The sequence below is a fragment of the Calypte anna genome, chromosome 2 (genome assembly GCF_003957555.1).
Source record: "Calypte anna isolate BGI_N300 chromosome 2, bCalAnn1_v1.p, whole genome shotgun sequence".
Taxonomy (NCBI): domain Eukaryota; kingdom Metazoa; phylum Chordata; class Aves; order Apodiformes; family Trochilidae; genus Calypte; species Calypte anna.
Window position 1 is genome coordinate 25,697,711 of NC_044245.1, and position 72,089 is coordinate 25,769,799.

The window sequence follows — 72,089 nt, forward strand, 5'->3', positions numbered from 1 at the left end:
AACACGAATTACTAATTCATTCTCCATCTATTTGAAAAGCAGTATTTGCAGCTCTATTTATTAACATTTTAAACACCGTGCAGATGAACACAGTGCAGGTGAATTTTAACAGAATCACAGAACCATCAAATGGTTTGGATTGGAAGGGACCTTGAAGATCCTCTGGTTTCATCCCTCCTGCCATGGGCAGAGACACCTTCTACCAGCCCAGGTTTGCTCAAAGCCCCATTCAACCTGGCCTTACCTACGAAACAAAACCAAAAACAAACAAACAAAACCAAAACGAAACAAAACAACCAAAATCAAAAAACAAACTAAAAACGATCAAAAAAACCAAACAAAAACCCCAAACAAACCCAAAAACAAACAGAACCCCCCAAAACCTCACCCAACCCCAATAAAACCCAAGCATCAAACGCTTTCGGAGTATATTCGGCATCGCTTTCTGACAGACTGAGCAGAGATTCAGCTTCAAGCATTTATGCCCCGGAGCTCCCGCAGACTCCCACCGTCCCGCTCCGCTCCGCCACCGCGGCCCAGCCCGCCCCGCTCCCTGCCCGCCCCGCAGCGCGGCCCCCTCGCTCCGCCCCCGGTGCGGCCGCCTCCGGGCTCCGCCTGTCACCGCTCGGCCGCCGCCATGGCGGGCAGCCCGCGGAGCCTGTACCGGCGGATCCTGCTGCTGCACCGGGCGCTGCCGCCCGCCCTGCGGGAGCTGGGGGATCGCTACGTCAAGGAGGAGTTCAGGAAGCACAAGGCCGCCGGGCCCGCCGAGGCCCAGCGCTTCCTGCGGGAATGGGAGGCAAGTGCCCGCCGCTCCGCGTGGGTCCGGCGGGGGGGCCGAGCCGCGGGCCCCTCGGGAGGCTCCGAACCAAGGTCCTGGCTGCCTCCCCGGGCCGGGAGCGGCGGGGCACAGCGGAACGCAGGGAGGCTCAGACGCGGCAGGGCCCGTCTGGGAAGGGGCACCGGGCTCTCGCAAGCCGCCCTTTAGCCCTCGGCCGGGCCCTTGGTACTCGCCGCAGCAGCTGGACCTGTGTCAGAGGTTCGAGGATATGTGTCAGAAAGGGTGACAGAAAGTGCCTGTTGGCTCCTCTGCTGCCAGGCACCTCCGGGGCTGGTGTGTTGGGTGCCTGGCAGAGTCTGCTGGAGGGCACGCTCGTTGCACAGTTACAGAATTCCTTGTAATTCTCAGTCTCTGGGCAGGTTATCTCTCAGGGTATCTCATGCCTCGTTTATGGGTGATTATAACAAGGCACACACAAGTATATGTAACAGAATGATATCAATTATATACTTGTATATAGGTGTATATAAAAATACAGGCACAAAGTTATCTGTATAATTTATAATAATGCATCATATAAATGTGTATATATATTTATAGCTGCATACATAGGTAATTGTATAATTAGCCAAATACATAGGTGTCAGTATGACACCTGTGTCACCCATGAACTTGCATTTCTTTTTTGAGTGACCTTTTTTTTCAGAGTGTATCCTAAGGAAATGAGTCTGATGTGAACATTGCTTCTCAGGTTACCACAGGCCTCTTCCGCTGAACTCAGTCGCTGGTTTTGCCTCAGAAAGAAAAGCAGATGGTGTACGAGTGATGAGGGTGTAACAAGTTTTCAGGAGCAGCAGATGAGGAAGACTCTTGAGGTGGTTTCTCTAGATTCCTGGACTCCAGCAGGTGCTAGCATGTTAATGGACCACAAAACCACATGGCAGGGGAAGAGGAAAGAGGAAAACTTCTCAATTAGTCTGGGAAAACTCGTGCGAGAGACAGATCTATAGACAAGCTTTCTAATAGTTTTCATGCTCATTGAACTACTGGTTTGGTAGTATGTTTGAATCTCAAACCTATTTTCCTTTCTGTGGAAGGATATTGTGTTCTGCTCTGCCAGGAAGCCAGTTAGCAGGGGTAGTGTCCATTGCCTCCCAGTTTACTGACAGGACATAATGGGGGCAGGTCTGAGCCATCCCTTCTATCCGTGTTAGCTGAAATGCCCGGGGGAAAGCAGCTCCACTGGTCTCGTAAGGGGTACCAGTGGAGAACACTTTCCTGGTATTCCCTTCAGAGGAAAGGACTAAGTGTAATTAATTGCCACCTGCCAACTGATAGATCCTGAAATCAGGAAAATTTGTGTCTACCTCTCAAATGCCTAATGCTATTGTAATTTTCAATTGCCATTTACTTGATATTGCCAAAATGTTTCTGCATCGCTGCTTCCAATTTTAAAGTGAGCTAAAAAGACAAGTTACAGGTTGCTATTTTCAGTGCTAGAATCTTTCTGAAAAGTAGTCTTAGAAAAGGAAGAAAATGTTTACATTGAAATAGCTGTAGCCATCTCTGTGAAGTAAACAAATAATGAAAATGCTTCTCAGTTTTCAGAATGATTTAAAAATAGATTATAGGGAAAACTGGGGAAAAAAATTAGAGGAATAGAAGTTGAATTTTGAAACCTGACATTTAGTGCTATTAGTTATGATATGTTCAAGGAAAGGAAGCTAATTTAATAACTGTTTTGAGTGTGTGCATATAAAGAACTTTGCAAATATGCCTGTCTTCTAACAAGGTGCGAGGAGATATTAGCACAGTCAGTGTGGCTCTTCTGATTTTTCTGTTACTTAATTTGTTCTGTATTTTTTTTCTCCCTCAAGTAATAATCTGTTTCAGCAGTAGAATTTAAATCAGACTTTCACATTTATGGCCTGTGGAACTCTGCCTTTTACAATATACTATGTTTCCCAGCCCCTTGAAAACCTGAACCAGGTAACTGAGGAGGGTGAGCTGTAGATGACTTAGATTAGTTAACAGAGAAAGATGCTCTAATTCATGTTGGAGTCCTCTTTGCATCCTCTGTGGGCAGCAGGATGCTCTTTAAATCACAAGTAGGCTGGAGGTCCTACAATGGTCTTGCAGAACATACCAGTGTACATTCAAAGCACCCAGTTCTTGAAGAGCATATAAATTACTCAGCAATGCACAAAACTGTCATAATCTAATTCACATATATGAACCATAACTGCTCTTTTTGCTTCATATCTACTTCTATTAAAAACAAACCAACAAAAAAAACCCCAAAAAACCAAACCAAAAAAACCTCCAAACGAATCACTACATCACCTATCCAGAATTCTGTTTGTATTCCCTGTTAAGTTTTAGCCACTTTTTTTTTGGGAAAAAATGCAAACTTACACCTTTGTTAGCAATATTTTGGCATGTTGCACATGTCAAGCACTTAGTTCTGATTTCCTTGTTCATTAGGGTAAACCTGTACCTTATATGCACTTCAGTATTGTCAATATTTACCTTCCACCTAGAAAAGTTCTTCATGTTTTCTGTTGCATTCAGGGTATCTGGTAGAGTGGCATGATGTCTTGTATTACAAAAACAAAAAATAGTATTTATAATTTCATATTGAAATAGTCTGTCTTAATGTAGATTCACCAAAGGATAAAGATAATGGATATGATGACTGCATCAATGTCTCTTGACTTTGAATAAGGACTTCAGTATGAAGTGTGATCTTAACAAGCCATCCCATACGGTTTTTGAATGATAATTTCCAAGCATGACTTACATGAACATGAAAATACTTGACTTGCTAAAACTCTTTTAGTTTGGTTTTTTGGGTTTTTTTTGCGTAGTCAGACCTGTTCAGTGTACTTCAATATGCTAGTTCATAATCTGTGCTTGTGGTATGTTTTCTTGTCCTCCAATTTGATAAGTTTTTGCTAATTGTTTAGTTAATGGGCCTGGTATATTAATTGCCTGATGATTGTCCTAAATTAATTTTTTCCCTATGGTATTTAGATAATTCTGATGCAAGGGAGTATCTTGATTGTTTATCAAAGAAAACAAGCTGAGCAAACTCCATTTCTTATGAAACATGCTGAAAAGCTTTAATACTAAGTTCTGTTCTGTGGCTTTTGGGACAAACCTAAATCTGAGTGTAGGGCTTGAATACTCAGTCTAATTCTGTGACAGGGGTACAGGCATTTTGGATGTCCTTACAGTCCACAAAAGAACAGGTGGAACATTAAAGGGAGATTTCTAAGATTAACTTCAAAATAAATGGGAGAAAAAGAGATAAAAAGACTGTCAAAATATATTAACTTAATATGTGGATGATTTGTATAATTTTCCCATAAAGGAGGTGAGAAGGAATACCCTTGTTTGCTGTGCACAGAAATTAAGGGGTTTAGTGTTAGAACACAGCTGGGTAGATGGCTCATGTCCTAAAGCCTAAACTGACCTGTTTGCATTTACAAAATAGGTAAACTATACTTAGAATATTCTAGGAAGTGTTCTTAAGTAAGGCTGATAGAAATACATTTATAAAAGTAAAAACACTGTAAATTTAATGCTTTTCCTATCATTGGTGTTGGATCAATGGTTTGTATCTTGAAAGCCACTGGAAGGTATAATATACAGGGGGATGCAAATAAAGCAAGCTTTCTTTTTCAGGAGCTATGGTTGTTGAGGTAGATTCAAATCAAGTATATAAAGTATTAATATCTGTTCCTTTCTAATTTCTTAATACTTAATATTTTAATTAAAATAATTGGTACTCATTTACAAGCGGTGGCTGATATAATTAGATTGATAGTGATTATTACCTTGGAATGCTATTGAATTAATGTTGACAGATATAAGTGAATTAGTTCAACAGTCTTCTAAATCAAATGGTAGCTGATGAGAATGCTTATTTAAGAATAGATAACATTAATGTAATATTGATTACTTTATTCCAGGTTAGAAGTGATATAATGGAGAGTATTCAGCTAAGTAATTTCAGTAATCATTTGTTTTACATCATTTGAGTTAATTTAGTACTTGGCGTGTTTAAAAAGCCTGACCCTGTAGATGGGAAGGTCTGGACTATCTTGAGATGAGCAGAATCATTCTGTAGAATTAAATGACATTTTCTCACATCTAACAGACTAAAATAAATTGCCTTTGAAGTGCTTTGGCCACTCTTGACTCTGAAGGCATTTATATAAGCTTTCAAATAAACTGAGACTGATTTGGGAGCTGGCATCAGCTGCTGTATACTTAGAAGAAATGTGACATTTTTTTCATTCCTGGTAACAAATCTAGGAGTTACATTGGTAAAAGTAAGGCAGAACTGTGTCACGTAGGCTCTGAAGAATGGCTTATTTTTTGAGTCAGTGTGGTATCTGATATGATACAAATAATTATCATTCATCAAAATTTGTTTTCAAGTGCCCATGTTGCATGCAGTAAGTATTTAGTTTGCTGGGATGATTGTGGGATTGTCTCATGACATTTCAAGGACATAGTTGTCCAGATACCTCTTTTTCTGTTTGTGGGTGGATACACTCACAGAATTTTTTGCTTCTGAATTCTTTGGGCTAGTATGATCTTCCTTCCCCTTCTTAACTTATTTTTAAGCTTGAAGCACCACTCAGAAATACTTTGAGATGTTGAAATGAGATTTTGAAAAGCAAATAGCCAAAGGAAGTTGGAGGGGTGGAAGAGGAAGCTGTGGCCAGTACTAGAGTCAGACTGGGATGGGAGTAGCATGTGTGGTTTGTCCTTTGTCAGCAAATATATAGGTTGCATAAATCTAAACCTGCTGCTGACTTTCTGTGTTCTGCTCTCAGTTTCAGTGAAGTACATCACATAAGTGATCTTTCTTTGCCTGACAAAGAAATAGCTTTTTTTTAAGTGAAATATGACTTGAAGATTTTGGCCATTTTATGACTTTAATAAAAATTGTGAAATAGGATTTAAGAGTAGTATTTCATTGTAACATTACCGGATACACTGGAATTTGCTTTTAGTAATTTTTCTGGTTATCTGGATGAAAACCTTCTTATTAAGAATAAATTCCTACTGAGACTTTTGTATTTAGCCCCCACTTGGGATGTTCACTGTAAGAACTAAATTGGAGACAATTTCCTCTCTTTTCTTTGATATTTCTCAAAAGGCAGGAAAGAATTTCTTACTTTTCTGAGAGCCATTGAGTTGTGGCTTACAAATTTAAGTCTGGGAGCTGGGTATAACCAGCCACAGGAAATCAGCCAGCTGCTCAGACCTGGCATTCCTGGTGGCCTGCTCTAAGACTTGAAGTCTGCCTCTATAAGATGGTTGGTTTTGCCTAGCTTGGTGCACCCATGCTTTGGTGAGTTGCCTGAACGAGCATTCATGTGCAATTGTCCTTTTGAAAAAAAAAAAAAAAAAAAAGCAAATGTTGACCACATGGATTCCTATAGCAAAGTTTCCAGTGCTCCCTCAAATTTGCTTTTATAAGCAGGAGCTGGCACCTGGACCTCTTCCACAGAGAGTCCAGGAGGTCTGGAGCTTTCTCATGTGGAGAGACTTGGGATAACCTAGTGGCTACCTGCTGACCTGCTGCCTTGTGCCTGGTGGTCACTGGTCATGAGAAGGAGCATTTGGTACTTTTTGCCTGGAGACCAGTGTCATTTGCTTTCAGATTTTTCTGTCCACTGCTAGGGGCAGAGATTTTTAAATGCTATTTTATTATTTTTTTATGTTTTTTTGTTTGTTTGGGATTATTTGTGTGTATATATTGTTGTGGGATAGTATTTGATTAACTTCTTTCTTTTAACTGTGCTTGTAAATAAATTGCATTATTTTGACCTGTTTCAAAACTGATGTGGTCTAGCACCGAAGGAAAATAAGACTTACAGGAAAATGTGAGATTTTGTTTTAGACCTTCACTGCATTTTCCAAATTCAAAATTTCATAAGGTGTGGCAGCAGTACTCTCAATGGTTCTGTTGTGTCACTATGCCAATTTTCTCTGTATTACCGTATCTGTGATTACCTGTAGTTAGTCAGATGACTGTCCTGATAACTGCCTGCCTGCTGGTTGACATTTTTATTTACAACTGTTTTGACACAGCATGAAATAATACCTGAATCACTGGGGTCACATCACACAGTAATACCAGTTGCTTGAATATAACACTCACCTCAGGTTTTAACACATTGCTTGGTAAATTCCACTAAAGTGATGGAGCTTTTGTGTAAATATGTGGTGTGCAAAGAGGTTTAAAATTTTTACATGACTTGATTGTTGTGTATATTTGTAAAGTATATAGCATGGTTTATATTTAAAGTGTGGCATTAATTAAATCTCAACTGAAATTTATTGGCAGAGTATAGTGATTTTTATTAGTTTTAACTTAGACTGAGAGCTCAAGTGCTGTAGAAGTGGGGTGAGTATTGAGTAGCACTGGCTTGGGAAATGGCATATTTATGTTAAAACTCAGATCTGAAGACACTGTAGGTTTCTTGTGTGTATGCCTGCTCATGGATACTTGCCCAGTGAGTACAGGTTTGCGACAGGCTTTCTGTCGTTAGACCCTTAAATAAGAAAATAGAAATGGTCAGACACAGAAGCAGAAGTAGCAGTGGAGCATTTTCAGAGTTGTCAGTTTAAAAGGTAATTCAGGTTTCCATCTAGTGGTGGTACGAAATTCTGTTCAAGCTATACAAGGCACAGCACATGCATAACCATGGTAGCTAACATGCCATAGTACTTGTGTTGAAACTTTAAAAGCCTTTATTATGTGTAAGTTATATATATAACAGCACATAATTCTCAGGGCCTCTGGATTTTTTTAAGCTAGAGCTTTAATGATCAGGAATCCAGTATTTTGCCTGCATGCATCCAGTTCCCTTAGTACTCTTTAAATCTAAGTTATCTTGTTTGCTGCAAATTATCCTGATTCAGCTTTTTCAGTGTTCCTTGACAGCAATTTCAAAAGGCTTAAGTCAGTACAGGTTATTAGAATGAAAACTGATGTCTTATATAAAAGTTGCCTTGAAGTTGTATGCATGTGAGTGTGAGTCTTGTTAGATTTCTTGTTTCCTCTTAGACTTAAAAAAAAAAAAAAAAAGGAAAGAGGAGATGAGTATTCTGATTGCATTGATATTTCAGCACTGTCTATTTTTTAATTTTAAATACTTGGTAGTGGAATTTAGAGTATCTTACCTGGCTAGGTTTTCAAAAGAAGATAGCATACAGGTAACTGATACACAAATCTTTTGAACTTTCTGGTATTTTAAGGTAATATAGTGGGTCAAACAGACAAACTGTGTCTGAATTGCAATTTAAAATTTATAAGGATTTCTGCTTGTTTGTATTTTATTGACATCTGCTAACATTTGTTTGGTACTTGTGTGAATATTGTCAGCTTGTAGTGTTTTGCAAGCATGGTAGGTTTTACTATGTTTTCAGTGCATTTCCACTGTCAACACCATAAACACTGCCAACTTTCCACAAGTGCTGTCAAGTGCCATATTTTGTAATTACTGCAATAATATTATAAGTGCTGTAATTGCACATACTGTACAGATGTGTTTTTCTGTCCTGTGTAGACACAAAATTGGTATTTTCTGCTAGTTAAAATGGAATCTGGAGCACATCTGAATAGTTGTTTTAGAATGTGGGTTTTTTATTTCCTTCTTTTACCATAATGTGAGGTGTCTGCACAAGTGGCATTATATAAATTAGAGGATTTTTAAAGCCCCAGATGTGTGTATCCCATCTGAGCTATACTTAGGAGACAGCAATGTGTTTGTGCCCATTGAGGGATGAAGGCTTTTTTATGTAGTTCATTAAAGTAATTTAATCAAATATGTTTTTGCAAGAAGCTAAACCTCAGATTTTTACTTCATTGTATTGTATTTAGCAGAATCTTTATCAATCTTCATGCTTCTTTTAGCTGTCTTTTGTAATGCCAAGACTTTTGGATGGTTTAACACTGAAACTGTTTTTCTGTACCAGCCATACATCTTCTAATTGTTGTCCTGCTGTTTATGCAACTCACTCCTGGGAATACACTGAGCAGAAATTTTGTGCTAAAATATTTTTATATCTGTGCCTCAAAGATGCAAACTTCAAACTATATTTTTTGAAGATTATGATTTTGAAGACTTATTTAATCATATTGGCAGATCAAATGTTTGAATTTAGAGGTTTTTAAAGGTCCTTTCTAGAACTAAAGTTATTGAGATTTTTGTAATGAAATGTTCACTATACTAAAACTAAGTTAGAAGTGATACCAGATGTGGAGTTACAGAGTGTTGGTTTTTAGGCTTAGTGGTATGTGGGAATCTTGAGTCTTCTTAATGTGCTTATTTTTTATTGTTTCAGGAATGTTAGAGACAGAGCAGACTGAGGGGGAAGAGAGCATGATGCATGTTTTTTCCCTTGCTAACTGAATCTGTGGAATACCTCCTAAATGGATCTTTCAAGACTGTCCAGCAACTAATCCTTAAAATGTAGATGCAGTATTTCCTTGCTCTATGGGAATTACTGAATGATGTAAAATGGATGCAGAAGTTTATTTTATTCTTCTCCCTGATCTGCTCTATTCTATTCTATTCTATTCTATTCTATTCTATTCTATTCTATTCTATTCTATTCTATTCTATTCTATTCTATTCTATTCTATTCCATTCCATTCCATTCCATTCCATTCCATTCCATTCCATTCCATTCCATTCCATTCCATTCCATTCCATTCCATTCCATTCCATAAATTAGTGGAAATTAACAGATCATTAGGTCACTGCAACGTTCTTTTTTTTTCTTTCTTTTCCCAGTCTGAACCAGAAAAAGTCTGGTGGGAGGGTTTGAACTTGAACCCCCATCACCATTACATGATGTTTGATGTATATGCAGTCTGTATCGAGGCAGGAATTCATATTACATCAACAGTCTTCAGAACTTCATCACTTTCAGATGTAGGTCTCTAGTGTTGTCTGATTACTGATATTTGACCCGATAGGAGGTACCCTTCATAAGATCGCAGTTTTTGAAGTGTCCACATGATGGCAGCAAATACTTAAATTGAGAAGGCTTGTTCCTGTGTTAGGAACAAGTAGGATTTTGGATTTTCTAATATAAACCAGGATTTTCAGAGAGTGAACTCTTTTTGAATTATTTATTAAAATACATACTGAGAATTGTTAACATACTGCTGGACATTTTCAGGAGACTTCTTAATTAAAAAAAATTTACTATGGTTACCACTTGGTTTAGCCATAATGTTTTCATAATGTGCTTTCTGGTTTTGATTTGCATTGGGGTAGTTTGCTAAAGCCAGAGCAAAATGCAGCAGCTACCTGAGTACTTTGCAGTGTTTAGTATGGATACCCTTTGATATTCTACCAGGAAAAGGCCTCTTATCCATCCAAGTGTTGCCTTGGTACTTCTGGTTTAACATAGGTGCTGAAGTTTGCTTTTCTGAAGCCTATTTTTGTTTTTCTTTATAGGAGGAATATATCTTTGCGAAGAGATCTCATATATTTCTGTTCACATTTCCTTCTCTAGAGTGCTGGTTTCTCGTTTTGTGATGATTTTTACTCCAATTGCTTTTCACAACTGGATTTGTCGGTGAGTCAAACCCGTGATGGAGCACCAGCCTGAGATGAACACCCTGCACTAGCCTCCACGACATTAAATTTAAAAAAAAAATATCCTGATCACATTATAGGAACTTTATAGATTGCCAGCTGGTGACTACATTTTTCAATAGACACTGGCATGGTAGAAGTCCCTTTTTTCCTGCAGTTGGAAAGTTCTTTGAATTCTTCTGTCTTTTTCTCATAGTCCTGTGATTGAACAGCCCAACATGATGAGTTTGCTTTGTTCATTCCTATTAAGCTTTCTTCTTGCAGATTTATCAGCTCAAATGCTTTTTCTTCCTGTACTCCATAGCAGATGTATAATTTGACACACTGTGTAGAGTTTTGTTCTGTATTTTTCCCCACTGCAATCTTTCTTTCCAAGTTCTTATCTTACAGTCTAGCTCTGTAGATTTCCAGCAAGTGTTTTTGGCCAGGTGTAATAATACCCTTAGTCCCTCCATCAGTGATCATGCCTGGGCTAGGTCTTGGTCTCTGCACTGAGATGTGCAGAGCAGCTCCCAGGTTTCCACCTGTAGGGTCTAATGTTGTGGGGCTAGAAGGGGGTTGGGCAGTGCTGTGACCAGGACCCCAGGGGAGTGATGAGGACACCAAGGTGAGCTTTTTAACATCTATTACAGAGAGTCATTGTAAGAATTTATTTATGAGACCCATGATATGAAGTTCTGATTAAATGACAAACATGTATTATGTCCTTCACAGTTTATAAAGATGAGATCTTGTGTAGCCATGGGGTTTTTTTTTCATTAGTTCTGCCACTTACTGAGTAGTGAAAAGAAATTTTTTTAGGCAGCACTAGCAATGTAATTCTGGTTCATGGCCAATTCAGTACCATCACTAGAGCTGAAAGGAGTTACGTTGATATGAAAAACATCATTATCCTGTCAGTCAGGAAGCAAGTGAAAGTTGCTTTGTGAATAATTTGAAGTCTGATTTTCCATCTTTTTATTGGTAAATTTGATCTTTGTGGAGTAACTGTCTGCCAGCAGATGCCACTTCTCAGTAGCAGACCAGTTTCCCAAACTTGACCAGATAGAGGAAAGTAGTTGGGGTAGACCTTTTTTTCTAGAAACATTGGTGGCAGTTGGCCTGGGATTGTCTTTTGTTTTCCTTGATAAGAACTTGTGCTGTAAAAAATTAAATACTTATTCTTTATAATTCATCTATTGCAAGTTTTGTTTCCTGCTGATGGGTTAAACCCTGGGGCTGGAAAAAATGGCAGTCCAGAGAATAAGATGCTTTTGTTCTTCAAATATTTGCACAGAGCAGTATTTTTGTTGAATGGAGGGTGACCCAGATATCTTTATTACCGAGGAAGCTTCATTATGAAAGGATTTTGGATGCTGAACAGGTGTAATGAGCAGGATGAATCAGATGCCCAAATCTTAATGACTTGGAATAACACAAATCCTTATAAAACCTTTAGGCATATTGAAAAACAGTTGGCCAAGTTCTAAGTTCATCTGCCAAGAAAGAAGCTGTGCAGTGAAAATAGACAAGGGGATCCTGGAAAAGAATTTTTTGTTGCTTGCCATTCTAAATTTTGGAAAGACATTATCCTGTCCTGGCACATGAATAATGTCATGTTGCTGTCTCCAATCTTTAAATAACCATCTTTTTGACAGCTGCTGTTTTGGATGTGCCTTAGTAGACATCTGCAGTAGAAGAGTGTTTTGATTATTGCTAAATACAGCTGGACCAGCAGACCCTGGGCTGAGGTGATGGATGCCATCTTTTCAGCCCCAACACATTCCATCTGTATGGATCCAGTCTGCCAGTACTGGAAGGTTTCCTGGCATGGATAATGAGTTGAGGATTTTTAACACACATCCACCTTTGTGTGTTGTTCTAAATAGTTTAGTGTTATGTTCCTGGTGGGAGCAGATCTGTTAACTTCCCCCCCTTACTTGAAAAATAACAGGGACCACTTCCTCCTTGCTGGTGGGAAACCTCTGATGATCATAGAATACTCATGGTTGGAAAAGACCTCAAGATCATAGAGTCCAAATGATCTAGGCATTGTTACCCTTCATCAAAACCTGTGCCAGGGACCATGGCACCAAGCTCTCAGGGTAGGTGGTTGACGTCTGGTACCTTCTTGAAGGGCTCCCTGGCACTGCTTAAAGCAATTACTGCAAACAGAGCTCTGACTCCTCTGCTATCAAGTGCAAGTGCTCTTTTTTTTTTTTTGTTCTTTGCTGGTTTCTTTCTCTTTAATCAACTGTTACATTTCACCTACTTTCTCCAAATCAAGAGTAGTCATCTCTGGAACCTGTGTGAGTATCTGATCCATCTAAGAAACAAACTATGAACTCTAGTGCTATTATGTTGCTATATAAATTGCATGGCAAAGATGGGCAGTATGTCTGTGCAGCAGTAATTGAATGTTCTGCTCTGAAGAGGTGGAAAATACATTCCTGGAAGTGAAAAAAAACCCAACAAACCCTTACTGTCTTTCAAGCCAAGAGGGACTGCCAGACATGTGTGATGTAACTCTGCATCCAAGATCTGAAAACTGTAATTTGAATACAGCTATTTCTTTAAAATTTCATTTGTGCTTTAATTTGATGAGAGCATTCACTGGTGTTAACCCTTTCAGTGACCTCTTGTGAGCATACTTAAGCTGTTTTTACTTGCTCTTTGCATTGGTAAACCAAACACACACTTCCTCATCATTCCCTCTTCTGAATCTTCCCATTCTTCTCAACAACCTATTTCTGAAATGTCATGGGCCATGTTTAAACTCTCATGGATCACAGCAGATAAAACCATGAACCTGTAAAGCTCATTGTCTGCAGTGCTGGAAGGAGGTTGCGTGTGTGTGTGAGTGAACAGCAGCTCAAAGAAGCCTGGTTAAACCTGCTTGGATAATGATGGGTGTAGAGAAACTCCTCAGTTCCCTGAAAAAACTAGAGCCTGATTTGGTGAACTGGTATCTTTAAGATAGAGTGTATGTAAATTTTGTTTGGATACTTTTTTGGTTGGTGTTGCATTATGTGAATTTGGATTCAAGTGGACAGGAGGTTTTCTTCTTTTCACTTGAATATTGTAGAAAAAAAGCTTCAATGACTGTTCAGTTTAGTAAGGAAAATAATAAATGCAGTGTGATTTTTTTTCCAAGAAACAGCTGCCGATGAAACCTTCTGTTTGCTACGAAAGAGTAAGGTGGAAACCAGTTTATGCATGCATTCAGTAAAAGCTTGTGTTCTGATACAGTTTGAATGAATCAGCTGAGTATTGACTGATGACAATGTTGTGTTACTGATCTCTTAGTCATGGGAACTTGTCTGTCTTAGTGAAATTTATATGTGGTTTAGTTGTTTTAATACATTTACCTTGTGGAGAGCAAAGAACTGGTTGTTATAATACGGTATATTCAGTCCTGGAACATTAAAAAAAAAATCTTTAAATCTGGTAATCCTCAAAATATAATTCCAGAAGTTCTCAGTAACCTGAGATGAGTATTTTAAATGTTTTTTTATTTAGGGATGGTCATTAAAATGTAACTTGGACTAATCTGGGATTTTTAATGAATAGGGTAAAGTTTTTAATGCGTAGAGCAGAGGTAGCCTGGAAGACCTTGACTGGAAGGGATGTCTGGACCCTTGTACTCAGCGGGGCCATCTTAGATCAGGTTACCTGGGGCCTCGTCCAGCCACAAATCCTTGTGATTTTTGCTGTTTGGTGTAGAGAATGTGGAGAAAAAAATTTAACCTACTGTATAATTTTCAAATTTTAGCTGAGGAAGTTCCCAAAGTTTCTGGTGTTCAAGCAAAACTAATTACAATGATAAAAGTCAGAAAGTTGTAATTTAAACCAGCATTCACAACTAAATGGTACTGAAATACTAGTAAAAATGGTACTGAATAGTAGTGTTAACAGAGTACCTTGAAAAGATGTGATCACTGACAGATGTTGGTATCCCTTGTGGGGTGTAAGACCACTTGTTTTTTTAGTTCAAGAGTGATACATCCTGAAGAACTGCAAATCATACTGTGTTGGATTTTGCTTAAGAATTTGTTTACTTTTCATATAAATGTAACTTAAGTAGGTGTGATGTTGACTGTGTTTACATTGCAACGCTATGTTTAGTATGTTTTAGTTTAGGTTCTCTGGTTTTATATTGAGACACAAGTCAGCCATATGAATTATAAATGGGCTAATGTGTTAGACAGCATGAAGCATAACTGCTACAGAAAGATGGCAATAAGGGCTTGGAAACCAGTATTATACTGGTGTGAATACTATCAATGTCATTAATACTTTTTATTGTATTGTTTGTTATGAATTGTGCACATATTTGCACAAATACACAAATGCTCTTTAACAACTGTAGTTAGGAATAAATCAAGTGTATGAGTTTGTCCAGATTTTTTATTTGAAAATCAATTTTATGATATCCAAAAGACTTAGTTCCAGTCTTTCATGGCATTACAGTTTTAGGATGCATTAGCTACAATTGCTATCTAACAATGCTTCAAATGGAATTTATTTAGTATTCTACCAGAAAGCATCCAACAGTGTGTAATGGATTTAATTGCAGCACTTTGAATGAGCACTTTGAAATTTTTTTATTTGGCTTTGTCTTTTTTTTTTTCCACCTTCAGATGTTCAATTCTGTTGTTTGAGATGAAGCTCTCATGACCTCTTGTACTATTTAGCATATCCCATTTGTTTATTAAAGCTTTTGGTACAATGATGCACCTATTGCTGGCAAGTTACCAAGTTACTTACCAAAGGTTTCGTTTCTTGTGAGTAATGGGACTTTTTTGATTGTTTTCTTTTGTGATAAGCTTGCTTGTAGGCAGCATTTTTGAGGGAAGATCAGGTCCTAAAGATATTTCAAATAGGTATGATAATTTTGACAGCAGTATTGGCAGAACTTTTGCAAGGAAATTCTGCTCCCATCTGATGAAATAAAGCATTACTAATCTGGTTTCTGCAAGGGCAAATGTTTTGCAGAGCTGTTATTTGTAAAATCACTGATCTAGTGGATATAGCAAGCAGTTGACTGAAGGTGAGGGTATGTTTGGTTTTTTTTTCTCATAAATAAATACTTTAGAGTACAAATGTTCCCATTGCTTCTCCCCATTGGTGTATGGTCTTGTTTTCGGTGTTTTCCTCTCTTAAGAAATTAAAAATTCATGTTAAAATGTTATGTTTTGACATAGAGAAGATAAGTTATATTTTATTCTGGTTTTCTAGGGCAGCACTCAAAGGCTAGTCCTACACTCTCACTTTCTGCTGGGCTTTCTGCTTGAATTCACTGTAGTGCTCATGCCTGTGGGTCAGAGATCCACAGGGATTCCCTGAGGGGAAGAAGAGCAAGGATGGTCAGGACACCAAAGAGATGCCTGGCCATGGCCTTGGGACCAACCCATGGGTCAGGACACCAAAGTGATGCCTGGCCATGGCCTTGGGACCAACCCATGCAGATGCTTCAATGTCTAAGTCCTTAGGGGCAGCTCAGCAAGCAGCCCACAAGTGGGGTTGGTGTAAACTGCTGTTCCACTCTGCCCATCTTTTCTGGGGAAGGAATGGGACCCGTGCTGGGATGGTAGAAGAACCCTTGCAATCTCATGCCTCCCTGTGTATGGCCAGTGCTCAAAGCTGTCATCTGCTGCATTTGCATGCTGTGCTCACCTGCTGCATCTCCACGATGCTGGTGAGTGGGAGGAGGTCTCTCCCCATCATTAAACAGATTTATTTTGATTAGTCTAAGCTCTTCCCTGCAGTGGTGGCTTCAAAAACACAATGGGATTGATGATTCTTGGAGGATTTTTATCCTCCTCATTTTGCAAACATATTTGTTTTTCAGAGGTACACGAAACATTCTGCAGGACAGTAAAATGTGCAAATATTCATCTCTCCCCTAGGACTGAAATAAAATCCTGCTCATGAAGACCCCACAATTAGCATCAATGTGTTTCAAGGATAAGCATTGCTGTGTGGTGGGTGATGTAAATGTTAAGATTATTCTGCTGGTGTCATCAGGCAACTTATTTGAGAGTTACTTCCTGCTTGCTATCTTGGCCTAACTCTGTAGTGAAAGCTGTGACTAAACTAAAGAGAGTAGCTTAATTGAGAGCTGAGCTCTAAAAGTCATCTTGCAGAATGGAGAGTGAGGCAAGAAGTCATCCTGATTCTCATGTAACTGCCTGCTTGGGGGCAGATGCACATAAGACTTTCATTTTCATGTTTTTCTTGGCTAGCAAGAAAAAAATCATTAAGATGTATAAAGGACTCAAAAATAATTCCAGGTTTGTTGGTCACACAGCATTGCATTGCTTTAAACAAGGTCAGAGTCATTTTAAAGCCACGTATAAGTTGAGATAATTCCTTGGTGTTAAAGTCTTGAAACACAAATGAAACCTCTTGAGTAGTTTGAGTATTTTCTGGTAAAATCTTTGAGGCAACCTATTTATTCACATCATCAGTAGACAGCAAGCAAATTTTTCTAGAACCTGTTAATCAGGTTGGCAACTCTTCCTGATCATATACGCTTATGCTGCTTTTTTCTTAATGCAGCATAAACAAACAATGCAGCAGTTTGACATTGACACTGATGATAAAAGTATCATTGTATTCCTGTGGTGAGAGCATCTGAGCAGATTTGCCACACTAAAATGATTAAATGGTACCACTTTACTCAGGGCATAGGTGGTTTATCTCGGGGGGTTTTGAGTTCTATGCAAGTAGAACTAATATGCTGCATTTTCCATTCCATATCTTCTATACAGGCAGGCTGCTTCTGCTCCAAATGGTAATGCTTTACCCAGAGCTGAAGATGATGGCACTTGTCTCTGAGAGCAGCTGGGAGACTGGCAGCCACAACACAGTTAAGCCAGCTTGACCAGTCTTTACATGGTGCATTTGTATTATTTGTAGTTCTGAAGATTTGCCTTGACATTTTCCTGGTTTTTTTCCTTTTTCTTTTTCTTTTTTTTTTTTTTTTTTTTCCCCTATTCTTTAAAAAATACTTTCCTTTAAATTACTGGGGTAAGTTAACTTCTGTTCCAACCCATATGTATTTTTGCTTGGGACTAGGCAGCATATGGTTGCACAGAGAAAAAGGAGAGGTTCTAGGTGAGTGAGAATTTTTAGGAATAAGTTGGGCAGTCTGGAGTTTTCTTGCAAGAGCTTAAGATTTCTATAATGGAATGTTCATTTCCAAATGAAGTGTGTATAACTCCAAGCTATTGACTTGATTTCCATTCCTTTATTAATTTTCTGTCCTGTTTCCCCTGTCATTTGCTAGTTCAAAGCAAGACCTCTGTATTAGTTGGAAACAAAAAAGAAGAAATAGAACAAGATTTACGTGAGTTAATTTTGAAGTATTTATTGTATAGATATTACACAAGAATATTTCAGACTTGAATTTGATATATATTTGATCTCCCTAAGAACAGTACAGAACATTTTAGAGTTTTTCAGAAGTGCTTTCAAATTAGTTGTGTCTGAAGTACTTTACTGAAGCTGGAAAGTTATCCATCAGAGCACTGAATTTTTCTTCCTTTTGTACTTCTCCAGTCTTCTGTGACAGCCCAGCCTGTACTTGCTGCATTGTGACAGATACTATAAAAATCTTCTTAAATGTCAGAGCCATTGGATAAAGGGATAAATAGATAGTGACTTGAAGATGATTACAGAAGGTTTTGGGTTTTTCAGACTGGGGGGCTCTGACATCATCAGTAGAGATGCATTATCCTTTCTAGCAGCTCTTGGACACACTGGTGACGCATTTGTGTTCCTCACTTAACTTCTGTGACTACTTCTGAAGTAGGTCAGAGATTGTATGACAATCTGCAAGCTAAATCCCCTGTGATATGTATATTTGTAGGCTTTAGATCTTTTTGACCTTAAGAAACTGCCAGAAATTTTTAGAATTATGTTTAGAATGGGAGCTTTTAATTACTCTGACCTTTTTTCATCTCTACATTCTTATCAGAGGACTTCCTGGCTTCATATATATCACAGTATTTTAGGAAAGTGAAACAGAATAGGGAAGTACCTGTTGTAATTCTGAGAACAATAAAACTAAAGAAGATGGAAATGCTGTGATTTGTTCTATTGCTTGAAGGATATGAAAGAATTTTTAAACAATGTATATTATTAACCATTGGACAGAGGTGTGCTTATGTGTATACAAGAAGTATGTCTGGTCTAAGACTTGAACATCATTTAGCATATTTTGCTGCAGCAGCAAGAACTTCAAAAATTTGTAGTGGGTTTAAAACAGCTTAGTGAGTTAATCTTTTTTGCCTTTCATTAAGTACTGTGAAGTAGGTGTTAAACTGCAGTAACAAGCTTTCTTTACTATAGAGTGAGTTTGCATAAAAGAGTGTTTGTTGTCTTCAGGGAAAGGTCAGTTACATCAGTGTGCATTTATTTTCATAGTGATGCTGTATTCCTGCTATTTGAAATCAAGAAGGATTGAATTATAGCCAAATTATTGTAGTAAAAATATCTTGAGTTATTTGTATAGAGTAGAAGTTTATTTCTCTCCCCTGTTACTAGAGGGACTCTTCTAGAGCTGGCCAAGAAAATCAGCCTTTGACTCAGTATTTTCTGTTGTAAAATTTGCTTTCCTATATTAGAGCTCTATGTATTGTATTGGAATAGGAAATGTAGAATATGTTCTCTTAAAACTGGGGAAGTTTCTGTTTGCTTGTCTTAAGGGATGGACCTGACTTTTAAACTGATGACTTTCTGGTATGTTTATTAAATATTACTCATGACTTTTTTTAACTTAATTCATTCAAGCACATTATTCTTCTATAGATCCATGAAAGTAAAAAATTTAGTGTACCCTGATCAGAAGGGTTATTTGGTGTCAGTGAAATCAATGCAAGATGCCTGTTAGTGGATTAAATTTTTGTTCATACTTGCGGTTTTCTTTGTTAAAGTGTTAAGGTTTTGGCTGTAGTGAGCATGTCGCAATATGAGTAATGGAAAAATGAGAATACTGAGGCTCTTTTGCATGTATATGTATGTTTAAAATGCTTCATTGGGTATAAATTGAGTAGAAGAAAATACATGAAAAGTCTTCTATGTCATCATCTGGGATATGTAATCCTTTGCCTATTCTTGGTTAGTATCTAGCAGTCTGGAAAGTAATGTGGTTGCCTTGGAAACAGGCTATATTTTTCTTTTTTAATATCTAGATGTGAACTCATCGTCTTCTTTGAAAATCTGGAAGTTACATTTCTGAAAGCAGTAAGCACAAATTTAAGATATTTGTCCTCTATTTAAAGAATTGACTCAGTAGGCTGTAAGTGATGTTTGCATTGCGGGATTTAATTATAGTTGTGTGATTATGTTGCTAAAACAGTCTTCAGGATTTTCTTAGGTAAAATATCTACTTAGTGTTGATATTTCTCTGGGAACTACCTGCAGTGAGCACTTTGCCAAGATTTCCTACCTTAATATTTAAATACAAATATTACACTATAACTGATGCATTTAGGAATTTAAGTTCCTAAAAATGAACTGATGCTATTACTTCCAGTATTTCCCCTTGCTACGCTTCAAAATAACTTCATGTGACAAAACTTTGATTTTTCTATGAAATTGTGGCATATTTGCCAGACCACCAACCACCAACAGGAGGCAGAAGTACACAGCACAGCCTTTTCTTAGCTGAAGAGCTGCCCAGCACAGCATAAAATGTTAAAGCAAAATAGAAACTGAGTCAAGAAATAACCATCTGTCAGATTGCTGAGGATTTATTAGTATTTGTTTGAAAATACAAAGCAGTGAATCTTGAAAGAAGTTTAACTTTTCTGGTCTGTAGCTTATTCGTCCAGTCACAGCAGTATTAAGAGTTTGTTTTTAGTGACGATGCAGCCTCATCATAACTTTTATAGATAAAAGGTCAGACAATAATTTTCCATGTTTTGTTCTTAGATCGTTAACTATATTATGCTCTAATGGGGTTTTAAGATATTTATCTACCAAGTATTTTGTCTCCAATTTAAAAGCCTCTCAAACACTGATACTTACTTCAGAGAAGAATGTTTTTGTTCTTTCTTTCATAAAGCAAGCTTTTTTGGGTGGAGCTCATGCTTTGAATCATACAGCCTGTCCAGTGGAGGGGGACCATCATAGGACTTTGTTGAGCTGGTTGAACCCATTCACTTGACCATTTCTTTTGTTCTGTGTCCCATCTCTTTGTCCTGCCCTATTTCTTGAACTCTATCTACATTTCAAATTGATCTGTCTTTTCAGAACTGAACTGATTCAGACTGAATGAGTAATTTTATTTTTTTCCTAAATATTTTTCCTTCAAATATGTTCTGTTTTTTTTTTTTTTCTTCTTCCTTATAATGAGCTCAAGCTTTCTATTTAAGGCCTGAGATGAAGCTTATTAACCTAAGTGGAGAGGATCTTTGAGACTGTGGTTGTTATCAGTGGTGCAAAAAAGCTTTTAGTGACCTAGATTTTGGCCCCAATGTACAGTACTACATAAGTATTGTGCATCCAGAAAGAAATAATCACAGCTTGTTTTTCCACTAATGACAGTGAAGCCAGTGATGCTCTGTAATGCTGTTGTGCTCAAGTTTAGACTTAATAGCATTGATATGTATTTACCTTGATGGTTAGGCCTGAAACTCCCATTTTCGCTTCCAATTACGATCTCATAAGTCTTAAATGAAAAAAGGACATTAAAATAACATGTTACTTAAGCTATAAACAAAGCTGAGTTAGTCCTTGAGCTTTTTTCACATTCCTCAAAATAAATGTAATTTCTTCCAGTTTAACGATATTAGTAAACTGTGTTCAAAAACAGTCATCCATTTATACCTTCCTGATCAAATAATATTTCTCCATGATGTTTAATAAGTATTATATAATTATATTCCCTGGCTCCATTTTAGCTGAACAATTTTTCATTCTCTCCCCCCAGACTGCAAACCAAACAACCATAAAACAACCCCCTTATACGGCAACAGTTCTGTATAGTTGCAGTGTGTGCATCATTATGTTACTGTGATCACTACCCTGAAAAATTGCTTGATAATGGCATATTTTAGCATCCTTCCTGAATCTCCCAGGAGAACATTACATTGTTAGAGTTCTCCTGGCTTTTCCTTGTAGATTAACTCTTTAAAAACTTTGACATTTTCTGATTATTCCCATTCTTTATGATCCAGTTACTTTGTCCTGGAGAGGAAGGGTGGAGCAGAGGGTGGAAGCAAGGACAGGTAGCCTGAGCAGCCAGGGATCAGGTTAGGAAAGCTAAAGCTCTGATGGAATTAAATCTGGTCAGGGATGCCAAGGCAACAAGAAAAACTTTTTTAGGTAGATCAGCAACAAAAGGAATGCTAAGGAAAGTGTGGGCCCTCTCCAGGAAGATAGAGGAGCCTTGGTTATATGGGATATGGTGCTTCCCATAGTAAAATGTAAAGTCCCATAGTATTTTCAGAAAGATTAGAGGATCATCTTTGGGGCTCTTGTAGTACACAATAACAGTTTGTTTGCAAAGTCAGGAATTAGTAACACTCACCCTACATCATTCAGGGTTTTAGCAGGAGCCAAAAAGTGTTAATGCAGAGCTGCACGTTCATGTGAGTTCTCACTTATGGTTTCCTTTGGCTTGCTGTTACTGCTGATGCTCAGGTGATTTAAATTACAGAAGAGTCAAGACTTGTAGTAGGATCTGGACATCCTTATTCCTCTCAGGTCCTCCGCTGTTCTGGGTATAGAATCATAGAAAGTTATGGGCTAGAAGGGACCTCAAAAGGTCATCTAGTCCAACCCCCCCTGCCAAAGCAGGGTCACCTATAGCAGGTCATACAATATATTAAAAAAATACATAAAATTAGTTCCTTCCCCATGAGACCATAACATCCTAGTAGCAGCAGCAGAATGTGAAATTCAGTTTGAAGTTGACTTCAGGGAGCAAGGAGGGTGGCCTGTAAGGCCATGCTTGGATTTTGGTGTCAGTCTGAGAAAATGAGTTTGAAATAATTTGATAGCATTTTTTCAGTGCCTGACTGTGCCCTGTTTGTTCAACATGTCTCAGAGCAGTGGCTTCTGATCTGGCCCAGATAGTGTTTTTTAATCAGCATTATCATTAATTTGACTGCAAGTGGAGAGAATTTTGAAATAGGTGACTACATCAGCTTTATGCTTTTAACAGCTTATAACATATAAGGGATATTAAAAGTTTAGATCTTTTTAAAGATAACATCAGGCAACAAAGTGAATCACACTGTAGGCTGGCACAATTATTCTGACCTTTCCTGTCTAAATGAATGACAGTCTTTCAGAGAGCTTTGGTGCTGTCATCTAAAATGTAGTGTTCTACATGTTAAACCAACCTTTTAGGAGGACACCAAAGAAAGTGTAAATTGTGATCACCATTCTTCCCAATTTTATCTTATGATAAAATAAAAAATGTCTGTTGGCATTTTGTGGTTCCATATGAGATAAATGCATGATCTGTCAGCATGCACTGGACCAGGTAGGAGTCCGTGCTGTGACACTCAGGGAAGGAAGCTTTTCATTATGTGGCTTTGCTTTTATGTTTTTTTATTAAATCCTTTCTCAACTTTGAAAACAAGGCAGACACCCTTTCTGTAATGCATGAGGTATTTTAAAACCTCAAATGTCACTCACCCCTTTGGCATTTTGATGAATTTATGCATTCTGTGAATGCTTACGAATTAGCAGAGGAAAACCATATATTCACTTCAGTTAGTGGATTTAAATAAAAAATCCTGTGGTTATTGATTACAGCAAATACCTGCTGTGTTTTTGTAGAAATCCATTAGAAGTTTCCAAGTATTTAATCATGTCAGAATTTTAAAGAGAGCCTAGTGGCCCTGTTCAGACTGGAACAGATACTGGGAGGGTGTCTGTGGGTGTCGATGGCCAGCATGCTGCATTTGGATACTGGATAAATCAGGGTATTTTTAATGTTAAATGGCCAGGAGAGGCTGTCCTGACTTGGATTTGATTCTGGTCCTCTTAGTTTCTGTCTGCAGTCACAGGCTTTTACCATTCAGCTCACATTTTGTTTGGATTTTTTGTTTGTTTTCATGTAGGCACCCAGCAAGTGCAGAGCTGGTGCAGGCAGGGGATCACTGCAGTAAGAGCTACTTACAAAGAAGCAACCAACCTAAAAAACCTGAGGTTGTTAGAGGTTGTTCTTGGTTGACCTCCTGCACTTGACCATCCATGTGATGCAGGAGAGCACCTGTGTCCCTCTGCCATCCTTATGCATGCTGGGCACAGCTCTGTGAGGCTTCAGCTTTACTGATCATCTGTTTTGTGTCTCCTGTCTCTGCTTCTCTGAGAAGAATGTGAACTATAAATGGAATAAGATGCCCTTGAAAAATCTGCCAGGGATTTTTGTCATGATTGACAAAGGAGTTTGGTTGTCTTTGGAAGATGCAGCTATACATAAAATAAAATCAAATGCAGAAGCAAAGTAATTTTGCTCGTTTGGAAACGTTAAGCAAGGGTTTGTTTCCGTTTTATTGGTAGGGAAGATGACCACAGGAAGTAGTTAAATTCTGGATCTGTTAAGTTCTAATGAAAACTAGAGCATACACAGACATGCTGCTCCTCCTTATTGCCTGAAAGGGACTGTGATAATCATATTTCATGACCACAGGTATATTAGTGAAAGAGCAAATGTTAGCTTACTTCTGTTGTTGTAGTTGTTGTGGCTTTTTTGTTTGTTTTGACTTGTTTTGGTTCTGTTTTCCTTTATGCTTTTAAACCTATTACTGGATTTTGGAGTTCAACATGTTAAAGTTCATGTGCCCTTATCAAAATGACACATTTTCAGTATAGAAGCTGAATCTTAAATTACAGAACTACCAGCAAATTACATGGTACCTTTCCACAAACCACTGATCACAAAACAGTATGAATTTCTGAGGCACCAGTAATGAGTCGGACTTCAATATGCCAAGGTTTGTTTGTTCCTCATTTGGCATCACAGGCAGAGAAAATAAAATATGCCATGTAGCTGATCTTTTTCCAGTGCTTTTGTAAAGACTGAAACGTGTTTTGTTTGGTGCATCACTGGCTTTTAGTAAAATGAGGTGAGAAAATCCCATTTTCTGTCATGAGCCCTCCAAAGCCCAGCATGTTTTCAAGGTCCAATTTTGAATTTTTGTCACAGTACAAATTGATGTGAAACCACAACTATTGAGACTTTCTGGTGTGTACCAAAGCATTTGTTCAGCTACAAAATGAGTGGGGAAAAGGAGGCAGCCATGACATGTCCAGATGGGAGCAGGCTGGAGTGCTGTGGAGCAGAACTGCTGCATCAAGGTGTGGACAAAGAGTCCATCTCTGTGAGTCTGGGTGCAGAGCATCTCTGAGAGTGGACCTTGAGGCTTTGCTGAGGTACTTTTGCTGAGATACTTCCAGTATCTGAAATCTTCAATGCTGATGCTTTGTGGAATGTTAGTTGCTAGATTAAAAAACAAAAAAACCCCATAACATTGCAGATTCTTTACCAGTAATTAATTAGATATTTTTAGAAAATATGATCTAGTCATCAAAGTTTGTAAAACTGTAGCCAGTCTTTAAATGGACTTCAGTTATTTCTGGGTACATCGTCCATGCCTGTAGCAGTGGCCCCAGGCAGCTCCCAGCGGATCATTAGCACTGGGGAAGACTTTTGTCCCAGTGTGGAATGTGCACTGGTATAGACATGGAGAGTTTCACATTGCTTGTTTTCAGTATTGTTTCTGGGTTGTATGTTGTGAATGTTGTTTGGTATAATAAGAATTTCTTCGGGGTCCAGAATCAGTACTGATTGGATTGTTCTGTGCAGAAATTTGAAGACAGGACAAGGTAGAATAATTGATAGGCAACATACTGGTCTGGTGCTGGCCTGCTGTTAGCTTCAGAGATCCCATTTGTCCTTCTGCTTTGATAAGAAATTCTATAAATCACAAAGTTGAAGACTTCTTAATCTGTTATCCCTTTCCCTCTTGTTGTTACTGTTCTGTTAATCAGTCATCTAGGAAAAACTGTGTTTGATTTGTCCCAGCCTTGGACCAACTCTACTTTAATGTGGAACCACTGGAATGTAGTATTACTGCAGGGATTAACAGTAGTGCCACTGTTCCTGAATGCATGTGGAATGTAAAAAAGGGAGAGGTGATGTGGGGGGAGAATCTTGGTATTATGAAAGTTGTCATTTTTCTTATTAGGTAACTTTCATGCAAAGTTCTGCTGCTACAGGTGGCTCTAAAAGAAATGAGGAATCAGTTTAGTTCAGAGTCTGTATTAATATGAATTTACTTTTGTTTTTCCTGGTTTGTTTTATCTATCTGTTTGCTTCAAATAGCCATGAATTAAACTTTGCAGAAGGACTGGTAAGATCTTGCTGACTTTAGTGAGGCTTAACATGGACCATAAACAATGTAGTGTACGTATGTCAGCAAATGTAATTTTGAAGTGTATTGCATACTTATGAATAATACTCTTCCTTCTCACTTACTTTGCTGGAATTACTTGGCACAGAGTTGAAATAGTGGCATTAGTAACTTTGCTAGTATTGGATTAACAATTTAATATTCCATAATTAGTTTCCTTCAGTTGAAAATATGAAATTAAAATAATGTGTGTATCTCATCACCAAATCCCCTGCTTTTGAATACTCCTGATATTTAATCCTTTATTAAAAAAAGAAAAAAAAGAAAAAAGTGTTACCATATAACACAGTCATCATTCTTAGTTATTCAGCATACAGGTTTTTTTAAAGTTCAGTTTCTTACACTCTATTCAGATTTGCTTTTGAAACTTTAAGGATGCTTTAAAGGATACCTAACTTTAAAGGACACCTTACTAAAAAAGGATAGAAGCCTGTGTCTTTTCCAATAAAAAATAATTTTTGAAATTCATCTCTCAACCGTGGAGTTTTGTTTTTAAGTTCCTCATAAGAAAAACATGGTTAGACTCCCTTCCAAGCCATTGGCTATGTATATGATTAACTTTTAAACATCTGAATAGGTTCAGGTTTGAATGTAAGGCCAGGCTGGATGGAGGTTTCAGCAACCTGGTCTAGTGGGAGGTGTCCCTGCCCATGGCAAAGTGGCTGGACCTGGATGATCTTTAAGGTCCCTTCCAACCCCAACTGTTCTGTTGTTCTGTGTTCTATGTTCTATGTACTTACACATGCTATAAAAGTTTTGACAAATTTACTCACTGCAGCTTCTTTGAGAGCTGGTGCAGCAAGGCTGGAGCTGAGCAGAGGGAGCTGAGGAGCTCTCAGGATCTGTGCTGATGGGCTTTGAACACCAGTGCTGGTGGCAGCACCAGTAGCAGAATTACATTTTCAGAACTGGTGTCCTTGCAAAACCTTGAGTGTTGCAATTTAGAAGAGTTGTAATGGTCGAGGATCCCTCCAAAGTAGGGAGAAAGCAATTTTCCATCTGTGCAGACATTACTGGTATAACCTCTTGGACACTTCCATTTCTGCCCTTGAGAAAGTTTTGCTTTTACTGTGGCCTCAGCCTGGTATTGATGCAACACATATTGACTGCTTTACCACTGACATAAGATGTTGTTAATTAAGTAAACGTGGTCCAAATGCTTTCTTTTACAACAGGCTATAAAGTAAGCCTCAACAGACTTAATTATGTCCAAAACAGTATAGAAAAGTTGTTATTGGCTTTTTCCTTCAGGGAATGAGTATGAAATATGGAGGTACCTGTCTCTGAAGCCCTTTCTTATTCTCCACTAACTTTTAATTTTGGTAACTGATTTCTTCCAAAGCTGACAAAGTGGCAGAAGTGTCACAGCTGCTGAATTCTTACCAGCTTTGGAGCAGTCCAGGGCTGGGTGCAAATAACACTGCTAGTTCTCCAGAAAGCACAGAGAGGTTAGACAGAAAGGCTTTACAGCATTGTTCAGTTATAGATTGATTTTTCTGATCTGTGTCTTCAAGAATACTATTTTCCAGCTGTGTAAATTTACAAAGTGAATCCTATTGATATCCTGCTAGATAGAAAATGTGTTTTAATAATTGTAACTACAGAAATATATTTGATCTATAATTAAATTTGGTTTTACTTTCAATAATAGTTCATAATAAGACAGAATTAAAGTAATCTGTGCATATATGATACCCATTTTAAATCAGCTGCTTAAAATTGATCATAAATACTAGAAATGTCTTCATGACTTTCTTCCTTATACAAAGCTTATTTTTTTTGTCATTTGATGTTGATTGATAGACTCTTGTAGAAGGTTGAGTAAGAGTATGTTATTATTACGGTAAAATGGTATTAAAAAAAACTTTACCTGAATCCTCCATATGTCATTTTTGTGACCTTTGTATTCCTTCCCCATTAGAACTATGCAGCACTGATACAACAACAAATTAATGAGGACAAACAAAACTTGAGGGAAAAGACTGTGTATGGAATCCAGCTCACAGAAGAAAAACTCAATGACTTCCGTGATGAACAGATTGGGCAGCTGAAGGAACTGATGGATGAGGCTACCAAACCTATTAAAAAAATCACCATTTCTGAAGACTCAGAACACAAAAAATGAAAGGGATTAAAAATTGTTTTCATGCATATGGAAGCATCTTGTAACTTCCAACTGGACTTAAATGTGGTTTCTATGGAATACTGGTGATGCTCATGCCATAATGCGTGTGAAATGGATGTCTCTGGATACTTGGCTTTCTGTGCAAGAATAACATTGAAATGGAGTAATCACAACAACTTTATGTTAATTACAGTATTTTGCTTCTTCTAGTGGAAGGTGGGAGACTTCAAGATTTGGTAAAAATAAATGGACAGTTTGAAAATAGAAAATCTTATTTTTTTTTACCTTAGCACGCATAGTGCAATGCATCTTTCTGTTTGTATATCATCCTCTGCCTTAATGAAAAAGGTGCAATTAGTGTTTGTTTTCCAATGTGGATTCAGTGGAAAAAGAACAAAACTGTGGTACTAGTGTAGCTTATTTCAATGGGAAGAAATGAGCAGTACTAGAAACACACAGTGCTGTTGAAATTGAAAGCTGCTTTCTTTCTTGAGCTTTACTGTGAAATGTGCTATAAAAGAAAAGATGTAGTTCACTATTAAATTGACCCTGTCTTATGAAGAAAATTCTACACTTTTTTCAAAGTGGGACTCAGATTATTGTTAGTATGTAAAATTTTAAAAAATACTACTGAGTTCTGCTGCAGTTGGAATTCACGAGCTCCTTCAAGCTCAGTACATTGTTCAGTATAGACCAGAATTTGTAAACTGCTCAATCGTGGAAATTACTCTGTTCATAATACTGTATAATGAACATCTGTAATTTATAGGAAACATTTTAAGTCTTCAACAGGACAGTGCATATATATTGTAACACTGGTACTGTCATGTTTAAGAAAAAAGTACCTGCTTTTTTATCTCTTGAGAAAATAGACCCCCTTTTTGTGCAACAGACAGCTTGCATTTAATTTTCCAAAACTAGTTTTACATTACATTTATGTTTCTATTCTGGGCCTTTCCCAGTCTGTTACCCACAGTGCGTTCAAGACAATGTAATTTCTTTCCTCTTGGGCAATAACAGTTTTGACAAGTAGGTACATTTCCATCTGTCTCAAGTTGTAGCAACATGTTGTTTGCCAAAGCCTTGCTCCTGGATCCTGACTGGGGACAATTCGGGGAGCAGCCTGCTTCTCTTTCCTTTACCTTTCTTCCCATTTCTTAGGTAGGATTTTAGGTTGCTGTTGCTTGTGTCTATTTAAATGTCAATTGCAAGTCTCCTGTGCCACTTAGTGTTGCTTTGCTACATCCTCCTCTGCTGCAGCCTCTCTGCTGCCTGGACATTGGGAGCATCCTTTATCCTCAAGGGCCTAATACACAGGGACAGAAGGGAAGCTTGAAAATTGTCTCTGATGCTGCCATTTGCACACACCTAAAGCTTTTTAAACTTTCAAGGCTATTAAAGTGTAATCCAACTCCAAAGTTCTAGGGCATAAGGATGTATTTTGTTGCACTTCCATCAGATGTACAGTAACCACTAATATTCATCACTAGAGCTGCTCCATTTTAATATCAAAATCAGTGTTTGACAACAGTTTGTTTCCACTCCTTCACTGTCTACACGCGTGCCTACTTACCAGTCAGTATCCAAGTTGCTTAAATTTTTTTTTCAAGTACTGAAATTTAGGGCACAGGTTTTTTTATCAACACATTTAGTGAAACTTTTTAGTTCAGCTGAACTGGTTATAATACTTGTTTAGCATCTGCCTACTCATGTGTGTACCCAGGTAATGCACCTTTCTAGGGACCTAATTAGTTTATAATGAAAAATTGCTTTTTGGTTTGAAAAATGTAATCTTATAAATGATGCCTAAAGTGAGCTGGAGGTGAGGGTAAACATATTTACATCCACAGACCCTTTCCAAGCAAATCTGGTAACTTCTTCCCCTCCATTCCCAGTGGTAGCTCATATTTTGTACACTGTTTGTATTCTCGTTTAAAACAACTTATACAGATGCCAGAATTCCACAATAGGAATGGCACATTAAAGATTGCTGACTTAAGGCAGCCAGTGCTAGTAGCAAGGTGTGCTCTGATCCAAGCAGTGCTTAGGTGAGTCCTGAGCAGGAGTGGGCTCACAGAAGCTTTGCATGCCAGCACCACCATCCATTATACAAGTGTGGATAATGACAGTCAAGGTGAAGAAGACAATGGGTTTCTCATCCTGTCCCCAGAAATATAGAGTGCCCAAAGATGCTTTTTCATTATTTGTTTAATGTATAGGATAGTTTTATTGTAAATTTTACACAAGGTTTGATGCACCATGAATGAAGGAAAGCATCCATCACAATTACTTCAAAACTACGAGCAGTGTGCTGTTTCAAGAGGCAAAAGATTTGCTTAGAAAAAAGATACTAATCACCTTATAGTGAAAAAAACCTATAATTTCTTTAATGGTGAGTACAAAGCTTTAAGCTGTGTTCTGTGTGTTTTGGTATGGATTGCTTGTTATAGAAGTAAACACTGAAAAGCTCCCACTGCCCTTGAAAGACCTCTGTCCATTTAGCATATCCATTAAGAAAATTCCTTTGTATTTTATTGATCTTAAATCCATTTGGCTCTTCTAGAACTAAAAGAAAGTGATAAAATTCACTGGTTTGTTTGGCTAAGCCTTGTCTGTGGTAACACTTGACAGCACTGGCAGCTGGTAGGAGCTGGAGGGAGCTGAAGTTTTAGGTGGCTGGAAAAGGCATGAGCTGAAGTCTTATCAACAAGCAAGAAATCAGTCTCATTAATAATTACCAGGTTTATTATGCAAAATACAGAGTTATGCATCTTAAAAGAACAACTAAAGGTCATTCTTTAATTGTTTGTTTTTATTTCTGTGATGTGGATTTTCTTTTTAATTGTCTGTCCAAGAAGAGCTATTAGAATGTCATGTTTCTCGCTTAAAAGTAAATGAATAATTTAAGATACTGAAGGTAGGGTTTGTGAAGGACTTTCATTTCTCAGCTATTTGAACTTAAACTTCAATATTTTTAAATTATTAGTGGACTTCCTTTCTTTTGGATATGTATTTATGAGAGGCTGGTTATTCACCGATGTGTCAGTGGCCAAGGGCAACCAGGCTGCTGAAGGGATTCGAGCACAGATCCTATGAGGAGAGGCTGAGGGAGCTGGGGCTGTTCAGCCTGGAGAAGAGGAGGCTCAGGGGAGACCTCATTGCTCTCTACAACTCCCTGAAAGGAGGTTGGAGCCGGGGGGGGGGTTGGTCTCTTTTCCCAGGCAACTCTCAGCAAGATAAGAGGGCATGGTCTTAAGTTGTACCAGGGGAGGTTTAGGTTGGACATTAGAAAGAATTTCTTTACCAAGAGGGTGATCCGGCATTGGAATGGGCTGCCCAGGGAAGTAGTGGATTCTCCATCCCTGGAGATATTTAGGAAGAGGCTGGATGTGGCACTCAGTGCCATGGTCTGGTAACTGCAGCAGTAGTGGATCAAGGGTTGGACTTGATGATCTCTGAGGTCCCTTCCAACCCAGCCAATTCTATGATTCTGTGAAGTTTTCTTTGGCTTTTTGGTAAAAATGCTGAACAGTTAGCAAAGGTGTAATACCATGACTTTTTCTGCCTTTTATCATTTTAAATTTGTGCTCTCCATAGCCAAACTAATAGCAGAGGGAGGGCTGAAGTTCTCAGCAGACCAATTTATTCCAAGTGTAAACACAGAGAATCCCATGTACCTTTAAGGAAGGGGGAAAGCTGAATTACTGGAATAGGCATCTCCCATTCCAGGGCAGAAGATATCTCTGCATGCAGTCCTGCTTTACTGTTCATTTTCAGACCTCTTGGAAAGCATTTCAAGGTAAATCCTTCCTGCTGGAGAGTATGGATGCAGCAGCACAGTTTTTGGAAGGCTTGTTTGCAAACAGAACTGCCTGACCCACCTCCTACCTATCTGTGTCCTGGTGTTGACCCAGGCTTTGTGTGCCTGTCACTATTTGGTCCCAAGAGCCCTGCTGGGAGGAATGGGAATACTGGGAAGTCTTCCCCTTTGAGGCACAAACCAAATAGCTACTGTTAAAGGAACAATAATTGAATTTGTAAATGATCTGCTCTTGATCATGGATGTTACATGCCTGTTGCCAAACCATTGGCTTTGGTAGGGACATTTTCAGCAGTTTCAGTGTCCATAGCTCTGTCCTGGGAACAGACTGATAGTGCTGAGTCCTTCCAACTTTTCCAGTGGTTTCCATCTACTGATTAAGCCACATGAAGATAAAAAAATTCCATTTGGATGCAACCATTATGTAAGTATAATATAAAGTATTCTTTGTTCATTGATATTGAGAGCCAGCCATAAGTCAACACATATATTCAATGTATAAACAACTATGGAACTGAATCATTTTGCCACTTGTAGCAGTGTGCATTATGAGTAAATGTCAGGTGTTTCAATGAACCCATTGATGTGATGTTTCATCCTATGCAACAAATACATGTGCCTGCAGAGTTCAGTGTTGAATTTGCACTCATAACAATTTCAAAGCATGTACTTGAGACAATAAAACAAGAATCTTTATTTAATACAATGACCTTTAGTTACTGAATATGTCAGCTTGTTATAACTGGTGAGGAGCGTTGAGACAAGTGCACAACACTACGGTAAAGCCCTCAATAAGTATCTTGTTGAAATACCACGATTTGCAATACCATTTGCAGCAGAGATGAGACTTCTGTTCCATGCCAATTACTTTCCTGGAGGGGTGAAGTGAAATCTAAATAATCTGTTCTCTGAACTAACATATTTACCACTTTTTCCTGAAAGTTTATTATTTCTGTTTTTGACTGGAAAAACAAGTAGTACAGAATCTAAAACAGTGAAATACCTTTATCTTGAAAGATTAACAGCAAAACCAATAAAATATGTAGCAGAAAGTAAGCTGGCTGTGGTCTGTTGGAGTTACACCGTAGGTAGGATATCACTTAGCTTTATTCTGGTGGAATAATGTACAGAATCTATAGCATAGAAAGTCCACCAGAGCTGCAGAAACTCGCCAGGCGCTTCCCATGTACAAGAGACCCACATCACAAGCAGGATGGTGTGGTCAGGAATCAGGGAGTACCCCAAGCAGGTGATGCTCTGCCAGCAGACTGGGGGTTACACTGCACGTGGCCCACGTGTAGCCATGGTATCTGCCAGTGTCCAGTCCTAGGCTGAGGTTGGAGAGGGCTGATAAAATAGTGAATTTTCCCTTTTTGGGTACTGTGGAGAGGCAGTAAGGAGCTGTGGACCCATTCAGCTGATCACAGTCCCCGTTTTTGACTCACTGCAGGAACCCTCCTGGTACATCCCTTCTACTGCTCAAGTACAGGTTAATATCATGCTGCCATCAGTGAAGTCACCTTTGATTTTGATCTAATAAGTGAAAAGAACTTCTCAAAGCTGAAGAAAATATCCTGCTGATTGAAGACCCAGTTAGAACTGATTTGAGAATATCAGTTTCTTTCTGTTTAATTTCCCCCAGCTACTGAGTGGGGGAAAAATTACCTAAATCTAAATAGACCTCTTTAAATAAATAAAAAAAATATACTTTAGTTTTTTTTTATAATATAAACTTAAATATCTTTAAATGGCAGGTTCTTAGTCTCTGTGGGGCAAAATCTTGCAATCCTTTACCACTGTAAAATTTTATCAGCTTCAGCTGGTACTGTATAGTGCCTCCAGAATTCTCATATATGTCAAATATATCTCAAATTTTTCCTCTTGGTACAGTTAAAAGGAAACTCTCTTGGGATGTTGCTTTACAAGTGATGAAACTCAGCTCTTCATTTTTGCTTTTAACTTGTTTTGAGTTAAATATACCATTGCTGTCCAGCTCAGCTATTCCAATTTAACACTGTCAATTGGAAGATCAATTTGGAACATAAATCAAGTGCATTTTCTGTGTGCATTGAAGTACAGTCAGGTTTGTCTGCATTTCAGCCTGATGTTGCTGTCCTTCTTGTCATGCAATTGCTGATTTCATATGGTGGGACTTGGCTCAGATTGTCAGAGGGAATCAACAGCTTTTGTACAAATGATTGTACAATTCAGGGATTGTACAATTTAGGGATTGTACAATTTAGGGATGCCCTAGTGATGTGTGACCAGCACAGGTTACTGCAGCAGCATGGGCACATACAGTGGTACATCTGCAGCCCCTGCCTAGGAAGCTGGCAGGCAGGGGAGGAGAGAAGAGTTAGAAAGAGCTGACTTTACAAAAAAGCAGAAGGGTCTTTGAATCACCTCTTGGTACTTAAAGTAGTTTCCTCCAGATAGGCCTCTGCCAAGTGCTAATCCTTCATATGGAGTGCCAAAGCAGAGGTCTTGGTATCAGCTGTTGATTGAGACTCTGTTAACCAGTTAAAATTTCCCAGTCTGTCCTGGGGTGTTCAGTTTGTCCACCTCAGATTCTCTGAATTTTTCTCCTGAGCATTCAGCAATTTTTGCACCTCATGAGCACACATCAGACACTGACACTGCACACACCAGGGCAGAACGTGGTTGGTGATGAGGCTCAGCTTCCCTGCATGGCTGCAGAGGGTTCACTGCAGTAACTTGGGACAAGGTGATTGCTTTGGTTAGCAAGATATCCCAGAATTTCTCAGGGGAGCCAGTACAGTGTCACCACCTTGATCCCACCCCAGTGGGACAATCAGTCTGAGGGAGGGTGGCACTGTAATGTTTTTCTCCATCACTTCCTTCGCCCGAGGTGATTTGTGCTTTGCCACATACCAGTCCTACAGAGATGAAAATGCTGTTTTCCACCTGCCCTTCCCAAACCTTTGTCTCTCCTCCCAGAGCTCAGGAAAGCATCTTGGGTCTCACTTGGCCTCTGCTGCTCACCCTACTTTTAAAACTCCACAAAAAGCAAATTAGTTAGGAAAGAGTTTAACCTCTGTGTGCTGGGCCACAGGTAAGACTATAGGCTTAGCATTGTAAAGCTGAGGAAGGAAAACACTTTTCATTGTTGCTATGGAGACTGGAGTTTGTGTTGTAATGACTTGTTCTGTTTTCCATCTCCTTGACCTTATACAAAAAAAACCCCCAAAACCCACAAAAAAACCAACAAGGACACAAGACATCACTGAAAAATCCTCTGGTACATGCAATTATGATTTAAGTGACCTCCCAGCAGTATTGAAAGGAAAACAAAGGTGATTGAAAAGGAAAAAAAAATATTATTTGCAGTTAGACAATCTCTTTTTGCAGAGAATGAGCCTAAGAGGCTAGAGAAGGAATTAGAACCATAGTGGACACAAAATCATCCACCTTTTACAGTCCTTTGGAGGATCCAGTGTACCACATCCAGAGCCACTGCTCCAGCCCCCCACCTCATGTACTCTGGTCACAATCAGATACTCAGAGAACAGTGTGAGTCTTTCTAACAATGATTTTTTTCTCTGTAGTCTGAGTCTTGGGACAAGAAAGAGATGAATTCTGGGACTTTACATTCTCCTAGATGGCTGTGGATGAGGTCTTCCCTGCAAAATCTACTGCAAGAACTGCCTGGCAGTGCAGTGAGGTACAAACCAGTTCCTTGTGGGCACACGACTGGTGTGGATATGAGGGCACTGCATGAAGTCTGTACCCTGCTCTATTGCATGTCAAAGCACGAAGGGCATCTAAGCACACTGCTACAATATATAGCTTATTACAATGTTTGCTTAGGCATAGTTTTGAAAGCAACTCTAAAACTTAAAAAAATGACACATCTTAAGCACACTAGCTTGCTGTTCCAAAAAACCCAAACCAAACCAAACCAAAACCAAAACAAAAAAACCCCACAAAACAAAATACCAAACCATTTCTGCACCAAAGAGAGACTGGCAGATTAAAGCTGTTTTGATGTCACAGGATTTAAGCCCTGGAGTAGAGGCATAAGGCACCCCTGACATAGCCACTAAGTAGGTGTCAGAACATCATAGAGAAATATCCCTTTTGGTTTGAGTGTCATAGTGCTGTGCTGAAGGAGCAGAGAAGGTAGCTGCATGGCCTCATCCCTAACTCTTCAAATCCACCAGCAGCCCTTTCTGGTTGTCCTGATTGAGGACACACCTGAATCCCTGTGCTTTTCCTCAGACATGTGTACTAATCCAGAAACAGCAGCCCACCAAGTGGAGATTGGACTGGTAAATCAAAAGGAATTAGCTTTTCCGTGTTCTCATCTTCTCATCTTCTCCATTCACACAGGCTCTGCAAAGCCACAGCTGACTCCCAGAGCAAGAGATGCTCTCTTGGCTGTTTGGGAACATCTTCTATGTATGGCCTCCATGCATTAAGAGCAGCCAGGCTGAGGGTGTGTGTATGGACTTCTGAGCTGACTGGTAGTGACTTCAAGACTAGTTAATGGCTTTTGGAATACAAACTAACCAAACAGAAGTGAAAGCCAGGGGATATGTTACAGGAATTTACTAGTTTAATCCCCAGTCCTGAACTGTGGTAGGGATTTTACTAGATTCCATGTTAAAAGCTCACTAAAACTATCCAGTGAGAAAAAGCAAGAAAGGAATATTAACCTGGAATGCCAAGGGGGTATTTGGAGTTAAGAGGCAATTCTGTAAAAGCTATTTAGATGTTACTGACATCCTGTGGTGTGGATAGTTATTTTGAAACCAATATTCTCCAAGTTTATCGGGCAATATATAATTCCCCCATCTCAAAAGCTGGATGAACAATAAAAGTCCGTGTAAAAAGCAATCTCAAAAGAAGGAAGAATAAAGCAGCTCCTGCTTCAGAAAACATCTAAAGAACTGGAGGGTGCAGGAGGTCTTTCAAACCTCAGAGTGTTTTCAAATGCCAAGTGCAGGTTAAGAAAGTAGTACCCTTAAATCAGTTGTTCTTCCCCCTCACTGTGAACTATTGTGCTTTTCCCTCTGTGGTGTGACCCAGACAGAGCAGGTCACACATGGCAGGAGCTGCTGCCTCTTCTTCTCTTACCTGCAACAAATCTTTGTATCTCACAGGTGACCAGGGAGTCAAAGGGGCTTCTGGGATCAAATCCCAACCTTCGTAGGACAAAAGCTGCTTTGATAACTTACTCTCAATTGTGATAGTTAAAGTGGATGGGTTTCTAGGTAAATAACTTCATCTTGACCCAGCTTGTTTTCTTGGGTATTCTATCAAGTTGGGGTGGTTGTTTTGTTTAATTGTATAAAGTTGAAATTACCCTTTGGTATGGGAACCCAGATTATCAGCTTTGCTGTTCTTTGTATTTTACTCTGCTTAATTCAGATCTTTATTACAGTAAGAAGTATTTGGTGAGTTAAAAAGTGTGGGTATTTCTCTTCAAGTTTAGGAATAATGACAAAAACTTACTCCAAAGTTTCTTAAGACTGCTACAAAAAAGTTTCTTTCTACAAGTAACTAAGATGTTAGAAATCTGAAAATACTTGGGCTATATTTTTAAAAAAAAAAAAAAAAAAAAGAAAAAGGCTTTGAAAATGAGTAATGGCATAATGGCATTGCCTACTCCTGAACATAATATATGTAGCAAGGTACCTGTGCAGCTATCTGCATGTGTCACGTGAACCTTATGTGTGATTTATTGATTTATAATCACTTCTGGGTCACATCACTACCACATAACTCCTTCTATTAAAGCAAACTGATCACTATGTAATTAGCTATGGTGTAGGCATTTGTAAAAGCAGAACTTTATTCCCTGCCTAACTGGAGCTGGGAAAGCTATAAACATAAAATATCAATGCTACCCGTGGGATTCAATTGCCATTTTCCAATAGCTGTGATGCTTAACTGTGCTGCTGTAGCATGGATGTTTTTGGAACAAGAGATGTGATTAAAAGCTAAGCCACATGCTATGACTTTTATTTGGCTTCTTTCTATATCAGGTTTCACTGGGTCTCACACCCTTGCAGCATCCTTCAGGGCACAAGGAGTGCTTATGGTGGTGGGAGCTGGGGAGCATCCCCATATGGGAAAGGAGGACACATCCCCAGGGCTATTCCCCACTGTCCCTGCTCCCAGCACCTCTCTGGGCAGGGTGACAAGCTTCAGGGGGCTTGGGACAGCCACCTCCATCCTCTGCATGATGAGAAAGGGGACACCTGGAGTGGTACAGGGATCCTAACATTATACTGCAGGGATTTGCCCATTTCCCACACGGCCTGAGGTTTGGACTGCAAAGGGTTTACTTCTTCTCCATGTAACACACCAGTGAAACATCTCCTGACTCTGGTGATGTGTCCACTGCTAGCCTTTAGCTTTCCCTCAGGGGGAAAAAATGAAAGAAGCTGAAAATTACATCAAATAAAATCCAGTCCCAACTTTATTTGCTCTGACTATGGATTTTCCGGTCCCAAGGTGGCATTTCTTTACCAGAATTATTTGCTTTTCAGCTGAAAAAACATGCTTGGAAAAAAGAAAGTCCTTAGCTCTTACCCTTTGCAGGTAAAGGAACCTGCTTAAGGTGTGCAAAGCTGGTTAGGATCATTAAAACTGATGCAATATTTAAAGCCTCAGGCAGCTTGGGATCCACCATACTGGGCTTTACACAAAAGGTGTCCTCCGTCCAAAGGAGCAGGGGCTGCTGAAGCGACTCCCAAGGGATCTCTGTGGATTTTCTAGTTTATTCTAAGCATCCCAAAAAAGGGATTAGAAAGGAAACTTTGTACCATCTGTCTGTCCTGGACAGCAAGTGAGCCTTTCTGGAAATTCCTCAAACTCTGGCTGTGGGCAGGCTGCTCAGATGTTGCTTTCCTGTGAACTGTTTGTCCATTGACTCTGGACCTGATGTGCTATTGCTGCCTCTCTTCAGGCATCAAATATTGAAGTATTTCCAGGCTGTTTTTTTCAGCCTTAGGGAACTGCACAAGGCTTGTAATACCAATTTTTAAATGAGCATGGCCTTAAAATACTGTGTCTGTAAACAGAAGTTTTTACTAAATATTGGCACTAAGTCCCAAAACAGGCTGGTTATTTTATATTTTTTTAGAAATTATTCTCATTCTTTGTAAGAGATGGAAAGATCTGTTATTTATCTCAGAGCAAGTAACAACATCTGCCATATAAAAAGCACATCTGCTTGTCAGGGGGAGAGAGGTACAGAGATCAGCCCTGAAGAGCATGGTAAGTGGTGGGGATAAACAGATGTGAGAGGCTGCCAAAGGTGTTAAGAGACATTTGGAACTGCATCCTGCAGCACACCTCTCTCCCCTGCTCCATGCCATCCCTTGTAGGCCTAGTTTGGCACAGAGGAGAAGGCTTCCTGAGCCCAAGGAGTGAATCTAGTCACTAGGCTCATATTTTCTGCCCTAAAATTGATGGTTTTCTCTTAGTCTTTCCATGACATTCTGCCCAGATTGTGTGCCATGAAAGTTCAGACCTTTGTAAGAGCTTTGGGGTGCTGTGCTGGTGAATAGTTTGAGCAAAGTTTTAAGTTTGTTTTCCCCTTGCCAACAGATGGGACAGCCAATGCTTCCTGCTAGGCTTTGGATCACAGGCCTTGCAATGCCTTTGGTGTGTACCAGGCTTTATCAGTGACTGAGAGTGGTTGTACAAAGAAATTTATTGTACTTGGCATCTTCCTATGAAATGTTTATAGAGGTACTATATTACAGTGAATTGTATTGCTGGCTCATGCAAATTGAATGATAAAAATGTCCTGTGTAATCTATGGAAAAGGAACCCATCAGTGCTGTAGGAATAAGATTTGCAACTGGCAGCGTCATCGAGTAGCTGGGACCTGGGACATGGGTGAGAAATGTTCCTCCTGGAATCCCAGATTCTGGGGACAGTCACAGAATCATAGAATAGTTGGCATTGAGGAAATGGCAAAGTTCACTTGTGCCCACAGAGCTGGGCTGGTATGGCTCGTGCCAGTGATGGAGACAGTTCAATGCCTGAAACTGAGAATGTTCCTGGACTTCCAGTGAAAGCAGTGATGGATCACGGCCAAGGAGAAGCATCACTCACACCCACAGGACTGGTGTAGAAAAAAGCCAAAAGCTGCAGACAGATAAATTCACAGCCTCAGCCTTGTCTGCTGGAAGATAGAAATTGCAAGGATCTGTAATATCTGTCTAGAGGCAGTAACAATATTTCATTTGGTTAAAGGGGACCTTTGTAGTTCCCTGGGCACACACATAAATGTTGGTGCAGGAAAAAAAAAAAAAAAAGAATGATTTTTCATCAAAAGCAGAAGTAGGCTATGAAATTTGTTCAATATAGCTGTGATTTTATCTTTTCACTTTCAGGACATCCTCCAAGGGATGAAAGACAGAAAGGCTTGAAATGAAAGTCCTCCTTTTCCATTGAGATTTTATTTTAGCTCTCCTTCTGTACCTTATTTTCCTTTCTTGAAAGTATGCCATGGTGTGAAGTCCCTGGCACTGCCCTGGCAGTCCCCACCGCACAAGCAAAGGGGGTCGCAGTGGGTCTCCCCCTCAGTGCTTGGCCTGGCTGCTCCCAGGACACAGCTCCAGGGCTTTGGGGGAGACACCAACTGCATCCCCAGCCACTCATGTTGGTCTGTGAGGGGGTGGTGATCTTTTTGGAGATATTCTGGGGGATCTTGTGGGGATGCTGGTGCTGGTTATCCTCCTGGCAAAACTGCCCCTAGGAGCCAAGGATATCTGTGTTCCCCACTGCTCAGCCAGAAGCAGACTGAGCTCTTCCCACAGGTACATCTGCTGGGTTTTGAGCTTTAAAAAATATTTTTATGCAAGCTGAAAAGAAATCAGGTACTCGTAAAAATTCTCAAAAAGCCACATTTAGCTGGTCTTTTATCTGATCATCCAGGTTAGAAACAAGCCAGCAGCTGGAGTAGGTGGGAGATCCCAGCTCTGTCTGGGGGTCTCTCAGTGTGAATTTTAGGCAATGTGCTGGCAGGTGAGGTTGAGTTTAAGAAGTCTGTTAGGAAGATCTGTGTACAGGTGATACAGCACACGGTGTGGGGTAGAGGTGGACATCCATTTGTAAATTTGAGAGGGTTCTACTGCTGCTGTAGACCATGCACAGTGACCTCTGAATGTTACTGAGGTGGCTACAGCTCCTGAGTCTTCCTTGGACTCTGCTCCTTCATGGACCATGGCTTTGATATCCTGAGGGCCTCTGCCAGCCTGGGGGCTGCTCCAGCAAGAGCAGGTGGGGGTGTGACTACACCCAGCCCCTCAGCTGTGGTGTCCTGCCTGCTCCCAGCCTGCCTGTGTGTCCTGAGGGGACATCACTGGTAATGCAGCTGGGGCCAGACCACCACTTCCAGGAGGCTTCTGCCTGCTCTCCAGTCTGCTGCTAACTCCCAGCAGCCAGCATCCTCTGCCTTTGCCTTAACAGCAGCCTTTGATTTGCACAAGGCTCCCATTACACACTTCCTCTCTAAATCAAGCTGGGAGTCAAGAAGTAAACAACTGCCTTAGTAATTAGTCAAAATTAACAGTGATTATAAATTTATACATCTAGAGCAATAAATGGCTCACTCAAGGAAAGCAGCAATGGGTATGTGTGCTGGGTTTTACTGGGACAAAGTTAGTTTTCTTCACAGTAGCTGCTTTGGATTTGTGCTGAAAACAGTCTGGATGATGCAGAAATGTTCCAGTGGCAGCTGTGCAGTGCTCACAGAGCATAGCTCCTCCTGTGTTGCCATTGCCCTGCTTTGGGGCACAAGTTCCCCTCTGGTGAAACTAAGTGTGCTCTGTGGCTGAACCAGCTTTCTGCACCTTAAACTTATGTGGTTTGGAGCTATTGGAAAGCATCGTTTCCTCCTCCCCACACTCATCCAAGTTTTCTCAGCTGTTAGCAGCACAAAATCTGAGGTGACATTTCCTGCCATAGATATGTAATAATTTCAGGATCATCCTTCCTTTAGTGTAGCCTTTCTCAGCTTTGTCTTCAAATCCTTTGGATGACTTATTCTTCTTTGAACCCCATATAAAAGCACATTGTGATTCATTGTTAAATAATCATCGCTATACTGCCTGCACATAGTTTAATCCTTCAGCAAATAAAGAAGTAATTGAAACTTGCTATTATCAAACCAGACCAAGTTTTTTCAGAAGAAAAAATAATTCTGTTATTTTTGTACAGATTGGTATAATGAGCTGTCTCTGCACTATTATCTCTGAGCATTAACTGGTTCTATTATGCAGGATAATACTGAAAATAATTATTACTTATCCACATGTGCATACGTTGAGTAATAAAATAATTAGACCTTTTAAAACTGAGGATAGAAAAGATCCCATTCACTGTAATCCTGACTTTCTGATTATAAGGTTGGAATAAATAATTTGATATTTTATCAGCGTGTCAAGCCATTAAATGCTGGATTTGTAGATACTGGTACAGGCTGTGTGTAAAGTATGTATTTTGTCAAACTCTGGGATGATGTGGGATTTACATAAGGCTGTGAAGGATTTGGGCTATTGAAATGGATGAAGGCTGCTGAGAACAGGGTGCTCTTTCCAAGAACAGGGTGCTCCTGCTGCTTGCCACCCATGGCAGGCTGCCTGCAGGGACAGAGGATGCACCAGGGCTCTTGCAGAGGTGGAGGCTCCTCTCTTCCCTGGGGGAAGGACTGGTCCCTTCAGTCCCAGCTGGTTGAACTCTTCCTGCAGTAGAGCAAGCACAGCCTGCCAGGCACTTCAGGCTGACTTCAGCCATTCAGCCCAGCCACTGCATCTGTGAAAAGCTGTCTGGGCTCTTGGATTCTACCTGGACACCAGATTCTCCTGAAATAATGCACTTTCACGGAAGCTTCTTACCTAGGTTCTCTTAGTGCTCTGCTCAGCCTCCCACCTGCATGGTGTGGCAGCCACAAGCATCTGCCTTGCTGAAGTGCTGGGATAAAAAATACAGAAATAGTGTTAAAGAGGGCTGTACTTCACTATAACATAAAGGTTAAGAGCTCCAGGCCTGTTATTCTGGCAAAACCCCGCACACTGTCTTGAGACATTCTCAAAGACCTCCCTGCTCTCCCCAGAAGAGGGGTGGGGATCCCAGATGTGACCCCCATGGCTGTCAGCCCTGGAGCAGGACCTGTGGGGTGGCATGGGGCAGATCCCTGTGGCTCCAAAGGGCTTTTCAGAGCTGGGAACCAAATTGATTGCTGAGCACATAAGGGTTCTGAATTGTGTTTTAACACAATTGCAAAAGCAGATTGGCCCTGGGTGTAGGCAACAGGTGCCTGCACTCAGCTGATGCTCAGCCCACCTGTGCCCAATTAGGGCTGACCCAAGTGGGCATGCCCGAGATCATTGGGCCAATAAAGGGTGAGGCTGAGCAAGACCAGGTAGCTCATTCCTGAGCAAGGGCCTCTGAGAGTAGGTACTCGGCTGGCTTAGCTAAGCTATCCCTAACCGTCAGTGGCAACATCGCCATAACACCGGACTTAGCATTATCGCCAAGACTCTCCTTCCCGCAACACCTGGGGATCATCAAATCCTCCATATTTTATCAGCCCAAACACAGTGAAACCAGTGGGAAATGGATACAGCAGAGGACAACACTAAAGTGCTGTAGTGGGGAGGTGAGCAGTTCTTTGGGCTTCACCTTTGTGGCTGATGCTCATTATTTTCAAGAATTACTTTTCTTTGTATCATGCACCAAAACCTTTTTCCTTCACTCCCACTCCTTCATGAGCAGGCTGACCAGAGCCAGGGTGGTTGTATGTTTATTCTTGACCTGTTACTGGTTTTGCTTCATTTGCTATCTCAAGAGCGTGACCTTCTGACTTCCATATGTGCTGCACAATGGTCCTGAGGAATGGCAGTGGGTGTTATCCATTGCTTCATGGATAATGATTTTAAGGGGGGGGGAGCTTCTGCTTGCCCATTTTTTTAAAGACACCTCAGGAATAGCTGAACAATGTCAGATAATGAAGAGAAGCCAATTCATCTCATGCTCTCTTGCAAATCCCAGACACTGGGTTAATCACACAAATGATTAGGACTCAAAGCAGACTGGTGGAAGATTTTAATTCTGTTTGTTGAGAGCTGTAAACATAATTGATTTACATTTTTCTCCAATAATTTAATTTGAGAGAGTGTTCCCATTGTGAATAACATCAGATACAAGGCTAAACGGCTTACAAATCTCAATGACTCCACTGGAGAAAATACAGATCACTCCTTGCTGCAAAAAGATGAAAAGGATAAAGACTAATGACTGATAAATGCTGGCTTCCTGTAAACAGAAAATTGACAAATCTGACAAGTGCTATACATTAGCACTGTAATACAAGAGGCAACATGCTCTCCATTAGCCCTGATAAGTTAATGGATCAGAGCTGAATTTCAAAAAATGATTAAAGAAAATAGTGGAAGCAAAGTTTCCAGCTTGATTCAGAATAGTTTTGTATTTAAAACTTTCTGTTTCCTAGAAATTTTAGAATTAGCTGGTGGTTTGCTGTATGAAACATTTCTTCATCACAAAAAATGTGTATTGAAATCCCTACAGAAGGGCATCTTTTCAGATTCTTTTGCTTTCATTTTGGTGGGGTCAGAGATGGGAGAGAGATGAGGACTGAAGAGCAGCAGACCCAGATTCTAACTCCTGCTGATGCTTCATATCTCAGCCTTAGCTTGTCTAAACTCTCCTTGATATATACATATATATATTTTTTTAATATTTTTTTTGTCTTTCTGGAAAAGATCTCTTTGTCATTTCTGCATGGGACCAGAAGACGTGGTTTTTTTGTGTTAAAGAGAATTCTTGTTTTCTGACCAGCTGTGAGCTTTCCCCTGAGGAGACAGAGATGCTGTGAAAGATCCCTTGCATGCCATTGTTACCTACTTTTTGTGTGGCCGTGTAAACAATTAAGAGGGCTCAGAACTCAGTTTCATCAAAAAACACCAAAAATTTTACAACTAGCCAGAAAAAACCCAAAACCCAAACAACCAATCCCCACAAAAACTGGTGAGACAAAAGCGCCCTTATCAGCACGATACAGTCAATTGTGTTGAAAAAGTGAGAGAGGGCCTTATTTGTAGTTGAAAGTTTAATTAAATAATGCTTCATAGCATTTCAGAAAATATTAATAATTGCAACTTTGGAAAAAGTTTTCTTCTGACACAGCCTAATTGTGGTGACAGGCAAAATAATTCCCCTTCTTAACATGATTAATGGAGGCCATGCTTTGCCACATGCTTTTGCAGGCATGGCTTGCATTAATCACATGGACATTGTGAGCATCTCTGCCCTTGCCAACACTCATATCCACAACTCCCTTTGGTGCCAGGGTGCCCAACCCATCCCCCAGCAGTGAGGAGACAGGGCTGGAGTGCTCAGCCTTGCCCACCTGCCCAGGTGAGTTCCTGTGATGCAGGGTGCTTGGGGTCCCAAGCCTGTCTTCTTAGAGAAATATTTTTTGTCATCATCTTCTGCTGATGAAAAAATATGAGGAAGGCTCTTTTTAGCAGCAAAATGTGAAGAGATTTGTAATCATCTTTGGATGTTTAGATTCTTGCCAGTATTGCTACAAAAGCAGCTAACCCACATAGTACCTTTTAAGTATCCCTAGTAAACCTGACCACTTAAGGGTCCACATTCACATCTGAATTCCTTAAATCTTTACCACTAACTGAAAGTCATAGTTTAAAGAACTGAAGAAGAAATGTAGTGAAATGAGGCAACCAGGTGCCACTAATTGCCAGGGAGTGAGCATGAGCTTGTGTCAAGCCCACCTGTGCCTAATTAGGGTGGGCCCCCACTGCACATGAGCAGGACCAGAGGGCCAATAAAAGGTGAGTCCTGAAGCACAGGCTCAGCTCAGTCCTGAGCATGCTTGCAGAGAGGTCAGTTGCCTTTTATTGGCCCCCTGGTCCTGCTCATGCGCAGTGGGGGCCCACCCTCATTAGGCACAGGTGGGCTTGACACAAGCTCATGCTCACTCCCTGGCAATTAGTGGCACCTGGTTGCCACATTTCACTACAAAGAAGGGCTTCCAGATTCTGAGCAGGGTGGAACACAGAGGGGTCTTTTCCCTGCCCATCCTCCACAAAGGTCATGCATACCGCAGCCCCTCTTCTCTTCCTTTTGCTCCTGGCTGTGCTGCTATTTCCCTGCCCTCCTTTACCCCCAGCTCCTCACCTGCTCTTCAGAGTCCACATCCATCAGGTGCTGGGAAGAGCCATGGACCCCTTCTCCTGAGCCAGCCCTACTGCAAAACGCCCTCAGGCACCTATCCCTTCTACCATTGAGATTGGGTTGTATATATATTTTTGTATCCATTTGTATTTTTTGTTCTTCATCCCTTATGCTATTTATTGCCTTTCCCCTGTGCTAGTAAATCTGTTGACAATTTTTTTAATTCCCAACTTCAAGTCTCTAGTTTTATTCCCCTTTTATCTTCCCTTTGGTGAGAGACTAATTCTGTCCTTTGTTTTTTGACTGCCCAAACTGCTAAGCTGTGACACTGAATCATAAAGAGATTTTTAAATGAGGTTGTTAGCAAGGTGCAGTTAGCTAGTGCTGTAAATCTGATTCTTTCTGGACTAAGTCTCTGAGAAAGGAGAAAATAGTAATTTTGAAATGCATCTAAAAATTCTGCTGCTTCACTAGAAAAGACAGGCTGGATATTTCTGCCTTCTCCAGTGAATTTTAGGGATGCCACCAGGATGTGCTGGGTGGAAGCCATGAAGATGGTGCTGGGTAGGAGCATGGGGGGTAGGTGGGTGGTCTTAGAAACTCCTTCTCTGCCATAGCTGCAGGGTGAAGGATACCAGGTTCTCCAAACTCCCATCTTTCTGGACACAGGAAACACTAATTACTTCTGGCTAGGACACTCAAAAACAATAGGGCATGGGCTGTCATAAGAAGAGAACGAATATTAAAAATCTTGCTGTGAAATGCATTAATGAAATGCTAACATTTTGTTATGTATTGAAAGAAATAGAAAGGGACCTTGCAGTGTGAAATTGTACCTAAAGTCAGTGCTAAATGGCTGCTAAGCACAGGGTTAGATAGGATGAGGATCAAGGACTTGTCCAACATTGCTGGCTTGTGACAGACATGAGCCCCATTCTTTTCTGTTTCCTAGCAGTATCCACTGATTTTCTTCTGAACTTCTCCTTCTCAGAGACATGAGAATAATTGCCCCTCCTATTATAGATTTATAGGGTGAAATGAAATAGAGAAGGTTCTCCAAAAGTGCAACCATCTTTGCAACCTGGGCCAACTCTGTTGCATCCTGTTTTTCACTCTGTGAGCTTGATGACACCTGATCTCTGCTAAACATATTTGTGTCATATTTTTCCCATTTGGATCTAGCTATCAAAATCTTCTTTACTCATGAAATTATAACAGTGGCATATATTTTCTGAATAGGTCACTGTTAACCAGATCTGAGCTCTGCTAAAGATGAGGAACATGAATCTGGCATAATTTCTATTGTGAAACCAAGTGCCTCCTCATGCCCTTGGAAAACATGATCCTGGTTTTGTATTGATTACAATCATAGAATGGTTTGGGTCGGAAAGGGCCTTTAAAGGTCACCTAATCCAACCCTCCCTGCAGTAAGGAGGGACATCTTCAACTAAGTCAGGTTTCTCAGACCTCTGTCCAATCTGACTTTGCACGTTTCCAGGATTGGGGCTTCTACCACATCTCCAGGCAACCTGTGCCAGTGTTTCACCACCCTCATTTTAAAAAGTGTCTTCCTAATACCTAGTGAAATCTACCCTCTTTCATTTAAAAACCATTATCCCTTGTTTCATCAGAGCAGGCCCTGCCAAAAAGTTTGTCCCCATCTTTCTCACAGCTCCCCTTTAAGTACTGAAAGGCTGCAATGTGTTCTCCTTGAAGTGTTCTCCAGGCTGAACAACCTAAACTCTGTCAGCATTAGCTCATTTAGAAACACCATTAGAGCCCTTTGCTTTGTTTAACAGCCCCAAGCTACTGACAATTTTTCTTACATTAGTAAATTTTTGGTTCACCTGATGATTCTTCTCTTCTGAAGCCTGCCAGCCAGAGGCTACTTCTGTGTGCTTGCCTGGATCAAGGTGCTTCAGCAGTGCCCTGGTTCATGGATCAGCTCACTGAGCCTCACTCTGTGTTCCTTGGGAAAAGATGGATTCATCTGGTAGCAGAGATGGATCATACCCAGTGTAACTCATTCATCAGTGTTTTCTGACAGGACAATATTTCATTGATGGAGAGGAAAAACATTTTTTTAATCTGTCCTTCCCAGCATGAGCTGTTGCCCCAGGCTATTCCTCATCATCATTCATCAAACTTCAGTTCTTTTGGGAAGTGCTCTCACTGATGCTCTAGACTCCTGTGCATCAGGATTTGTCAGGTGGGGTGAGCTGCCTTGCTCCATGGGGAACCTGGCATTGGTAGGATAGTGAGATGTGTGAAAACACAGAATTATTGATTACTTTCCTTCCCAGATTTCAGATGAGGTTGTGCAGACAGATAAATGTTCACAGCCTGCCTTATTAATCAGTTTCTTAAAGGTGAGCTATTTTTTTTGCTGCTGAAAGCACTGTGCTTGCTCATGCTTGGCCCAAGAGCAGCTCTGGAGGATGCTGGATCTTGTAACACTTCCATTTGCAAATTCTGCCTCAGAAAATCTGGAAATCTGCTACTTTGTGCTTTCTGTAGTCCTTCAGTATCCATCTGTATATGCCTATATAGGTCTTGCACTGTTTTTCATGCAATTTTACTAATCAGGGGAGGCAGGGGAATAGAAGCTTTGGAAACAAGGTCTGGGGCTCTCTGCATGACCCTTTCCAGCTTAACCAGCTGTAAACCCCAGGATTTAGAAAAAAAATCCCAAATACCTGTCCTGTAACCCCCTCCTCTAATCTTCCACCATCTGCTGACCCCTTGAGAAGTCAGCCTTGAAGTCAAACGTGATGGAGCACCAAAGTAATAATGGAGAGATGAGGTCTTAACTCTCCCCTTCTCCCTTCTGTATGACCAACATACAGAAGATAAACATGAAAAAGATAGTAAGTTGGGTGCTGTGAGAGGTTATAACAGCATGTGGAAAGAGCCAGTAAGCCTGGAGATGCCAGGTCACAAGCACTCTGTGGCAAGGCAGAATTAAACCCTCCTTCCAACTGTGTGTGCCAGAGTTAGAAGTCACAATATTTTCCTCAGCAGGTTGGGCTTTGGTTCCCATGTGTTCTGAAAAGTACTCAGTGCAATATCAGAAGTGATACACGATGTGAAAAGGTCATGTTTTGTCTTTTAGACCTTCAGAAGTCACTCAACAAAATAGAAAAACTTCATGAAAGGCTATTTTTTTTTTTACAGGAATTTTGAGAGACTTACAATATATTTTATAAGTCAGGAGAAAAAAATATTGCTACAGTTTGGGAATATAATAGGAATTGCTTGCTGCTATGTCATGTTTTCACTGAAGATCATATATGTAAACACTTCATTTTGACACTATGTAAAGAAGTTTCTCCTCAGTCACTCATTATTTATCTCCAGGTTCTTCTAAAGTCCCTTGTTTTCCTTGAATGAATTAAGACTTCTGTGCCTTCAAAGGATTGTAGATAAAGCTGTTAAAAGGAGAAGAAAACCTGAGTGGAGATGTCTCCCTTGAAAAGTGTTCCCAATGGATTCTTTTTCTTCCTGTTAGTCAAAAGTCAGGTTTAATCAAGGACTGTAGATTGTTCTCTATATGTAAAATAAATCTTTTTTTATGGCCTTTCATTCTTCACAGTTTAAACAAAGAATGAAAGGTTCTGAATTTTCTGTACTGACTTGCAAATGATATAATTTCATTTCCTATAAAAGCTGGAGAGTTTTGCATGTCCTACAATGTAAACTATTAGCTACAAAATGTTACATCACTTTCTGCACAGCATTTTTCAACTCATGTTTTATTTTCTTATGTGCCTTGTTCACACTTGAAAGATGTAACCATCCAGCACAATCTGTTTTCCTGGGGGTAAAGGAGAAGGAAAACAAAGAAAAAAATAAGGAGAAAAAAAATTGATCTGTAAATCTTTCCTTAGTGGGTAATACTTTGAAGGAAGGAGATATTTGGGACACATTAGTTAGGTTCCTGTCACTAGCAAATGCATTACTGTGTTTCAGGAGAGAGTCACCATGCTGGTATGGTTTTGGTGATCAGGTACCACATCTTTGCCAGATTGTCCTCTGCTGAGGTGCTACACAGTAACTCTGAACAGAGAAGAAGTACAGACAGAGTGAAAGTGTAAAAATTGGATGTAGCCCTGAAGGTTACAGGCATCCCTCAGAGGCATGTCCTGACTCTCACAAATGGAATGAAAGACCTGAGACTTTCCATGCCTTGTGCATGGTCACACTGGGAGCCTTAGGAGACCCTGTGCCACCTCTTGGAGGGATGCAGGGTAGCTGAGCCCACTCTTCCCATGTGGCACAGATGACCCAGCTATGATTAGCCATAGGGACAAGGCTAGCAGCTAATCTTCAGCATGTAGAAAAAGCCAGTGAGTTAACGACAATGTCTGAGTCACCCTGGTATGCTGCTACTCAAGATTTTAATCAATATTTCAGTTACTTGTTAACACAGAAAGAAATAAATGCATTACTCCTGCAACAGGCACTTCACAGTAATCTCAAAATCCTTCAGCAGGCTAATAGTGCTTGTTTACTTCTATATTTTTCTGGTTGCTGGTCCAAAACAGCTTTACATGCTCATCTTTTGGGAAATCCTACATCAAGTGCTGCTTCCTAAAGTCTCTTACAATTTTAGTTTTCAAATGGTGCCACCCAAACCCCCCCTTTTATGACAGCAGACAGACGAGGGAGTACTTCAAAGTTTGAAATGATAGAACATCTTTTCCATTTACAAGGTGATGAGACACCCACTCTAAGGAGGAAAAGATCTGATAAACAGAAATGCAGAAGCAAAAGAATGGCTGCAGGTTGCCCTTGTGCAGCAGAGAATTGTGCAGGTTATGAAATACAGACATTTGGGGAAATAACTTTATCCATTCCCAACATCTTAAGATGTAGAGTTTAACAATGAGAGAGAAAGGAAAGGAGCTAAAGGAGTAATTTATAGATTCACCTGCTTTTTTATAAGGTAATGCAAAACTTTTGATAGTGTTCATTACATGGTCATGTTTGACATTTCTGATGCAGTGTTCTGATGAGCATTACTTGTCTGAAATGGGTCATTCAGGTCTGCTCTGGACTTTGGTGGGACCAGGGTTTAACTCAGTTTTCCACAGCCTTTTTTAAAAAATATTTTTCTTTCCTTAATTCTGCACTTTTAATGTTTTCCCTTCTTTTATAAAAGTTTATAAGCATTCCACTGCGCTTCTACTGAGCAAGCTCTGTAGGTCCTCTTTAACAAAAAAAGCAAAAGACTACACTAAACTTCCACAAATGCTTTCCAAGTTGGAAATTCTACCATTATGTGGGTTCCAGGAACTTCATTTATCTGGGGAAATAAATGAATTGATCAGTGAAGCTCCAAGAGGGCTGCAAAGAACAGTAAAGCTGCTGAAGACAGTGGAGATGCTCATGGTTTTTCTGCCATAGCCTGTGGCTTGGCACATTTACTGAAATAAGGATTCATGGAAATTTATGGGACTTGCCTAATGTGAACAACCACTGAATTACAGGAAAGTTTGTGTCTCCATTTATAATCCAGTTGCATAAGGAATTTGGAAGGAATGCTGTCATTGTGGTAGAGTGCTTCCTGAGGCTGAGGAAACTGGGTTTGTTCAGCCTTGAGGAGAGAAGACTCAGGGGAGACCTTATTATGATGTTCCAGTACTTAAAAGGGGGGCTAAAAAGAAGATGGAGACCCCCTATTTACAAGGAGTCCCATGGACAAGACAAGGGGCAATGGGCACAAGTTGCTCTTGGTGAGATTCCAAATGAACACAAGAGGAAAATTTGTCACTATGAGGACAGACAGACATTGGAATGGTCTCCCAGGGGAAGTGGTGAATTCCCACACTTTGGAAAGTTTAAAGTCTGAGCAAAACGAGGTGCTGATACATATCATATAAAGAATAATATTGGAAGGGTCAGACCAGATGATCCCTGAGTTCCCTTCCAGCCTGACATTCTGTGATTTTTTTTTTCCCTAAGAAATAAAACCATAGAAACATTCAGATTATTTGCTTCTCTTCCCGTGTTTTCTGACCAGAATTGCTACTTAAGTGCCAAAGTGTAGTCACCATGTTACATTACCTCCATGCAAGCAAGCCACAACAGGAGGTGTAAAAATCCCAGCTCAGAGAAACAAGGAAAGCAGGAACCTTGCTGTGATTTTGGTTTCCGTACTTGTCTCCTGTGGCTGGGTGAGTGGGGCCCAGTGAAAGGATTCTGGGTTCTGGCCATGATGTATTTCTCTCACTCATGCCTCAGGGTGGTCCAGCCTTAGCCAGGGCCAGGGAAGGGATGTCAGTTGTGGTGACTGTGATTGATAGGTTTAAACACAGACAGGGCTACAGGCAGTAGGAAAGGGCTTTTAGGGGTTTACCTGCTTCTCTGACAAATGGTTCTCATCTCTTCAGAGCAAAGAATCGTCATGGATGGACTCCTTTCATGAGCTGGGGGATACCCACAGTCTGCCTGTGGGACCACCTTGGTTTTCATTTTCCACAAATACTTCCCAGGTCAGCAACAGAACAATAAACTTCCTCAGAGTTAAATAGCTTGATTTCTTGCTCCCTCCCTACTTGCTTCCAAAAAATGCATCAAACTTACCACCTGAGCAGCACCCACTCAAGTACCCACCATCTGCTACATGTCTGAAGAACCCCAAGTTTTCAGAACGTTCCAGCAGATTGAATTCCTTAAATTGATGCAACTGAAAAGGAGGGAGGGTCATTTTTTGACAACAGCCCTCTTGCAAGGTGCCCCTCTAACAAGAGCCAAGCATCTTAATGAATAGCTCTCTGTGCAAACCTGCAATTTCCATTACCATTCTTTTGTGGGAGTGAAATCTCATCTTTGCAGTTCAGTGCCATCTTCTAATAGCCTGTAACCAAGTTCAGCCTGGAAGATATCAGGCACAATAAGACCTGTGCTGAATGCTGGTTTGTCTCTGTTCACTTCCACATCAATGGGAGCAGCACAGGTTTATTGTGAGTGCTCTGCAAGGGGGAAGTGGATCATGACTGACCTGGACCATGAGAAGGCTATGACAGCAGGTCTTGGCTTGTGTCAAAGTCACTGTGGCTTATTACATGCATTAATGTGATTATTCTGATGCTTTTTAGGAGCTGATGGACTTAAACTTCCACGTTAGCACATCAATTTTCAGAAGTTTTGTGGCCGTCACCTACCTGGGAGGAAGCAGCACTACAGATCAGGCAGACAGGATCAGAGGAGTTTAGGTGTTAGCTGGAGATCTTGATTATCTTTCATTCCCCTTCAGATGTAGGAATTACCTGAACGTGTCAGAAGAGGACAATAATGTTAACAAGGTGGCTCTTTGCAAACCCCCTCTAGTTTCCTTCTCAGAGAAGATGCTGTGGTTAAGTTTGCAGCTCTGCTCCTCTGGGGCTTCCTGCCAAGCTTATAGGTATAGGTATTGGATTGTGTACCCAGCCATTGCCCATATATGTCAGGTTTTCCTATAAACGTAGAAAAATATCAGTTCTCTGGAACATTTATTTTTAAGGGATATTTAGGAAAAAGACAGCTTTATGTGACACCTAGAAAAATGATTTTTTCTTGTCTCCCATCTTTGAAACCTTGTTGAATTCTCCTCTATACAGAATCATGAGACAACCACACCATGGGACATACTGGGAGCTCTGCAGTTCATTTGGCATCACAAATCTCCAGTCAAAAAGGAGATGGAAAAGAATATCCAAAAAAAGCGTTTTGCAAATATGACAGCCAAAAAAAGGAACATTTATAAGCTCAGATTGATTAAGTTTGGCTTTAGAAGTTAAAATTCAGCATTTACAATGGGAACAATGATAAGAGTTGAGAAAGAAGCTAATCTCATTAGCAATGCTCCTTGCTTGCCTCAATTTGAGGGTAGTAGGCATAGGCTGAATATGCTGTAAACCTCAGAGTACTGTAATATACAGTACCAAGAAAAATAAAGCAGAGAATATAAAAATTCCATCCCTTGATTTAAAAAAACAATTAAAAATCACATTACAACAATGTAAATACACACTAGGAGGATACCGACTAGATTTAGCTGTTAGGTTTGGGCTGGACAGCCTGGCTTTCTGCTCCCAGTCCCCAGTCAGACTGCCACCCTGACTCTGGGTGCCCTGGTTGCATGGGTGCTCTGGTTGCATGGGTGCTCTGGTTGCACGGATGCTCTGATTGCATGGTGCTCTGGTTGCATGGATGCTCTGATTGCACAGCTTGTCACAGCAATTCCCAGACACCTCTAGGAAGCAAAACCAGCCCAGAAAGCAGATCCAACAAGACTAGATCAGATGCTGAATTATTTTCCTAAAGAGCAAAACTGAGGAGCTGGAAGCCATCATGCATCAGGAAAGCTATGATGTAATCGCTATAACGGAAACGTGGTGGGATGACTCCCATGACTGGAGTGCTACTATAGGTGGCTACAGGCTTTTCAGAAGAGACAGGCAGGGTAGGAGAGGCGGAGGGGTAGCCCTATATGTTAGGGAGTCCCTTGACACTGTAGAAATTGAAGTCTATAATAATAAGGTGGAGTGCCTGTGGATCAGAATCAAGGGGAAGGTCAACAAGGCTGATATTGTGATGGGAGTCTGTTACAGACCACCCAATCAAGATGATGAGGATGATGAAGTATTCTACAGGCAACTGGCGGATGTCTCCAAATCGTCATCCCTTGTTCTCGTGGGCGACTTTAACCTACCAGACATCTGCTGGGAACTCCACAGCACAGAGACGAAGCAGTCTAGAAGATTCCTGGAGTGTATAGAGGATAATTTCCTGCTCCAGCTAGTAAATGAGCCCACCAGGAATGGAGCCTCGCTTGACCTTCTTTTCACAAACAGAGAGGAGCTGGTGGGAGATGTGGTGGTCGGTGGTCGCCTGGGACTTAGTGACCATGAAATAATAAAGTTTTCAATATTCAGGGATACAAGGAGGGTCGTCAATAAGACCTCTACGCTGGACTTCCGAAGGGCAGATTTTGACCTCTTCAGAAGACTTGTTCGGAGTATACCCTGGGAAACAGACCTTGAAAACAGAGGGGTACAGGAGGGTTGGTCGTACTTCAAGGAACAAGTTCTGAAAGCACAGGAGCAGGCTGTCCCAGTATGCCGAAAAGCGAGCCGGCGGGGAAGACGACCGGCCTGGCTGAATTGGGAGACTCTGAAAGAAATTAGGGTTAAGAGGAGGGCCTACCAATTATGGAAAAAAGGGATAACTACTGAGGAAGAATTTAGGAATATTGTTAAGTCATGTCGAAAGAAAATCAGAGACACAAAAGCACAATGCGAACGGAATCTCGCCACCTCTGTGAAGGATAACAAAAAGTCCTTCTACAGATACATTAGCAGCAAAAGAAGGGGCAGGGAAAATATCCATTCTTTACTGGACACGAGTGGGAATATAGCTGTTAAAGATGAAGAAAAGGCTGAGGTATTTAACACCTTCTTTACCTCAGTTTTCAGCGGAAAGACAGGTTACCCTGAAGACGGATGGCTTCTGGAGCTCATAGAAAGTGACATGGATCTAAACAGCCCCCCTGTAATCCTGAAGGACACAGTCTGTGACCTACTGCGATGCTTGGATCCCCACAAGTCTATGGGACCAGATGGGATCCACCCAAGGGTAATGAAGGAGCTGGCAGAAGAGCTCGCCAAGCCTTTCGCTATCATCTACCAACAGTCCTGGCTCACTGGGGACATCCCAGATGATTGGAAATTGGCGAATGTCACGCCAATCCACAAAAAGGGCCGGAAAGAGGACCCAGGAAACTACAGGCCCGTCAGCCTGACCTCAGTGCCTGGCAGGGTCATGGAACAGATCATCCTCGGTGCAATCACACAGCACCTGCAGGATGGGCAAGGGATCAGACCCAGCCAGCACGGTTTTAGGAAGGGCAGGTCATGCCTGACCAACCTGATCTCCTTTTATGATCAGGTGACCCGACTGGTGGATGAGGGGAGGGCTGTGGATGTGGTCTACCTAGACTTCAGCAAAGCCTTTGACACCGTCTCCCACAGCATCCTCCTGAAAAAACTGTCAGCCCGCAGCTTGGACAGGAGCACCCTGTGCTGGGTTAGGAACTGGCTGGAGGGCCGGGCCCAGAGAGTGCTGCTGAACGGGGCTGCATCCAGTTGGCGGCCGGTCACTAGTGGTGTCCCCCAGGGATCAGTGTTGGGCCCAGTTCTGTTCAACATCTTCATTGATGATTTAGATGAGGGGATTGAGTCCATCATCAGCAAATTCGCAGACGACACTAAGCTGGGGGGGAGTGTTGATCAACTAGAAGGCAGGAGGGCTCTGCAGAGGGACCTGGACAGACTGGAGAGTTGGGCTGATTCCAACGGGATGAAGTTTAACACGGCCAAGTGCCGGGTCCTGCACTTTGGCCACAACAACCCCATGCAGCGCTACAGGCTGGGGACAGAGTGGCTGGAGAGCAGCCAGGCAGAAAAGGACCTGGGAGTCTGGATCGACAAGAAGCTGAACATGAGCCAGCAGTGTGCCCAGGTGGCCAAGAAAGCCAATGGCATCCTGGCCTGTATCCGGAACAGCATTGCCAGCAGGTCCAAGGAAGTGATTCTGCCCCTGTACTCAGCCCTCGTGAGGCCACACCTTGAGTACTGTGTCCAGTTCTGGGCCCCCCAGTTCAGGAAGGATATTGAGGTTCTGGAGCAGGTCCAAAGGAGGGCAACCAGGCTGGTGAAGGGACTCGAGCATAGACCCTACGAGGAGAGGCTGAGAGAACTGGGGTTGTTCAGCCTAAAGAAGAGGCGGCTCAGGGGAGACCTCATCGCTCTCTACAACTACCTGAAAGGAGGGTGTAGCCAGGTGGGGGTTGGGCTCTTTTACCAAACGACTTTCAACAAGACAAGAGGGCATGGACTTAAGTTGTGCCAGGGGAAGTTTAGGTTAGATATTAGAAAGAATTTCTTTACGGAAAGAGTGATCCGGCATTGGAATGGGCTGCCCAGGGAAGTGGTGGATTCTCCGTCCCTGGAGATATTTAAAAAAAGACTGGATGTGGTACTCAGTGCCATGGTCTAGCAACCGCAACGGTGGTTCAAGGGTTGGACTCGATGATCTCTGAGGTCCCTTCCAACCCAGCCAATTCTATGATTCTATGATTCTATGATCATAAAGAACATTACTCCACATTGTGCCCTCTTTCACTGTTACTTCCCAAGCACCTAAATATATATTGTTGGTTCTGTTCTCTTTTGCATTTCCTGTGCATTTCAAGTGACTTCTCACTGTCAGAAGTCTGTAAGGTGTATCTGGTTTTGCTTTTTTACCAAGCAATGTATTATTTTGTGAAAAAACAGAGATGTCTTGATAACTTGTATACTCTGTGTGGCTTTGATCAGGGGGAAAGCAACAGAGCGGAATTTTGTGAAGCATTTATCTGTGTCATGTGCTGTGACAATCTGTGTTCTTCATTGCCTCTGGTTGCTCTTGGCAGCAAACATTTCTCATATTGAAATGGCTCCTGTCCTGAAGTATGATTCTTTGCATGCCAGAAGAATCTAATCTATGTCCCTGAAGGAGGAGATGCAAGGCCTAATGGAAACTACTTAATAATATAAGTTAGCAAAAATTCTCACTTATTTCCTAGCATCCTCATCTCATACGCATTTCAGAAAATGGATGTCAGTATGGAATTAGAGAACAGTGGTTGTCTCAGTTCTTGGTGGTAGTAATATAAGATTTACACAGAGAGAGAATATCTTTAAATAAATTGTCAGATAGACTATTTGGTGTTCCAAAGAAACCCAACAAAAAACAAAACCAAACAACAAAAAAAACAGCAAAACAAAACAAAAGAAAAAAAAAACCTAAAGGAAATGAAAGGGGAAAGAAGAGGAAAAGAGGAAGAGAATAGGAAGAGAATAGGAAGAGAAGAGAATAGGAAGAGAATAGGAAGAGAATAGGAAGAGAAGAGAAGAGAAGAGAAGAGAAGAGAAGAGAAGAGAAGAGAAGAGAAGAGAAGAGAAGAGAAGAGAGGAGAAGAAGAGAAGAAAAGAAGAGAGCCAGGTGCAGAACCTTGCACTTGGCCTTGTTGAACTGTAATTTGGGGCCTCACATAGAACATCACAGATCCTGGTCCCCCCATCACACTTCAATTCTTCAATTTGCAGGCTTTATTTTGTCTTCTCAGGCTGTTTATGCAATGTGTGTTGTGGATCCCATCTCATGACTTTAGTGTCCACGTGCCTTGGTAAGATCCAGTTTGCAGTACAAAAAGGTATCTGCTGGGTTTCTGACTTGGAATTCGACTTCTATTCAGGTAGAGAGGGAGAGCTTGCATTATTTTCAACCTAAAAGTTACAAACTCCTTGTAATTCTTAAAGTGAAATCAACTCTTCCAATCCTTTGAAAAAAACACAGTGACCAAAAGCACTATGTTTTTACATATTTCAAAATGTGTTAAAAGGTGGATGACCCTTTTCACTTAAAGTCAGACATTTTTCTCCCTACAAGATAATCAAACAGCTTTCGTGTCCATGCTTACAATTTTACACTGCAGAGGTGCAAATCTATCTGGAAGAGAAAAGAATTAATATGAGATGCTATGCTGCCTCACACCCTGACCTTTGCAGCAATGGTAATTCTCTGGGGGACTTGAGGACTCTGCCTTCTGAGGTTTTAAATATCTAGTATATTATTAGGAAAGTATTTTTGGTGCATTTCATGTGAGACATGCTGGGAAAGTCAATTAGTCCTACTGGTCGATTAGTGGAGAGCCAGCTCATGTGTCTAATTCAGGGTAGTGTTCAGGAGGGTTTCTCTCCAGCAGTGCCACTGAAAATCTTAATTTGTGTCAAAGTTAAATGCACTAGAAACACCATCCTGAGAGACAAAATGGGCTAAAATGAGCGCTGGAAAAGATGCCAGTAAAGCCCAAGCTTGCATCCTCAGGGATGGAGTCTCAAGTCCACACCTCTCAGAGGCTGGAGAAGTCACACCATGGGGCAGAGAGACCTTTCTCCCTCTACCCTGTGGCCATGGCACCTGCAGAGATGCTCAGCTGTGGGACTGAACTGCCTGGCTCCTGCCCAGGGTGTGGAATGGGCTCTGGACCTCTGGACATCCCATGGTTCCTTATCACCAAGGACACTCCAGGGTGCCTGCATGGCACCCCAACACCCAAACTCAGTTCAACCTTGCATGTCTCCTTTTCTCAATATTTTTCTTGCCTTTAAAAAAAAATTGTTGTAGACCAGAATTCTGATTCATGACTAGATATTAATAAATGCCTGTGGGTAAATATTTGGTTCTCTTCAGCTCTGTGGAGAACAATTAGATGATGAAGAGATTGTGACTAAGTACAATTAATAGAGCCAGAGTGTACCTTCACGGGGGAATAAATACAACAATTAGTGCCTCATTTTATTGGTTGTGTGGGATTGTTTCTAGCTATAATAGCATTCACAGAGCAGGCTAGGACTGCATACAAAACACCAGCTCCTCCCAGACCCTAGGGCTGTGTAATGTGGGGAGAATAAAACCTACCCTAAAACCAAAAAATTTTCTGGACCTGTATAAGCTCAGAGTCCACCTTTTCATTTTAGAAAGCTAGAGGATGCTTGGTTGAGGAAATTTTTGATCTCTAAGCCTGAGGTCTGATCCAGAAACTGATGACTGTGTGTCCAAGTGATGGGGCTGTGCTGGGAGTCAGGAAGTGCTCAAGCAAGCCCAGTACCCTACAGATCCAGCTCCCTGGCTGTCACACCAGTTCTGGCTCAGCTTTTCCCCACTGTGACCCAGGACAGAGATCAGCTTCCCCTGGACTCTCAGTCCAGGCAGATTCTGGGAGCTGGGGACAACAGGACAGGATGCAGGAAAGTAAAGCTACAGCATTAGCATTAGCATCTTTTCCTCCTAAAACATTCCCTCAGCACCGTACCAACTGCTGAGGTAGGAAATGCCCAGGAAACTGCAATCAGGTCCCACTTGGCTACACATGATGCCTACTTTTAAATTACAAGGTTACACTAAAGGATAAATTCTGTCAACTGAAGCCTCTCAACTCTGAGTGAGCCTGAACAGATCTTTTAGGGGATGGCAAGAGGGCTATCCTTGCTAATCCAGTAAAGTCCCACAGGGAAAAAAATGCCTAAATTCTCAGAATGGGCAAACCAGCTCTCGGGAAAGGCTTAACCATTTCTGTTACAATTTTTCCTCTCCTCCTGCCTGTAAAAGCCTTGCAACCTTTTTAGGTGAAATAGTCTGGGTTAGGCTAAGCTGCTGATGGGTGAAATCAGTTATACTAGAGGGCATCAGAGAACCTCAGAGTTTCCACCTGTTGCATCAATAGGGACAGAAGGAAACATTGGTTGGTAGTTGGTCATACAGTAGTATGGTCAGTAGTCCCATATTAGCATCTGATGTCAGTGAATTTCCTTTTAATTTTGAAGCCAAGGCTCTCTTGTCTCTCCGTTATGGAGACAGAACACACGAACATTTCCATGCCTTCCACAGCTCCCTGACACTGCCAGCAGCACATGTTCCTGCATTACTCAGTCTCAAATGTATCCCTGATTTAATTGCTCTTCCACTTTCCTGTGCACTGTTATAGCAGGCAAGAATTACTTCAGAGGTGCTATTGTTTTTCTAAAATGAATCTTATTTTTAAAAAGAGAGCTGAAGTGTTCTATGCAAATGCTGCTCTTCAGCTTTTGCTTTTAACTGGGTTGTTTTGGAACAAGGTTAACCAATACTTTACTAACTTAACTGCTCTTCACACAGAGTTTACAGAGGGCCAGAGTTTACAGGGGTAGAGGATGCTTTTAGGACCAAGCAGCCAAACACAGCTGCAAGGACAGTGTCCCTGCCTGGCATCACTGCCAGCTCCAGCTGTGTTGGGACAGTGTCACGAGGAAGGAATATGCCAGCTCCAGATGAATGCAAGTGATGTCCCCTTCTCTGTACCCACACAGCATGTCAGCAACTGGAGAAATAAAAGGGCTCTGGAGCCCATTCTGTCCCTGCTCTTGCCCTGAAGCAGACCCCTCATGGGTTGTGGGGCAAAATCCAGGCAGAATCACAGGGGCCTGACCCCCTCCATCTGCTGCCCTCACACTCCTGGTCATGATTCATCTCTTCTTAGACACTGAATGTTGAAGGAGCACAGGAGCAGAAAAATATTAGGTGTGATGTAAAGCAAGAACAGAAAACACAATTTCAACAACTAAAAAGGAATCTTCCAGAACTATCAACAGAAGCAGAACAAATATACACGTATATATTTACATATATTTTTTGTATACTCTCATGTTTTTTTCTCTAAGATCCAGTAATGACGTAAGCTACTTTTGGACCCCTCAAAAAACACCCCTTGCATTGTATAAAAGTCTATTGCACCAAAGGTGATATTCTAGACTGAAAGCTGTTGTTCAACCAGAAAGGACCTTTTGTAATTTAAATTAGTCTGAATATGCTTGAAAAAGCATAGATTTTACAAAGACTGGGCTTGGGTTCTTAAAGGCATACAAAACTTTAGCTGATTAAGTTTAAGAAATGTAGATTTTAAAATAAAGTTAATTTTCATGGAGGCAATCATCTGCAGCCCTCTTCCTTCCTCCAAATAAGCTTTTAAAAACCTTCAAAATGGTTATTTTTGGCCATGTTTTTGGAATTCATTGTACCTTTTCCTATGAAGACTAAGAGAAATTTCAAAGCAGTGTATTTCTTGACCTTAAATTGATAGAAGGTTTTACATTTCAAGTGAAATCTTAATAAATGATAAAGTTCTGTTATTTACCATAATAAAAGCATTTTCTGCTGCTTTCTTGAGGCTGTATGCACAGTACTAATGCTATATATACACATACACAGTATACACAGTACTAATGCTCCAGTCTAAAACTTTTTTGTCCATATTGATGTGAAAAAGAACTTCGCATTCTGCTTCAGTTCTCATTTACCAGAAAAAATTTATCTCCTTAAATTGTCTTTCCTTTCATTGATTCCAGAGTGTTGATTAGATTAATAAGGACTATAATGAGTGTAAAGACTAAGACCAGAGTCAATCTTTGGAAAAAACTCAAACCAGTCCAGAAACATATCATGCTGTTGAGCTTCCATCTCTCCTGTTACTGGCCTCCCAAAAATAAGGAACAAGGAATCCTTCTGATTGTATTAAGCAAAGCAATTCAGCAATAAGCTGCAAGCAGATTCATTATTAGGCTTCACTCACAAAATGGAAAAAGCTCTCAAATTCTTTCTTTTTAATCTCCTTAAAGATCACTCTGGTGATCTCAGATGTATGTTGCACTTAGACATTCCTGTTGTCTCAGATAGGAGTTAATTCATAGAATCACAGAATCATTAAGGTTGGAAAGGACCTCTAAGATCATCAGTTCACTCTGGTATGGACATAAAAATGGAAATAAAAAAAAAAAGATTCCAGGTTTTTTCCTGAGCAACTTGTTTTCTCCATAACCCTACACCCACCACCCTGAAAGCTTTGTGAATGTGTGATAGCAATTCCCATCACCACCTGGTGAACAGGTCTTTCTTCTGCCAGAAGTGATATCGTGCCATTGACCCAGTGTAGTTATGCATAAAATCTTGAACTGCAAAGGTGTTCTGCCTTCCCAGGGATCATAGAAGTAAACACTATAAACCCATTAAATTCTATGGAGCTGCTCTCCTCTATTGTCAAACAGCCTCAGGCAGCCAATACTCATTCTGCTCCCTAAGTACCACCAGAACGACAGCATAAATTCATTTGATTTCAGTGAAGTTCCTCTTCACTTTACACAGCACAGAGAGATCAGACTGAACCAATTGTCTTTAGCAATGTTTTTCTTTGTTACTGGTAGATAGCATATCTGAGGTTTAATTTAATAAAATCAACCTATCTAGCACAAACCAGATGGACTAAGGTTTGTTGACAAAATGGAGAGGTTATTTTCAAGGACACTGATTCATGGTCTTCCAATGAAAAACAACATTTAACAGATTTATTGTTCAATAAGCAGCAGAGAAGCTGGGGAAGGTTGATTTACCTAAAATTATTTTTATAACTTTAAAAGCCTTTTGCTGGGTATCAAAATACATTAGGCAAAAAGCAAACCTTTTTTATTTTGTTTTTTAGAATCATAGAAACATTTAGGCTGGAAGGGACGGCATCTTTTTCAAAGTTCCTTCTCTAAGGTCAAGGTTGCTCAGGCATCCAGTCTGTCTTTAGATGTCTCCAAGGACAGAGATCCCACAGCTTCTGGACACCTGCTCCTGTTCTTGACCACCCTCAGGATCAAATATTTTTCTTGTATGCTGTTGGTCTTTCCCTTTCTTCAGCTTGTGACTGTTGTCTCTTTGCCTTTCACTGTGCAGCTCTGAGAGTAATATGATTTTTTTTTCCCTATGGCTTTCCATTAGGCAGCTGAAGAGAACAGTAAAATCTCTATTTATCCTTCTCTTTTCAGGCAGAACAAATCCAAATCTCTCAGTGTCTCCTTACCCATGTGCCCCAGGGCCCTACTTGTGTTGGGCCTGTTCATTTTCCAGTATGTAAAAATCTTTTACTAAGGAGCACCAAACTGTTTACTTGTTTCATGAAATTCTGTCTCCTGTTTGCCTTTTTTTTCCGTCCATATATCCCGTGTTTCCAAAAATCATGAATTTAGAAGAAATTTCTGGATTTCTAAAACTCTTTCAGCTGTTAGCTACAGGCAGCCATTCTTTTGCTAGAACTGAGATAATGCTGCTGAAACTTTAGTAGCTCTAAATCTTCATTCCCTTTATGTATCTAAATTCACCAAGGATGAAAGTCAGTGCTGATGGGTGAACCCACCCATTTCTGTGGGTTCTGTGTGGGCATGTGTTATCTTTGGTACCTACTGAAGCTCTCAGAAAGGCAAATGAAGGCTCAGAGTTTCTATTACTAACTCTATGTTGTGTACATTAAAAAGAAAAGGTACCACTTCAATGGAAGCTTCGATCTGGGTCAAAAGATTAATCTGGAGAAGTAACTCAAGTACTTCTTCAATTTGTTACAATAGCAAAATCAGGAGATATAGCAGCTCTTCTACCTCCTTGTGAGATTCAGGGCGGGTGTCCCAAGGCCATGACTTTTGAAGGGCATTATTCTTTCCTCCTGCTGTTCAGTGGTGCATCATCTTTCCAGGGTGTTTGGTCAAGTTCCTAGGGGTTGGCAAGTGGCTTACTCACGGAGTTCCTCTTTTAGGGGTCCTCTTAGGACTCTGTTCAAGCATTGCACAGATGCTGTGTGAGCCCACACATCTACTTGAGTGGTGGAAGTGCAAGTTTGGGCAGTCCAGATGAGAAGCTGGGATGCTGAGGGACACCCCAGATATAGCCCACGTGATATTGTTGTGGGTGATGAGCCTGGCTGGGAACAGCAACACCTCTGACAATTAGGTTTAGGAAGACAAAACAAAGTGTTCCCACAGCAAAGAGCTTCATGAGCCAGGATGGTATTCTGCACCCTGCCTGCTATTAATATTCATGCTGCTTTTCAAATCTAATATTGATTACACCTTTGTAGGTAAACAAAAGAGAAAGTACCTTTACAATAAAAGCTTAATGTTCTAGAGAATGGCAGGGCATCTGTCTGCTGTTTTACTCTGTTTAACATTATCTCTGAGTACTGGCAACATTATCTGAATCTAATATACAAGCAATTTTACCAGTTGTGATATTCACATAGTTCCATCTATCTAGAAGACAGGTACTTTGAAGGACTCCATTTAGTGTGCTGGCAAAGGTGCATCTGTACAAAATATGAAGCATGTAGAGAAGAAATATTACATTCAAATATCCTTTTCCTTTGTTCTGTTCAAGGCAATTTTATTCCTTTTATATCAAAGTTGCTTAAGTGAGTAAAGCTAGGGGTCTGGGATGAACAGAAATTATTTCCACCATAAATAAGATTGCACCTCTCAGGGAACTTGGGCACTTGCACAGACAGGATCTTTTCAGCTCTCACCATTTTGTTTTTATTTTCCACTGAAGAGCCAAATCCTACTGACATCACTTGGCATCACTGGGCTTCTGCCATGAGAAACAAAAGAAAGACAAACCAATGCAGAACAGTGGCTGGAATATTCACAACGGGAAAGGAATAAATACATCTTGCTTTCCTCAACATGGGTTCAGGCACAGCAGGTACATTTTAGTTCTGTGGTTCTGATTCCCCCTTCTTTGTCTCCATCTTATGCAGGCAGCTGTATTGATTTTGTGAACTGAAATTTTGAACTCCATCTGCTCATGAGCAGAGGCAAGGCAAGATACTCATAAATTCCAGCCATGGGGGAGTGCTGCATTTTGTATCCATTTGATTAAAAGCAAACTTCTCCTCTCAGACATTTAATAATTATTGAAACATTTTAATTACTTATGAGCGGGCTTTAAAGGGCTTTTGTGAAACAAAATCTGACAGAGTAGTGCCAGTTTTCAGAATCATTTAGTACTCTTGGTAACCCACACACTGCATAAATACCTTCAAGTATATACGTACATGTGTACACAGAACTTTGAAAAATATCATCTTTCCCACTATAGGACTCTCACTACAACAATTTCCAGAATTCATCCCATTTAGACATTCTGGAGACAGTGCTGTGAAAAGACTTGGGCAGACAGTCAAGCTGACAAATTTTCTCCATTGTGAATTGGTGGCTCCAGTTTCTGCCCAAGCATCCTCTCTGGGGCAGAGCATCAGGGAAGCCCCATCCCCAGCAGGAGAGGTGTGGAATACAAGCCAGGAAACATGGATGGCTCTCCCATGAAGTCTACACCACCACGGGCACAATGCAGCAGAGCTGAAGGCAGCAGAGTTTGCAGAACAAGTGTTTTGGTCAGGTAACTCCAAGTTTCATCATAAAGTGCCCAAACAAGTCTGGCTTTAAACGACACGGGCATCCTAAGGCTGGCTTTCTCTAATTTCTGTGTGCTTTGCTATACAAGTAGAGCAGCATAGACTTGGGAAAGATTTTATGGAATTGACATTCATACTTGATCCAAAAGCTCTCTCCTGGGGAGGTTTCAGGAAGCAGAGCAAAACACCTGGCCCAAAGAACCTCGAATATGCAGCTGTGTCAGCTCCTCCTACATGAAAATTAGCAGGAAGACATGGATAAATAGCCAAGATTTGGGTTTTGAAAGAAAATGAGAATTAGTATAGGAAAGAGATCACAGACAATCCTTTCTGACACTGTAGAGAGCTTTAGATTTCTTTTGCATGAGCAAAGACCAAAAATAAAAAATCTTATAGTTTAAATTGCAAATTCAGCTGGTGATTCTCATGTTTTTTTCATCCAGAAAGAAAGATATGGAAGAAAAATAGGAAAAGACAAAGCATTTTATATTTTGGTTTTTTAAAATGAAATTAAGTTGTTTACATTTTGCTTAAGAAAGCAATCACTGGAAAAGAAAAAGCTTTTCTGGCTGGTATCCCAGCTGGGATTCTTGCAAGTGACATTTTCCCTCCACAGCCTTGCTGTTGTTGTAGATCTTTGCCTTGATGAACACAAAATTACCTTGTTCATGAAGGAAGACACCATCTGTATGATGGTAACATATTTTGCCATGGACTGTATAGCATTTCCCTATAGTTAGTACTAAAATTGGACCCCGTTTACTTTTACTTTTACTTCTTTTACTGTACTGGGTACTACTTTCACCTTGGCCATGGAAGCCTTTGTCAGGGAGTCCTCTGTGATGGGCCACAAAGCCTTCAGTATCTTTCATAGCAAATTCAAGTTTAATTTGGAACATGATACTGGGTTTGCCAGGTCATTCGCATCAGGGATGCTGATACCAAGGGGAATATGGTAGTTTTGGAAGGGAGAGCAGTGTTTTGGAAAAATGTTTTCTTTACAAGTCAGTAAAAAGTTCTATTTAAGATCTGTTTGAGTTCTAAAAGTATTAAGGAATTAATATCAAGTTCTATGTTTAGCTATGAGCAGCAGCACTATAAAAGTCAGAGCATTTTTTTCATAATTCCTAAATAAGCCAGTGAGCCAGTGTGATTTTTTTTGTTTCCAGGTATTGAAATTAATTAAAAAAACCCCAACAAACACAACAAACCCAAAGCCAAAACAACAACAAAAACAAACAAAAAAACACTTCAAAAATTGAAAAAAAACCCATTCAATTTGAGGTTGGAAAAAATGTTTCTTCAACCTGGACAATCATTGTAGAGACTCAGAGGAGGCTGCCTATTACAAGACATATAAATTATTCATACAGTGTAAATATGATGTATCTATTATTTAGTATTGCCTTGGTGTTTCAGTTTCACATCAGGCAGACAGGAAAAGTGGAGAAAAAAAGGCTGGAGTTCTGTAAAGGATAATACAGGTTCATCACAGTTGATACCATAACAAATTATATTTTCTAATGAAGTGGTGTGCCACAGGTCTGTAAACAAGAATGCAAATAATAAGTACAAGTGCTGTGTGAGAAAACAGGAGAGTTCTGCCTTGCAGTCCTTGAGAAGGAGCACTTCAGAGTTTGTGAAGCTGGGAGCTGCTCTCACTGATATTCCCACTGTCAGTCCAAGGGAATTGTTTCAATGGGTGCCATGGATTTTTCTAAAATGCCAGCTGGCTGACTCCTGACTGCCTCAGCTCTGTTCGCCTACCAGGTGCAGACTGCAGAGGTGAAAGCATCCCAAAAGAGAGGAATTTAATGTGCCAATTTAATGTGCCCTAAGGGACTTTTGCTCTAGGGAAATTTCCCCAAAACCTACTGAAAAGAGGGTGTTTTTGGAGAAATGCTCAAAAACCCTAAGCACAAACTGTTTATATTCTGATTTCTATACCAGTCAAAAGAAAGATAAACTTTAAGTGAAGATCTACTGAGATTTGCTCTCCTCTGATTCTAAGATTGGAGAAGCCAGCTGTATCCTTCTCAGAGCTTGCTTCCCAGTTCCCAACATACCAACAGAAGAAGAGATGCATGTTGGATTCCCTGCCAATCTCTTGTCTTTACTCCATAGATGTTTCAGCTCTTTATCTTTATTGTTTCTCTTTCCACAGTTGCATCCAGGTCTCCATAAGCACTTTCATGCCAGGAAGCCAGGCATACACAGAACAGAAATGCTTCCTTACATATTTTATGAGGGTCCTTAACCACATGCGTGGAAAATGTTTATTTTATAAGTGTGGAATTGTCCCCTGCAGATATTTTGCTTCACAAATGAGCCTAATGAGCATCAGAAGAGCTGTTTTCTTCAGGAAAGTGGTAGGGATTTTTTGGTCCTTAATTTTTAAATTACAGTTCCCGACCTGAAGGACTGGCACGAAACTACAAACAGATCAGGATTACAAGCAATGTCCCTTTTTCATCAGTGCCACCAAGGGGGATACACACTGCTGTATCTCCTCTGCTGCAGGGGGGTGATGGAAGGTGAACCCCTGGTCTGTGGGATGCACCTCCTGAGAGGGACTCATGTCCCAGGGGTTCCTGAAGGACTCTTCCATGAGAGGGACCCTGCTCCAATGCAGGAAGAATGTGAGTTCTCCCTCTCCCTGTGGAGGAAGGGGCAGATGAAACAACTTGTAGTGAACTGACCCTAAACCCCCACTGCCCACCCCCTGTGCTGCTCAGGGGGAGGCAGCAGTGAAGCAATCTGGGTTCAGAAAGAAAGAAGGGGTGTAAGGAAGGTATTAAGATCTAGTCATGTTTTCTCTTTCTCCTTGTAGATTATATTATTTTTTTTCTTCCTGAGTTGAACCTGTATGTTTTTATCCTTCTACCATAATTGGAGAGTGCAAACCTCTCTATCCTTGTCTCAATTCATGAGCCTTTGGGTGGATTTTCACCTCCCTGTCCCACGGTGGGGGTGTGGGGTGAGCAAGCAGGGACCTGGCTGGTACCATCTGGGCCTCAACTGTGACACTGAGTGTCAGCACAGACCTTGCCACTGTCCCCCTGGAGCCCCTGTCCCCTCTGCTCTTTGCCAGGGACCTCTATGAACTCAGAGGCATCTTCCTGTAATACCAACACTGGAACCCAGCATGTGGAAAGGGATGGACGTTGCTCTACGAAGAAGGAAGCACCACGCACACAGTACAGCTCATGGTTATCTCACCAGACAAAATTTGTGGTCAGCTGTAAACACAGATTTGCAGAGGTAGAAAGGGATAAAACAGAACAAGGGAAACTCATCTCAGCCAGCTGGCAGGCTGTGCCTGTTGCCAAAGGTGGTGAACCCTCCTCCCCTATCTTGGGATGGAAAGAAACCTCCCTTTCCCTCCTTATTTATTTGCCTCCCAGTCATTCCCTGTGACTGAACACAGGAACAGTATCTTACTTTACCATAGCAGTTCAGAGAATTTCTTTTTCATCCTCCTCAAGGTTACTTGATTAGGCAGATTACATGCCTGTAGTGTACTATAAATAGTTTTCCCAATGATACAGAAACTTGACCTGAAGTTTAACTGGCTTTTTCTCTTCAGTTGTGATGGTAATTTCAGAAGGGTGAGAAGGGATGCACCCATAGGTACCATCAGAGTGATGCCCCCACCCCTGCATGACCCCCAAACCACCTGGTGGGTATCAGAGCTGGAAAGTCAAGTCAGGTCCTTCCCCAGGTACCACCATATTTTTGAACCAGAAACAGAGATGTCAGAGCAACTGTCAGGCTGCTTCTCTGAAAAAAAAAACCACCTCACAGCTTTCTCCCACTGCTTCCAATCATGCTGTGAGCATGTCAGCATGACTAGCCAGGTCATAGAATGGTATATCTATTATCTGGGTATGTTTACTTATATTTGGGTATATCTATTTTCATCATTGATATTGATTTCAAGTCACACAGATTGTCAGGCAACAGATCTCTTTCTGATCTCAGTGCCGATCTCTTTCCCCATCAATGTTTTTCATAAAAAGGTGTTTTCTTTATAGAAATATCTGATATTACCACACAATCAGGGCCAAAAATGAAGCAAATAAATCTTTTTTTTTTTTTTTTTTTTTTTTAAACTTTTTTTGGCATTTATGTCAAATTTATTGTGCTAGAAATGTACCAAGTGAACCTGATATATAAAAAATGGAGGCCAAAAATATCTCTGTTCATGTGTGTATGTAAATATCAATATGTATCTCTGTTTTGTACACACACACACACACTGAACCAAGGTCATCTGCAACTGTTCTCCTTGTGCAGGTTGTTTTTTTTTTAATGCTAAGGGTGTGGAACTGTAGAGGCAAAAGTGAACAGAAGTGATTGTGCTCAGATGGGGATGGGAGGCTGGACTTTCAAAAAGATTGAAACCTTTCTCTCGTAAACACACAGTAAAAACTACACAGTAGCAGTAGGTGCCCAAGCTAGAAAGCAAGAATACATGTCCTGTACAAACAGGGAACATGAGTGAACATCAGATTTTTGCAGTGCAAGTCCACCAAAAGGCATTTTGAAAATGGAAAGCTGGATCCAAATATGGTTGTGATTTTTGCTTGTGCTTTGAGAGTTCTTTATACTGTCTGTTTCTGAAAACAGTCCATTTTATCCTGGTAGGTGAGTGTGTTACCCTGTGCTGACTTTGCTCAGTGCTGTTTGCAGAATAAGTGACTTTTTGTTTGGCATTCCCTAAGCATACAAACACAGAAAATGAAATGGTCTGAATTGTACCAGCTGTTACCAACATCATGGTAATGTATCTGTTGCTTACCCTAGCAGAAAAATGTGCCCAGCTCTCAGGGGTTCAAAGTGTTCCTATTTTCTCTTCTACTTCTGTCCCATTCCTCTTCATGATCAAAACATCAGAAGTGAGATGTTATAGATGAATAAAAAAAAAAAAAAAAAGGAAAAAAAAAGTTTAATATCTGCAGCAAAAATCTGAGTTCTGCAGGATAAATAGCTTTTAAATAATGCTCTGGATGGATGGCTGATGCACTGATTCTGCATGCACGTCACCTGTACAAAAAAGCACTTTATGCTCTGTCCCTATAATTTTAAAGTATTTTTCTTCTTAACTAATATCAAGTGGGAAAGTATATGATTTCCCTAAGAAAAAAATGAGGCTGGTTTCTGCAAGATGATCCTTTCTTTGCTCAGAAGCTGCTGCTTGTAACATCTCAATCACTTTTGACGGCACTGTTCTTTGGCATATAGGTCCTGCTGGGCCCCAAGATGCAGGAAGAAGGAAACCCTTAAAGTATCCCAGACATCATATTTAAAATAATGTAAGCTTTTTTGCACATTAAGAAAGAAGAGCAGGTAGTTTAAGAACATTTGTTCCATCATTTCAGCAGTCATTTTTGCATTTTTTTTTTAAATATATGTGAGATTCCTTATTAAAAGGGTCAGCTATTAACAGTTCAATATCTTAAGTGCCTGTTATCTTGCTTATACTTAAAGGGATGGCAGAAACTTCCATTATTTCTAAGACCTCCCCTGCTGTGAAGCAGTTAATTTTGACACTGTCAAAGAGGTGACAACTCCTTTGAACAATGCAAGACTTTTGATTCAGTGAAGTGATGGCATTACCTCACTACATAGCCCCAAAGTGAGAATCTCAGGGTGAGACACATTTAACACAGCAGGAGGTCTTGATGGGATGCTGGTTGGAAAAAAATTGGCATTGTCTAGAGAAAAAAGGGTTTGTGGTAAGAAAAAGCGAGGGACATTAGACAGCTTGATACCTTCTGACTGTCTTGGCTCTGTTGCTCCTGAGATCTCGAGGGATGGAGTTGGTGAGGTATCTGGAATTCATTCTTATGCTGCCTGCATATTTCTTCTTACAGTGCTAAAATCACAATTAGATTTTACAAACCTGGTTTCCTCAGCATTTCTTTTAGTTTTTACCTTGCCTCCAGCATCTCCTGACTTGAGAATGCAACAAATGCCCACTAAGTTTGTAAATATGTTAATCACAGTGTGTTTGGGGAAGACTTACTATGAAAATACATCTTGAAGTCTAAAATATTGAAACAGGCTTGGCTCCTCCCAGCTAGTCAGGTCACTAGTAAGTGGCTAAAGTGTTTTTACTTCTCAGAGGTTAGAGTGGACATTCCATTAAATAGCAAAAAGCTGTGGGTCTTTTCCAGTACATGGTAGCTGTGGTCCAGAGGAGAGGTATGCAAGCACCTCATCTCTGCCACATGCTAGGATGTTCTCAAAGGCATCTGACAGACAAAACCT

General features: G+C 40.6%; 1 protein-coding gene across 3 annotated transcripts; it reads left to right on the top strand.

The window, feature by feature from the left end:
• The first annotated feature begins 591 nt into the window (after positions 1 to 591).
• On the top strand, positions 592 to 28,819 carry SDHAF3 (succinate dehydrogenase complex assembly factor 3). 3 transcript variants are annotated; one of them, XM_030445157.1, is made up of 3 exons: positions 748 to 799; positions 17,169 to 17,266; positions 27,754 to 28,819. In XM_030445157.1, the coding sequence occupies exons 1-3, from the start codon at positions 793 to 795 to the stop codon at positions 27,955 to 27,957; spliced, it is 309 nt and encodes a 102-aa protein (XP_030301017.1). In that variant the 5' UTR covers positions 748 to 792; the 3' UTR covers positions 27,958 to 28,819. The 3 variants fall into 3 exon arrangements, with proteins under 3 accessions (XP_030301015.1, XP_030301017.1, XP_030301016.1); XM_030445156.1 differs by lacking the exons at positions 748 to 799; positions 17,169 to 17,266 and adding exons at positions 9,629 to 9,744; positions 10,334 to 10,396; XM_030445155.1 differs by lacking the exon at positions 17,169 to 17,266 and having other exon boundaries at positions 592 to 799.
• Positions 28,820 to 72,089: the final 43,270 nt, after the last annotated feature.

What these genes read in the sequence shown, in the direction of transcription:
- SDHAF3 (XM_030445155.1), top strand. Translation starts at nt 638, where the DNA reads ATGGCGGGCAGCCCGCGGAGCCTGTACCGGCGGATCCTGCTGCTGCAC. An exon ending in GCTTCCTGCGGGAATGGGAG is followed by an intron (nt 800 to 27,753) that starts GCAAGTGCCCGC and finishes CTTCCCCATTAG; the next exon opens with AACTATGCAGCACTGATACA.